This window comes from Chenopodium quinoa, unplaced genomic scaffold (assembly GCF_001683475.1).
Source record: "Chenopodium quinoa cultivar QQ74 unplaced genomic scaffold, ASM168347v1, whole genome shotgun sequence".
Lineage (NCBI taxonomy): Eukaryota > Viridiplantae > Streptophyta > Magnoliopsida > Caryophyllales > Amaranthaceae > Chenopodium > Chenopodium quinoa.
In genome coordinates this window covers 644873-715455 of record NW_018744464.1, presented here as the reverse complement: position 1 = coordinate 715455, position 70583 = coordinate 644873, and the positions used below count along the sequence as shown (strand labels likewise).

The 70583-nt window shown below is 39.2% G+C and overlaps 2 protein-coding genes across 4 annotated transcripts; both read left to right on the top strand.

Moving 5' to 3' along the window:
• The first annotated feature begins 37709 nt into the window (after positions 1-37709).
• LOC110697485 (multiple myeloma tumor-associated protein 2 homolog) lies at positions 37710-45167 on the top strand. Of its 2 annotated transcripts, XR_002506487.1 has the most exons (5): positions 37710-38080; positions 40807-40896; positions 41680-41947; positions 44458-44863; positions 44971-45167. XR_002506487.1 is itself a non-coding variant. In XM_021874857.1 (4 exons), exons 1-4 carry the CDS (start codon positions 37786-37788, stop codon positions 44744-44746), a joined length of 942 nt encoding a protein of 313 aa, XP_021730549.1. In that variant the 5' UTR covers positions 37710-37785; the 3' UTR covers positions 44747-44905. The 2 variants fall into 2 exon arrangements, 1 of the variants encoding a protein (XP_021730549.1); XM_021874857.1 differs by lacking the exon at positions 44971-45167 and having other exon boundaries at positions 44458-44905.
• Positions 45168-46375: 1208 nt separating this feature from the next.
• On the top strand, positions 46376-55398 carry LOC110697484 (uncharacterized protein At2g38710-like). Of its 2 annotated transcripts, XM_021874855.1 has the most exons (5): positions 46385-46756; positions 48518-48637; positions 51868-51982; positions 53067-53160; positions 54912-55398. In XM_021874855.1, the coding sequence occupies exons 1-5, from the start codon at positions 46653-46655 to the stop codon at positions 55115-55117; spliced, it is 639 nt and encodes a 212-aa protein (XP_021730547.1). In that variant the 5' UTR covers positions 46385-46652; the 3' UTR covers positions 55118-55398. The 2 variants fall into 2 exon arrangements, with proteins under 2 accessions (XP_021730548.1, XP_021730547.1); XM_021874856.1 differs by lacking the exon at positions 48518-48637 and having other exon boundaries at positions 46376-46756.
• The last annotated feature ends 15185 nt before the right edge of the window (positions 55399-70583 follow it).

Below are 70583 nucleotides of genomic sequence, written 5' to 3'. Positions count from 1 at the left end.
CAGGAAACCCAACGTTCTATCATCCCTCTCTAACTTGATCAGCATGAGGGATGGGATGATGACTGCCTTGGACTCGTTGAGGGTTGGACGACCCAAAATTAGATTATAGGCGGTCAATTCCTCGACCACCAAGAACTTGACGACTATGTGCCATCCTTCCCCCTTTTCCCCTAGCCAGATGGGTAGGTTAATCCTCCCCACCGGATGCACTAACCCTCCCCCAAAGCCAACTAAGGGGTGAGAGGCCTTGTGCATGCTGCTAGGCTTGTACTTGAGCTTCGCCAAGCACTGATAGCTTATGAGGTCAGACGATCTCCCAGTATCAATAAGGATCCGGCCCACTCGTTGGTTGGCAACCTTGCATTTGATGACAATAGGGTCATCATGAGGCCGCCTGACCTTGCCTCGATCCTTCTCAGAGATGAGGACCTTAGGGAAGGTGTCTTTTGACGCCTGACCCTCATCCACTGAGTTGAACAGCTTCTGGATGTTGTCCTTAGCACCCCGAATGGTGGGACCCCCTCCCGCGAAGCCGCCTGCTATGGTAAAGATCTGCTCTTCATCGGTGTCAGAGCTCACAGCCGGCTTCTTGGACGGTTGTCCATTGTTTGCTTTGGGGTTACCCTTGGACTTCATCATATAGGACTTCAAAGCCCCCTCATCAACCAGACGGTCCAGCAGCCGCCTGAGGCTATAGCAGCCACTGGTGTCATGGCCGATATCCTCATGGAAATGACAGTACTTGCTCTTGTCCCGACTTTTGATGGGACTTTTTATTGCTGCCGGTTTTTCAATGGTCAAGCGGTCTTTGATCTCCATGAGGATGGAGAAGTATTCCTTGTTGAACTCGTGCTTGGGGACGTACGGCTTCAACTCTCTCTTTTTCTTCTAGGACGGCTGACCAGAATGGTCCACCGCTTAGACTTCTTTTCTTTTCTTGCTCTCTTCTTTTTTAGCCGGCTCTCTTTCCTGTCGGACTTTTTAGGGTCCGACAAGTGCTTGATGGCACAGAGCTCCGTCGCCTGTATGTAGGCTTCGGCTTCCATCAATGCCTCTTGGAGGGTAGCAACCCTCTTTCTGACCAGGTCGAACTTAAAGGTCGACTCCTCCTTTAGAGCCTTAAAGAATTTTATATATGCAACTTCGTCAGACAACCCTTGGATCTGAATTCTCATCAGATTGAACCGTCTGACATAGGACCTTAGTCCTTTCTTGTCTCCTTGCTGTATAGCCCCCAAGTCGAGACTTGTCTTTTTGGCAGGGATGTTCATGGAGAAGTTGGATGCGAACAGGTAAGCTAGCGTCTTGAAGTTTTTGATGCATCCGGCTTGCAGATTGCCAAACTATTGTTGGGCTATGCCCTTCAATGTTGCTGGGAAGTATCGGCACCAGGCGGCATCATCCAACCCCTGTAAGTACATGAGGTTGGTGTAACCCATTAGGTGGTCTTCCGGGTTTGTGGTACCATCATAGGTATCAATCAACACGTTCTTAACCTTGGCCGGCTGAGCCGCCTCGGTTATCTCCCTAGAGAACGCCGACGGCTGTTCCCCAAGGTTTAGCAGCAGGAGCTGCCGGTCCATGGGCTGGACCTGATGTGCCGCCTGACCCCCAAAGAGGGCCGACTGCATGTATGGTAATCCAGACGACATGTATGGTTGTTGGGGCACATACGGAGCCGGCTAGATAATCTGAGGGCCAGTACATGTGGACATGCCGCGAGACTGACTCTCTCGGTTTGTTTCTGAATACTTCATTGAAGTATTCCGGAAACTGTCTAGGTACGTCGACGTTGAGACCGACTCAGACATTTGTTGACTTCTCTTCTCCTGGATGAACATCCGGACGTCTGAGTAAGTCTTTTTTGACCCATCCGGCTGAACTTGCTGGATGACCTCCCTTTGTCCTGATTCAGGGAAACGAAGTTTGGATAGGTCGATCATGGGCCCGTCTGCCCCCTTTGGTTTAGGATGAGGACTAGGCACACGATCTTTGACTTACTTTTTCCCGGAGGGAGAAGGCTTCTTGGCCGACTGAACCTTGTTGGTGCAGTTGACTTTTTTTTATTATGTCCCTAATATCCCCTTTGAAACTCGTCATGAATTTCATGAGTTCGTCTCTAGTTACGGGGGCAGCTCCTTCCGCCGCCTAGGGTCTCCCAGCCGGCTTGACGGTTGGGCTGCTAGGACCAGCTTTATCTTCGCCCCGTTCCCTTGTTTCTTTGGAACGGGTGCGTCTTGTTTTGAATGACCCGTCTGAGGCCACGTAGGTGTCAACCTCAAATTCGTCACCACTATCTTGGTCCGTGTGGACCTCAGGCTCGACCATAGGCCGTTTACCCTCAACAGGCGGTACAGATTCTGATGCCATCTCGGAAGTACACTCCCCACAGACGGCGCCAAATGTTTCGGGGTTTTTGGAGTCCTTCAGGAGAGTTACAATTCCAAGAATGCGCGTCGACCGTCTGTACCTGCAAAACCACGGAAACTCCGGTTGGGTGGAGTTTCGCCTCTACGATCAAGTTAGAACGTTTTTGGAGTATTAAGGTGCGGAATGTAAAGGTTTTTCTCTCTGATTCAAAGAGATTTCTGCAATTAATATTGCTCGGTTTTTGTGTTTGTATTTATCAATGTCTAATAAATGATGATTTTCCTCTATTTATAGTGGAAGGGGATCAGTTCCCTTTTTAGGGTTAAGGTGCCACGTGTCAGTAGAGGATTGGATCCTTTTAGGCCTTTCTCAGGCTGACATGTGTCACCATACCATTAGGCCACGTGGACAGGGTATTTTTACCCCAAACATCTACAGCGTGTTGGTATTCTTGGTCCTTGTTGTGCCTTTGATGATGGGGTGGGTCTATTTAATAGAACTGTGGAGTTTGGAATTTTAAGTAATCCTAGCTTAGTGAGGTCGCTGCCCCAAAACTTATGAAAAAATTGGAGATATATATTTCACAAAGGTTATTGCTTCTGCAAAATCCACATTTTCTTTATCTCCTTACTAGTCAGCTTTATGGAAGTCTCAGCAAGGAGAACATACCTCAGCTTGGCTTCGGGCGGTCCCTATTTCTAGGTTGAGTCGGACGATGAATGCTAAGAGTTATCGCTGTGTATTGTGTTATCGTTTGGGTGTTCCTTTGTTCTCTATTTCAACACTGTGCTCTGCTTGCTTTAGGGTATTTGCTTGGGATATTTTTGGGGATCATGCGGTGTCATGTGCTGGTATATATGGTGGGTATTAAATATCTCCATAATATTAGTCTGGATACCCTTCTTGATGTCTACTATCGGTCTGGGATTTCGGCCAGAAGAGAGGTTGACATTGGGTTGTCTAGGGGAAACGACGACTCCCTCGGACTTGCGGATGTGTTAGTTTACTCTTGGGAACGAGGTCGCGATGTGTGTGTTGACTTGACAGGGTCTTCTCCATTGACTCAGACTGGGTTGTTTGACTTTGTACCTAGGCGGGTTGTGGATAATGCGGCTCGGCGTAAGCGGGTCAATTACGAAGCTAGTTGTAATGATTGGGTATTGTTTCCTTCCTTTCTCTTTCTCTTCACATGAGGAATTAGAGAAGGAGGCAGTTGCGTTGTTGAAGCGGGTCCAGAAGTTCTCGAAGACTCAAGATATTAGGGCACGTGCTGCTGCTCATATCTTCACTAGGATGGGATTTGCTATAGCTAGAGGCGTGGGAGCCCAAATTGTATCTCGGCTTCCCACTAAATTCAATTTGAACAATAGACACATTTGATAATAAAAATTATTAATGTAAGTATAATATAATACTAATTATTATTATAATTAAATATATATCTAATAATTAATATAGTACTAATACCAATAAAATTAATTATTGTAATAATAATAATAATAATAATAATAATAATAAATAATAATAACAACAACAACACCAACAACACTAACACCAACACCAACAACAACAACAACAACAATATCGCTGCCCCTTAACTCATGAAGAAATTGGCAGATATATATTTCACAAAGGTTACCGCTTCTGCAAAATTCGCCTTTTCTTTGTCTCCTCGGCAATCTGCATTGTGGAAATCGCAGTAGGGAGATCACACCTCTGCTTGGCTTCGGGCAATCCCTATTTCTGGGTTGGGTCAGACGATGAATGCAAAGACCTACCGATGTGTGTTATGCTACATGATGGGTGTTCCATTGTTCTTTATCTCGACGCCGTGCTCTGCTTGTTCTCGGGTTTTTACTGGGGATATTTTCGGTGATCACGCGGTGTCGTGTGCTGGTATTGTGGGTATTTAACATCGGCATAATGTTGTCCGGGATACCCTTGTTGATATCTGCTACAGATCTGGGGTTTCAGCAAAAAAGGAGGTTGACATAGGGTTGTCTGGAGGGAATGACGGGACCCTCAGACCTGCTGATGTGTTACTTTATTCCTGAGATCGTGGTCGCGATGTTTGTGTGGACTTAACAGGGTCTTCTCTTTTGACACAAACGGGGCTATCTGACTTTGTTCTCAGATGGGTTGTGGCTGATGCGGCTCATCGGAAACGGGTGAAGTATGAATCTAGTTGTCGGCTGATTGGATATGGTTTCATTCCCTTCTCCTTTTCTTCGCTTGGGGAATTAGAGAAGGAGGCTGTTGCGTTGCTGAAGCGGGTTCAGAGGTTCTCAACGACGCAAGACATTGGGGCTCGTGCGGCAGCTCATATCCTCACTAGGGTAGGCTTTGCTATAGCTAGAGGAGTGGGGGCCCAGCTTGTATCTCGGCTTCCCACTAATATATTGTAGGTTGTATGACTTTTTCTGTTTTTGAGATATACTCATGAAGAAATTGGCAGATATATATTTCACGAAAGTCACTGCATCTGTAGAATCCACTTTCTCTTTATCTCCGCGTCAAGTTGCCTTATAGAAGTCCCAGCAGGGGGATCACACTTCTGCCTGGTTTCGAGTGGCCCCGATATCAGGTTTGGGTCAGACTATGAATAGTAAGACTTACCGTTGTATTCTTTGCTACCGGTTGGGTGTTCCCTTGTTCTCCGTTTCGACACCGTGTTCTGCTTGCTCAAGGGTTTATGATGGGGATATTTTATGGGGATCATGCAGTGTCTTGTGCTGGGATGGTGGGTATTAAACATCAGAATAACGTTGTTCGTGATACCCTTGTTGATATTTGTTTTCGCTCTGGGATTTCTGCAAGGAAGGAGGTTAACGTTGGGTTGACTGGAGGGAACGACGGGGCTCTTCGACCAGCAGATGTGTTGCTTTACTCCTGGGATAGAGGCCTTGATGTATTTGTTGACTTGACGGGGTCTTCTCCTTTGACACAATCTGGGTTGTCTGACTTCGTTCTTGGTCGTGTTGTGTCAGCTGCAGCTCAGCAGAAGTGAGACAAGTATGGGGCGCGTTGCAGGGCTATTGGCTATGGTTTTCTTCCTTTCTCCTTTTCTTCATTGGGGGAATTAGAGAAGGATGTTGTTGCGTTGCTAAAGCGGGTTCAGGCGTTCGCTAGGGGTCAGGATATTGGTCCTCGTGCAGCTGCTCACATCTTCAATAGGATCGGGTTCGCTATAGCTAAAGGGGCGGGGGCCAAGATTGTATTTCGGCTCCCCACTAATTCCTTGTAGATCTTTTGACTTTGTAGGTTTTTGTTATTATAATAATAATAATAATAATAATAATAATAATAATAATAATAATAATAATAATAAGGCGGAAAATGCATAACGGTACAGTAACGACATTCTTGAAGGTCTGGTGAGTGATAATTCAAAAACCTCTGATCACATCTAAAATAATTATACTTCCCAATTCCCACGGCAGATGATAATCATGGTTAGAAACAGTGAAGGAAACATCGGTACCGATCAACAATGTGTCACTCAAATTATCAATCCTACTCCAAGTATTATTAGGTTCTTCCAACATAAAGACAAATACAGTTTGTAAATATTGGTTATAAATATCGTTAAAACCCGCCGTAATAACGGCCAACAATCTACTCCCAACCGTTACCAAAAAAACATTGCATAAAGTGAAAGGTTTATCATCCACAAAAATGACAAGAGAATTTGGATCATCTCTGGACACCGGAGGTCCGTTGAATGCTTCAACAAGCATAATATCGTTATTTAACACTAAAATCGATATCTTCCAGTTAACAATATCAAAGCCTAAAACCTTCTCATTATAAAAAACAATATCAGCTATAAATCTCCCAAATCTTAAACCCCAACAATCATGAGAAACAGTAGAAAACACCCGATCATTCTCCACACAAGTAAAGGTTTGTCAAGACCAAAATAAAATCTACTGGGTATCGCAACAAAAACATTATCCCCGTTGATGTTACCCCATATCAGTTTATCGAAAAACCTTTTTAAAAATCTTATTATTGACATCAATACCATTTTCGAGATAAAACATCTTAGTTAACCTCTTACCCTCACAATCTGAAGGGATGTGTTAGATAAGAGGTGTAAGTTGTGAAGACAGGTAGGGATGGACCCTAGTGGCGGGATCCACCACATACCAACTTTCAGGCGGAAATCTACTGGAAATTTAGATGAAAAAGGAATTTGAGAAGGAAGATGGGTAAACTTACGGTGTGGGCTTCGGAAACCTTCAAACCAGCTTTTTCATACTAGCTGGGCTGAAGGAAGATCCAAGACTAGATCTAAATATTTACTTATCTCATGGAATACGCCCACCTTAATTTCTTTCCAATCCACCTTTTTCTCCATTTTTTTATCGGAATTTTATTATTATCCTCTATTGAACAGAGAGAAAGAATCAAACAAGGGAGAAAGAGAGAGAAAGGAACAGAGAGAAAGAATCAAAGAAGGGAGAAAGAGAGATGGTAGGAGAGAGAAAGAATAAATGGTTATAAATAACTTATAATCTGTAAAACCTTAACTATTATGGTTAAATAGGAGTACAAGCAGTTATCTTACGGTGATTTACAGCTGTCAAATTTAACTATGGTTATAGTACAAGCACCAATAATCAATATTTTTTTATTATTGTTTAAAGCTATCCTCCCAACTTATTTTTTAAAATAAAAAGCACCAATGATCAGTATTTTTATTTGCATTTTTATTTTTGTTGTTGATATGCTCATTTTATATAGTGTTTTACCCCCATCCCTTGGTCATATTTAGGAGTATTCTTGGCTCTTTAGAGCCACATTTATTACTAATATGTGTTTTCAAGTGTTTTCGTAGCTTTGGTATTGTTTTATAGGAAATTGCAAATTTGGAGCATTTTCCCAGACTTATTTGAGCCACTACGAGCATTGGAGTAGGATCGCATTATTATGACCATTTTCCATAGCCGAAGACCGGTTAGAGTTATCAAGCCGGTGATTAAGGGCTCGGCGAAGAAGAAGAGATCGAGGCATTGGACCGAGTAGTAAAGACCCAAAGAGGAAATCCGGATTGGGTCAAGAAAGTGGCCTAATCGAAGTCCATGGTTGCCCGGGCGCCCGACCGAGGATTGCCCTCGCCCTAAGGCATGCTCGGCCGGGCGAGGAATGAAGAAGAGAAGCAGCCCTTCGCCCTGTCTCGCGCCCGACCGAGCGCGAGCGAAGAAGTCTCCATCAAAAAGGCGGGCCCGGCTGGGCGAAGCTCTGCCCGACCGGGCGCGTGTTTTTAAGAAGATTTCGATGATTTAAATTTGTTTTTATTTAGGATTTTTGTGCTTAAGTATAAATACGTTTTGTTAAGCTAGATACGAGGATCTCTTTTCATTACTTAATTTCAAGATTTTAGTTTTAAGCTTTTGGTTAAGTACTCTTGTTCTTTCTCTTTCTACACTTTTAGTTTATGTAGTTCATTATTTCCATTTATTTTGGTAACGATTCCTTCCCCTTTTTATTTTCAGTAATTTAATTGCTTTGATTAATTATGCTTTGTTTAATTGCTTTGATTAGTTTAGTTTTAATTATGTACGAAGTAGTTTAATTCTAGGGTTTTGGGGATCCATAAATAATATGAAGGGGTAGTTTATTATTGTTGATTGTCAATGCTTGATTGATTTCCTATTGATTGATTTAATGTTATGCAATTAGATTGGGCTAGGTTTAATTGTATGAGTTAAGCAATATTGATTTGAGATTCGAGAGATGAGAATTAATGTTTAGGCTTAGTTTCAATAGGCAGGTTAATTTATAAATGGTTAAGTCAAGATTCGAGAGATGTGATTTAATACCGGTAGATTAATTCTGTGATTGTAATACGTAGCGAAAGCCCTTTATGATCTGATTAATTGATGCATTGATGATTAATTGTTCTGTTTTACCATGGAATATTATTTATTGGTGAACCTATACCCTAGACTTTGATTTATTGATTTCTCCCTAGTTTAATTTGCTTTAGTTTATTTATTTTCCTTAGTTTAATTCTCATAATAACAAATTGGTTACTTAATAGTTTAGATTATTTTAATTATTTAGGAATAGATAGACTTGTTTCCCTGTGGATTCGGCCTTACTTCCCTATCTTCTTTAATTAGAGGACTTAGGTAATTCTTTAAATTAGAGGACATTAGGGTTCTAGAGAGAGAAATAAAGCTTAAGGAATTAACTAATTGTTTTCTAATGATGATTACAAGGGGTATTTATACCCTTAATGAAATAAAATCTCAAAAATAAGAAAAGCGACTTGCGCATAACCCTGCCCGGTCTGACCGGGCGAGCACCGCCCGATCGGGCAGGTGGAACTTCAATGCTACACTGCTTCCGTCGTGACCTTCTCCTTGGAGCCCGATCCAACTGGGCAATGGCTGCCCGATCGGGCGCGAGGCACACTCTTCAAATGCTGCCTGCTCTGCTTCGTATCTTCGTAGCTGCTTCAACCACCACGCGCCCGATCCAACCGGGCACACATAGCCCAATTGGGAACGTGGGATAAATGGCTTAGCTTGCTTTAATTCTTCGTAATTAGCAGCTCACAGCAACCCTTCTATGCCCGGTGCAACCGGGCAAGCATGGCCCAACCGGGCACAACAGGGTTAAATGCTTTATAACTCGTTCTTAGCTTGGCTCTCCATCCTTGCTTCACTAACATCTCCATATACAATAGAAACGTGTCCGAATCATCCAAGAGACTCCAAATTCCTGTAAAACTTACAAAAACACATCGAACACACTAGAGAAGAGATTGTTAGCGAGAAACAGCTCTAAAGAGCCTAAAACCAAGCAAGAATATGATGTAAAGTCGGGATAAATCAATGTTTAAAACGTGTACATCAAAAATGCTGAAGAGGCCGGGAGGGGAGCCTTTCCATCCTGCTTCTAAAAGCCAGAGGGTTCTGGCTGCCCCTGTCTCTACCGGAAGTCCACCTGCTCTTGAGAGGCCTACCTGAGCAGGCAAAAGCCTGAAGGATCTAGGCTTGAGCTCAGGGTCGGTTGAGGTCAGAACCAGGGAGCCCAAAGTTCCATCAAGCCGAATGCTTGCTGTAGCATCCGGCTCCAATGCGGCTTGGGGTGGTGTGACCCCTCAGCCTGAAAATCAAGGTACCTGCTCTCACCTTTGATCCCCCCTGGACGCTTGGACCTGTGCGAGTCAAGTCCCAAGCTACCCAGTCAGGGGATTTTTTAGGCAGCCGGTAGAATATAGGCGCTGCATATGTTCAGTACTTAACCGATAAATCTATTGATGCAGATGCCTCTTCTTGTTGGCCGGATCTCCAAAACTACACCAAGAGAATACCAAGGACCTTTACCCGGTCCGAGAAGGAGGCGGTACCGGGTATAAACCAGGTCAACATAGACCGCATCAACTCACTGCTGGCTGAGGTAATTCACCGGTTGGGGTGTTTTGGTGCCATTTTATTCATTGCCAGTTGTAGCTTAATTGGAAACTAACTCCCTTTCCGGATGGCTTTGCAGGTGATGTTGAGGGTAGATGGGATGAAAGTCCCCTTGCGGAAAAAGCAACAGGAGGTAAGGGATGCCCAGAGACGGGCAGCCGAACTCATTGATGTTACCCAATATAACTCCCTTATGTATGAAATCTAAACTAAAAGTCAGGAGATGAAACAGGAGAAGCTAATCAAGGAGCTCACGGCTGCTGCTGATACAGCTAACAAGAAAGCAACCGACTTTGAACTCCAAGTCAAAAACCTCCAGGCTGACGTCAAAGCCTTGGGAGATGCTGACAAGGAGAACACGGAGCTGCGGGCAGAGGTCAACCGGCTGAAGAATGAGTTAGCCCAGACCCAGGCGGACCATAAAGAAAAGCTGGCGACTAAGCAGGACCGACTGGTTACCAAGAACGAGCGCGACTGTGAAGAGCGCATGAAGATGGCTTGGTCTATGATCCATCCAGACACCGACTATGCCTTCTTTTACCTACGGTACAAATACGCCACTGAGGTGTTTGATGCCCAAGTTCTTGGAATCGAGAAATCGGCGCCCTTTGAAGAGTGGGCCGGCATTCCCGATCAAATGTCGGGCAGGGTTGGCGAAGCCTAAGCCTAGCAAACTCAAGAGGCTCCTCCTTCCGGCCAGGACCAGCCGTCACAGCAACAGCAACAGCAGCAGCAACAACTTTATTTGTTCCTTTCTTTATTTCTACTTCCGGCTTGCGAGCTGTGTATTTTAAGATGTATCTCCTTCCCAGGACATAGGTCCGGTTGAAAATCTTTTATTTTTAATATATTTGCTGACTGATTCGGTTTTGCCTTTGAAATTATTTGCTTTAATTTTTGCAATTTTTGCTCATTCAAATCTTCTTCTTTTTGCAATTTGATTTGATACATGCGGTATGCCGGATGCATTGGCTCTATCTGCCCTTGGATGGTTGTTTGCTTAAAATTATCCAACTCTAAGCAGGCAGCCGTCCATACAAGCATCCAGACGAATAGATAGGCGGTCCTTGACCACATTTAAAATAGAATTATTCTAAGTTGGATTAGCAAGCGGTATTGGCTAGGGCCAACCTAGATTATTCTTGTGACCGGCTGCAGATTACTCTTGGGGTATCCGCCATTGCCGTTTATTGGTATTCAGGCGGCCATTGGCCAGACGTATGTATCATAACCACGCTATGGATTACATGCTAAGGTTTTGTCCTTGTGTAATTCGAGTTTGTAACCGGCTGTAATGCTTTTGAGCAAAGACCGGCTACATTCGACCAAGATTTAAATTACCGTATGTGTTGCTTTGAATCAATGACCGGTTGTTTCTTGGTTTCAATTAATCATTCAAACGACTGTGAGTTATCTTTAACCTAGCCAGTCAGTTAAAGCCGCTTGAGTTATGATTTATAGAACAATGTAACACCCAAATGAGAGATGTTCTCTTTGACAAATTCACCCGAATGGGCGTCGCCGGTTGCCTGCTCATGTTGGAGCAGGCGGTTTAAAATATATCAGGCCATTGGCCTTATGAATAGCTAAGCTTGATACTTAGCCTACGTCTACTCAATTTAGAGCAGACGGTTGACCGATTGTGCATTGCACAGATGGGACTTTGTACATAAGATAATGGAAATAAAGCATTCTTTAATTAATATACTCTATTTACAAAAATTACAAGTCCTTAGAAGTAATACTTTTTCAAGTTATCTACATTCCATGGTCTGGCTAGCTGCCAGCCGTCTGGAGTTTTCAGGCAGTAGGTGCCGCCTCTAACTTCTTCAAAAATCCGGTAGGGGCCCTCCCAATTAGGGGTTAGCTTTCCTTGCTCATTTTCCCTACCGGTCGCCTCCATTTTCCGTAACATAAAGTCCCCACTTTGAGAGGCCGTTTGTGTACTCTTTTGTTGTAGGCCCTCGTCATTCTCAAACGGTATATCTCATGACGCAAGGCGGCGTTGTCCTTGCGCTCCGGGAGTGAATCCAATGCTAGACGCATGGCCTCCCATTTTGCCTCTTCATCATAGAGCATGATTCGAAGTGTTGGCTCATAAAGTTCAATTGGTAGGACGACTTCAGTACCGTAAGTCATGAGAGACGGGATTTCACCGGTTGCCCCTTTTTTAGTTGTTCTGATGGCCCATAGGACATGAGGCAACTCATCCGCCCATAGACTGCCAACCCTTTCAATTTTCTTCTTAATGTCGTCTGAGATGAGCTTGTTGAAGGCTTCAACTTAGCCGTTTGCTTAGGGGCGGCTGACTGATGCAAAATAATGTGAAATCCCTTGATCTCCGAACCAGCTCTTGAGGGTAGGCGTTTCGAACTGAGGGCCATTGTCAAAGACCATAGACATGGGTACCCCAAACCGGGTGATGATGTTTCTCCAGATGAAGGAGATGACATCGTTTGTCTTAATGCCCTTGACCGCCTCTGCCTCAACCCATTTGGTGAAGTAATCTACAGCCACCAAGATGTACCTCCGCCCACCTGTGGCAGGCGTATATGGACCTAGAATGTCCATGCCCCATTTTGCAAATGGAACCGGGTTGTAGATAGCCGTCAAGTCAGTGGTCGGTCGATGTATGATCCGGCCAAATCTTTGACACTTGTTACACTTCTTCACTATTTCCATGGCGTCTGCCTTAAGAGTGGGCCAACAGTAGCCTTGCCACCTGGCCCTTTTTTCTAGCGTTTTGCTGTCTATATGTGATGCATAAAAGCCCGAGTGCAGATCCTCTAGAACTTCTTTCCCCTTTTCAGGGGTAACACACTTTAGCAGCGGCTGGAGGTAACCCTTCCTGAAGAGTTCCCCCTTGTATATCTCAAAACTTGAGGCTCGCTTTTTCAACGCAGTCGCTTCTGAAGGGGCGTCCAACAAAGTGTCGTCTACCTGATAAGCCCGGATGACATCCATCCAGGTAGAGCTTCGGTCAAGGACTCCAATGGGATCATGTTCAATACTTACTTTTTCCATGACTTCCCAAAAGACTGACCTAGGCGCATCACAAGTGGCAGATGATGCCAACTTAAATAGTGCATCCGCCTGATTATTTTCTAACCGGGGCACCTGACTTAGATGAAATTCGTCAAGTGTCCCGGCCTCATCTTTGACCGCTTGTAGATACTTGATCATAGCCGGATGGGTGGTCTCGTAGTCACCATGGTATTGGCTAACGATCAACTGAGAATCTGAGCAGGCGTCAACTTTCCTTGCTCCTGCCGCCTTACACATGCGGATACCGGCTAGCAGGGCCTCATACTCCGCCTCATTATTTGAGGCTTGGAACTTGAACCGTAGTGCATATTAATATTGGTCCCCTTTCGGAGACTTACAAATTACGCCTGCACCACAATTGTTCATAGTAGAGCTCCCGTCTACATAAACCTTCCAGACCTGATCAACATTGTCCGGCTGAGCCGGCCTTGTCATTTCCACAATGAAGTCGGCGAACGCCTGACACTTTACTGCCTTTCTTGGCTCGAAGGTGAATTCTATACTTTGTATTTCAATAGCCCACTTGAGCATTCTGCCGGATGACTCCAAGGTTGTCATTGACCGCTTGAGGGGTTGGTCTGTGTAGACCACCACCGGATGAGATAAGAAGTAAAGTTTCAACTTCTTGACTGCCATGAACAAGGCGAGGCCAAAATTTTCAACCGAGGGGTACCGTAGCACAACATTTCGAAGAACGTGGCTAATGAAATAGACCAGGAGCTGAATGTCGTCTCTCTCAGCTAGGAGAACGACACTTAGGGCATGATCTGAGACGGCCAAATACATATAGAGAACCTCTCCTGCAAGAGGGCTGACTAGCCATGGCAATGAATGGATGTGCTCTTTCAATTTCTAGAATGTCGCCTCAGCATTTTCCCCCCATTCAAATCTGGTCTTCTTCTTGATTGCCTGAAAGAAGTAGAGGCACTTGTCGCCTGACCGACTAAGGAATCTCCCCAATCCGGGTAGTAGCATTGCCGAATGAACCCGGCATCTAGTAGCTTCTTAACCTCAGCAGCTGCTGCCTGAGATCTTTCCTCGTCGTGGTTCCTTTTCTTTTGCCTAACCGGCTTCTTTTTTGGATCCACGGAAAGTTTGTGGACAGCAAGATCCGGGCTAACGCCTAGCATCTCTTCCACTTCAAAGGCAAAAATTTCTTTGAATTCCTTCAGCAGTTGGTGCAAATCAGCATCCAACTTGGCAAAAGCGACTATCTCCACTTTTACGATTCGTTCCGGACGGATGTCATCTAGATTAATGTCAATATTTTCACCAGCCGGCTGGGGACGGAGATCATCTGAACGCTCCCCGATCAGTGATTGCTATTGCTTCTCTTTTTTGGAGACCACTAGGTGGTCCGCCTTTCTCTTTTTGCCGGCTGCTTTGACAGCAGGCGCGGTCTCCTTGAAGTCATCAAGGTCGATGAGTTCCTCACCTTGGCCGGTTGTGGCCACAGTAGGCTTGACGTCTGAGAGATAACACTCCCTAGCCGTCTTCTGATCCCCGTTCAGGAAACCCAACGTTCTATCATCCCTCTCTAACTTGATCAGCATGAGGGATGGGATGATGACTGCCTTGGACTCGTTGAGGGTTGGACGACCCAAAATTAGATTATAGGCGGTCAATTCCTCGACCACCAAGAACTTGACGACTATGTGCCATCCTTCCCCCTTTTCCCCTAGCCAGATGGGTAGGTTAATCCTCCCCACCGGATGCACTAACCCTCCCCCAAAGCCAACTAAGGGGTGAGAGGCCTTGTGCATGCTGCTAGGCTTGTACTTAAGCTTCGCCAAGCACTGATAGCTTATGAGGTCAGACGATCTCCCAGTATCAATAAGGATCCGGCCCACTCGTTGGTTGGCAACCTTGCATTTGATGACAATAGGGTCATCATGAGGCCGCCTGACCTTGCCTCGATCCTTCTCAGAGATGAGGACCTTAGGGAAGGTGTCTTTTGACGCCTGACCCTCATCCACTGAGTTGAACAGCTTCTGGATGTTGTCCTTAGCACCCCGAATGGTGGGACCCCCTCCCGCGAAGCCGCCTGCTATGGTAAAGATCTGCTCTTCATCGGTGTCAGAGCTCACAGCCGGCTTCTTGGACGGTTGTCCATTGTTTGCTTTGGGGTTACCCTTGGACTTCATCATATAGGACTTCAAAGCCCCCTCATCAACCAGACGGTCCAGCAGCCGCCTGAGGCTATAGCAGCCACTGGTGTCATGGCCGATATCCTCATGGAAATGACAGTACTTGCTCTTGTCCCGACTTTTGATGGGACTTTTTATTGCTGCCGGTTTTTCAATGGTCAAGCGGTCTTTGATCTCCATGAGGATGGAGAAGTATTCCTTGTTGAACTCGTGCTTGGGGACGTACGGCTTCAACTCTCTCTTTTTCTTCTAGGACGGCTGACCAGAATGGTCCACCGCTTAGACTTCTTTTCTTTTCTTGCTCTCTTCTTTTTTAGCCGGCTCTCTTTCCTGTCGGACTTTTTAGGGTCCGACAAGTGCTTGATGGCACAGAGCTCCGTCGCCTGTATGTAGGCTTCGGCTTCCATCAATGCCTCTTGGAGGGTAGCAACCCTCTTTCTGACCAGGTCGAACTTAAAGGTCGACTCCTCCTTTAGAGCCTTAAAGAATTTTATATATGCAACTTCGTCAGACAACCCTTGGATCTGAATTCTCATCAGATTGAACCGTCTGACATAGGACCTTAGTCCTTTCTTGTCTCCTTGCTGTATAGCCCCCAAGTCGAGACTTGTCTTTTTGGCAGGGATGTTCATGGAGAAGTTGGATGCGAACAGGTAAGCTAGCGTCTTGAAGTTTTTGATGCATCCGGCTTGCAGATTGCCAAACTATTGTTGGGCTATGCCCTTCAATGTTGCTGGGAAGTATCGGCACCAGGCGGCATCATCCAACCCCTGTAAGTACATGAGGTTGGTGTAACCCATTAGGTGGTCTTCCGGGTTTGTGGTACCATCATAGGTATCAATCAACACGTTCTTAACCTTGGCCGGCTGAGCCGCCTCGGTTATCTCCCTAGAGAACGCCGACGGCTGTTCCCCAAGGTTTAGCAGCAGGAGCTGCCGGTCCATGGGCTGGACCTGATGTGCCGCCTGACCCCCAAAGAGGGCCGACTGCATGTATGGTAATCCAGACGACATGTATGGTTGTTGGGGCACATACGGAGCCGGCTAGATAATCTGAGGGCCAGTACATGTGGACATGCCGCGAGACTGACTCTCTCGGTTTGTTTCTGAATACTTCATTGAAGTATTCCGGAAACTGTCTAGGTACGTCGACGTTGAGACCGACTCAGACATTTGTTGACTTCTCTTCTCCTGGATGAACATCCGGACGTCTGAGTAAGTCTTTTTTGACCCATCCGGCTGAACTTGCTGGATGACCTCCCTTTGTCCTGATTCAGGGAAACGAAGTTTGGATAGGTCGATCATGGGCCCGTCTGCCCCCTTTGGTTTAGGATGAGGACTAGGCACACGATCTTTGACTTACTTTTTCCCGGAGGGAGAAGGCTTCTTGGCCGACTGAACCTTGTTGGTGCAGTTGACTTTTTTTTATTATGTCCCTAATATCCCCTTTGAAACTCGTCATGAATTTCATGAGTTCGTCTCTAGTTACGGGGGCAGCTCCTTCCGCCGCCTAGGGTCTCCCAGCCGGCTTGACGGTTGGGCTGCTAGGACCAGCTTTATCTTCGCCCCGTTCCCTTGTTTCTTTGGAACGGGTGCGTCTTGTTTTGAATGACCCGTCTGAGGCCACGTAGGTGTCAACCTCAAATTCGTCACCACTATCTTGGTCCGTGTGGACCTCAGGCTCGACCATAGGCCGTTTACCCTCAACAGGCGGTACAGATTCTGATGCCATCTCGGAAGTACACTCCCCACAGACGGCGCCAAATGTTTCGGGGTTTTTGGAGTCCTTCAGGAGAGTTACAATTCCAAGAATGCGCGTCGACCGTCTGTACCTGCAAAACCACGGAAACTCCGGTTGGGTGGAGTTTCGCCTCTACGATCAAGTTAGAACGTTTTTGGAGTATTAAGGTGCGGAATGTAAAGGTTTTTCTCTCTGATTCAAAGAGATTTCTGCAATTAATATTGCTCGGTTTTTGTGTTTGTATTTATCAATGTCTAATAAATGATGATTTTCCTCTATTTATAGTGGAAGGGGATCAGTTCCCTTTTTAGGGTTAAGGTGCCACGTGTCAGTAGAGGATTGGATCCTTTTAGGCCTTTCTCAGGCTGACATGTGTCACCATACCATTAGGCCACGTGGACAGGGTATTTTTACCCCAAACATCTACAGCGTGTTGGTATTCTTGGTCCTTGTTGTGCCTTTGATGATGGGGTGGGTCTATTTAATAGAACTGTGGAGTTTGGAATTTTAAGTAATCCTAGCTTAGTGAGGTCGCTGCCCCAAAACTTATGAAAAAATTGGAGATATATATTTCACAAAGGTTATTGCTTCTGCAAAATCCACATTTTCTTTATCTCCTTACTAGTCAGCTTTATGGAAGTCTCAGCAAGGAGAACATACCTCAGCTTGGCTTCGGGCGGTCCCTATTTCTAGGTTGAGTCGGACGATGAATGCTAAGAGTTATCGCTGTGTATTGTGTTATCGTTTGGGTGTTCCTTTGTTCTCTATTTCAACACTGTGCTCTGCTTGCTTTAGGGTATTTGCTTGGGATATTTTTGGGGATCATGCGGTGTCATGTGCTGGTATATATGGTGGGTATTAAATATCTCCATAATATTAGTCTGGATACCCTTCTTGATGTCTACTATCGGTCTGGGATTTCGGCCAGAAGAGAGGTTGACATTGGGTTGTCTAGGGGAAACGACGACTCCCTCGGACTTGCGGATGTGTTAGTTTACTCTTGGGAACGAGGTCGCGATGTGTGTGTTGACTTGACAGGGTCTTCTCCATTGACTCAGACTGGGTTGTTTGACTTTGTACCTAGGCGGGTTGTGGATAATGCGGCTCGGCGTAAGCGGGTCAATTACGAAGCTAGTTGTAATGATTGGGTATTGTTTCCTTCCTTTCTCTTTCTCTTCACATGAGGAATTAGAGAAGGAGGCAGTTGCGTTGTTGAAGCGGGTCCAGAAGTTCTCGAAGACTCAAGATATTAGGGCACGTGCTGCTGCTCATATCTTCACTAGGATGGGATTTGCTATAGCTAGAGGCGTGGGAGCCCAAATTGTATCTCGGCTTCCCACTAAATTCAATTTGAACAATAGACACATTTGATAATAAAAATTATTAATGTAAGTATAATATAATACTAATTATTATTATAATTAAATATATATCTAATAATTAATATAGTACTAATACCAATAAAATTAATTATTGTAATAATAATAATAATAATAATAATAATAATAAATAATAATAACAACAACAACACCAACAACACTAACACCAACACCAACAACAACAACAACAACAATATCGCTGCCCCTTAACTCATGAAGAAATTGGCAGATATATATTTCACAAAGGTTACCGCTTCTGCAAAATTCGCCTTTTCTTTGTCTCCTCGGCAATCTGCATTGTGGAAATCGCAGTAGGGAGATCACACCTCTGCTTGGCTTCGGGCAATCCCTATTTCTGGGTTGGGTCAGACGATGAATGCAAAGACCTACCGATGTGTGTTATGCTACATGATGGGTGTTCCATTGTTCTTTATCTCGACGCCGTGCTCTGCTTGTTCTCGGGTTTTTACTGGGGATATTTTCGGTGATCACGCGGTGTCGTGTGCTGGTATTGTGGGTATTTAACATCGGCATAATGTTGTCCGGGATACCCTTGTTGATATCTGCTACAGATCTGGGGTTTCAGCAAAAAAGGAGGTTGACATAGGGTTGTCTGGAGGGAATGACGGGACCCTCAGACCTGCTGATGTGTTACTTTATTCCTGAGATCGTGGTCGCGATGTTTGTGTGGACTTAACAGGGTCTTCTCTTTTGACACAAACGGGGCTATCTGACTTTGTTCTCAGATGGGTTGTGGCTGATGCGGCTCATCGGAAACGGGTGAAGTATGAATCTAGTTGTCGGCTGATTGGATATGGTTTCATTCCCTTCTCCTTTTCTTCGCTTGGGGAATTAGAGAAGGAGGCTGTTGCGTTGCTGAAGCGGGTTCAGAGGTTCTCAACGACGCAAGACATTGGGGCTCGTGCGGCAGCTCATATCCTCACTAGGGTAGGCTTTGCTATAGCTAGAGGAGTGGGGGCCCAGCTTGTATCTCGGCTTCCCACTAATATATTGTAGGTTGTATGACTTTTTCTGTTTTTGAGATATACTCATGAAGAAATTGGCAGATATATATTTCACGAAAGTCACTGCATCTGTAGAATCCACTTTCTCTTTATCTCCGCGTCAAGTTGCCTTATAGAAGTCCCAGCAGGGGGATCACACTTCTGCCTGGTTTCGAGTGGCCCCGATATCAGGTTTGGGTCAGACTATGAATAGTAAGACTTACCGTTGTATTCTTTGCTACCGGTTGGGTGTTCCCTTGTTCTCCGTTTCGACACCGTGTTCTGCTTGCTCAAGGGTTTATGATGGGGATATTTTATGGGGATCATGCAGTGTCTTGTGCTGGGATGGTGGGTATTAAACATCAGAATAACGTTGTTCGTGATACCCTTGTTGATATTTGTTTTCGCTCTGGGATTTCTGCAAGGAAGGAGGTTAACGTTGGGTTGACTGGAGGGAACGACGGGGCTCTTCGACCAGCAGATGTGTTGCTTTACTCCTGGGATAGAGGCCTTGATGTATTTGTTGACTTGACGGGGTCTTCTCCTTTGACACAATCTGGGTTGTCTGACTTCGTTCTTGGTCGTGTTGTGTCAGCTGCAGCTCAGCAGAAGTGAGACAAGTATGGGGCGCGTTGCAGGGCTATTGGCTATGGTTTTCTTCCTTTCTCCTTTTCTTCATTGGGGGAATTAGAGAAGGATGTTGTTGCGTTGCTAAAGCGGGTTCAGGCGTTCGCTAGGGGTCAGGATATTGGTCCTCGTGCAGCTGCTCACATCTTCAATAGGATCGGGTTCGCTATAGCTAAAGGGGCGGGGGCCAAGATTGTATTTCGGCTCCCCACTAATTCCTTGTAGATCTTTTGACTTTGTAGGTTTTTGTTATTATAATAATAATAATAATAATAATAATAATAATAATAATAATAATAATAATAATAATAATAAGGCGGAAAATGCATAACGGTACAGTAACGACATTCTTGAAGGTCTGGTGAGTGATAATTCAAAAACCTCTGATCACATCTAAAATAATTATACTTCCCAATTCCCACGGCAGATGATAATCATGGTTAGAAACAGTGAAGGAAACATCGGTACCGATCAACAATGTGTCACTCAAATTATCAATCCTACTCCAAGTATTATTAGGTTCTTCCAACATAAAGACAAATACAGTTTGTAAATATTGGTTATAAATATCGTTAAAACCCGCCGTAATAACGGCCAACAATCTACTCCCAACCGTTACCAAAAAAACATTGCATAAAGTGAAAGGTTTATCATCCACAAAAATGACAAGAGAATTTGGATCATCTCTGGACACCGGAGGTCCGTCGAATGCTTCAACAAGCATAATATCGTTATTTAACACTAAAATCGATATCTTCCAGTTAACAATATCAAAGCCTAAAACCTTCTCATTATAAAAAACAATATCAGCTATAAATCTCCCAAATCTTAAACCCCAACAATCATGAGAAACAGTAGAAAACACCCGATCATTCTCCACACAAGTAAAGGTTTGTCAAGGCCAAAATAAAATCTACTGGGTATCGCAACAAAAACATTATCCCCGTTGATGTTACCCCATATCAGTTTATCGAAAAACCTTTTTAAAAATCTTATTATTGACATCAATACCATTTTCGAGATAAAACATCTTAGTTAACCTCTTACCCTCACAATCTGAAGGGATGTGTTAGATAAGAGGTGTAAGTTGTGAAGACAGGTAGGGATGGACCCTAGTGGCGGGATCCACCACATACCAACTTTCAGGCGGAAATCTACTGGAAATTTAGATGAAAAAGGAATTTGAGAAGGAAGATGGGTAAACTTACGGTGTGGGCTTCGGAAACCTTCAAACCAGCTTTTTCATACTAGCTGGGCTGAAGGAAGATCCAAGACTAGATCTAAATATTTACTTATCTCATGGAATACGCCCACCTTAATTTCTTTCCAATCCACCTTTTTCTCCATTTTTTTATCGGAATTTTATTATTATCCTCTATTGAACAGAGAGAAAGAATCAAACAAGGGAGAAAGAGAGAGAAAGGAACAGAGAGAAAGAATCAAAGAAGGGAGAAAGAGAGATGGTAGGAGAGAGAAAGAATAAATGGTTATAAATAACTTATAATCTGTAAAACCTTAACTATTATGGTTAAATAGGAGTACAAGCAGTTATCTTACGGTGATTTACAGCTGTCAAATTTAACTATGGTTATAGTACAAGCACCAATAATCAATATTTTTTTATTATTGTTTAAAGCTATCCTCCCAACTTATTTTTTAAAATAAAAAGCACCAATGATCAGTATTTTTATTTGCATTTTTATTTTTGTTGTTGATATGCTCATTTTATATAGTGTTTTACCCCCATCCCTTGGTCATATTTAGGAGTATTCTTGGCTCTTTAGAGCCACATTTATTACTAATATGTGTTTTCAAGTGTTTTCGTAGCTTTGGTATTGTTTTATAGGAAATTGCAAATTTGGAGCATTTTCCCAGACTTATTTGAGCCACTACGAGCATTGGAGTAGGATCGCATTATTATGACCATTTTCCATAGCCGAAGACCGGTTAGAGTTATCAAGCCGGTGATTAAGGGCTCGGCGAAGAAGAAGAGATCGAGGCATTGGACCGAGTAGTAAAGACCCAAAGAGGAAATCCGGATTGGGTCAAGAAAGTGGCCTAATCGAAGTCCATGGTTGCCCGGGCGCCCGACCGAGGATTTCCCTCGCCCTAAGGCATGCTCGGCCGGGCGAGGAATGAAGAAGAGAAGCAGCCCTTCGCCCTGTCTCGCGCCCGACCGAGCGCGAGCGAAGAAGTCTCCATCAAAAAGGCGGGCCCGGCTGGGCGAAGCTCTGCCCGACCGGGCGCGTGTTTTTAAGAAGATTTCGATGATTTAAATTTGTTTTTATTTAGGATTTTTGTGCTTAAGTATAAATACGTTTTGTTAAGCTAGATACGAGGATCTCTTTTCATTACTTAATTTCAAGATTTTAGTTTTAAGCTTTTGGTTAAGTACTCTTGTTCTTTCTCTTTCTACACTTTTAGTTTATGTAGTTCATTATTTCCATTTATTTTGGTAACGATTCCTTCCCCTTTTTATTTTCAGTAATTTAATTGCTTTGATTAATTATGCTTTGTTTAATTGCTTTGATTAGTTTAGTTTTAATTATGTACGAAGTAGTTTAATTCTAGGGTTTTGGGGATCCATAAATAATATGAAGGGGTAGTTTATTATTGTTGATTGTCAATGCTTGATTGATTTCCTATTGATTGATTTAATGTTATGCAATTAGATTGGGCTAGGTTTAATTGTATGAGTTAAGCAATATTGATTCGAGATTCGAGAGATGAGAATTAATGTTTAGGCTTAGTTTCAATAGGCAGGTTAATTTATAAATGGTTAAGTCAAGATTCGAGAGATGTGATTTAATGCCGGTAGATTAATTCTGTGATTGTAATACGTAGCGAAAGCCCTTTATGATCTGATTAATTGATGCATTGATGATTAATTGTTCTGTTTTACCATGGAATATTATTTATTGGTGAACCTATACCCTAGACTTTGATTTATTGATTTCTCCCTAGTTTAATTTGCTTTAGTTTATTTATTTTCCTTAGTTTAATTCTCATAATAACAAATTGGTTACTTAATAGTTTAGATTATTTTAATTATTTAGGAATAGATAGACTTGTTTCCCTGTGGATTCGGCCTTACTTCCCTATCTTCTTTAATTAGAGGACTTAGGTAATTCTTTAAATTAGGTGATACGACTTTAGCTTGTCAATTGTATTGTTTTTTGAGTGAAAATTATTATTACTATAGTATTATTAGTACTATGATATTAGTCCTCAGTAGTATGTAGCCTAATAGAAGAGCTCCACGTACCCAATTTACTTGTACCCATGTTTTTGGATGATTAACTTGTGCCCACGTATATAATGTAAAATGCCAGCCATCCCAACTTCGCCACTTGTCCCACTTATTATTTCATTCCTCTTTTCCTTTCAAGTTTTCAACGTCTACATATTGTTTCTTTTTTTTCGCTACAACTACGAGTAAAATTTTACACTATAATACAAATAAATTACAGCGTTAATTTTTACTAAAAAGACACCTTATTTTTTAAAACAAAAAGCACCAATGATCATAAAACTAATTTGTCTTCTATAAATACAAATGACGCTCAATATTGCAATATTTTACACAATTTCTAATTTTCCTAAACAAACTTTTATATAAAGCCGGCATACAGTGAATATTGTACATCAAAGGAAAATTTACCATAAAATAAGCAAAAATTAACCTGATAAAAAATATAATTTGCCTATTTTTCTTTTAAAGTTGCCCTATGAAATTCCTCTTAAAATATAAAAGTAATTGATTAAGGGATTTTGCTCCCACCAATCGGAATGCGCCACGTGGGCCAATTAGGTCCTGCCAAGTGTCCTCTAGTTGGACCTGTCAGAGTCTACCACGTGGCACGCGCCTATTTGTCCACCATGGACCTATTATGTCACGACACGTGGCATCCTCCATGCCTAATGGAAAAAACCGGCCACCTAGGCCCAACTTCCAAGGGAAGCCCAATCAGCCCTAGGTTAACCTAAACCTAGGATTGGCCACCTATAAATACCCTCACCTAGAGAAACACACTTTACCTTTCCGCATTAATTACTCCTTACACAAGTACTAACTTGACCGTCGGAGGCGGAGCTCCAACCACTCGGAGTCTCCGTTTGTTTGGCAGGTACAAGGGTCCGATTCCAGTCTCAGAATTGTAACTCTCCCGCAGGACATCAGAAAACCCCGAAATAGTAATTATATTGCCCTATGTGATATTTATTTATTAAAAATCACTTCTTAATAATGATGTCCAACGAATGGGTTGGCTAGGCCGGGTTGAGGACTAGGTTAGGTTAGCTAACCCCAATTTGTATTCGACCAACTGGTGATCTAGGCTAGGGCGGGTTCAATTGGATCGGATAAAATTTGGCCGAAATCGGACCTGGCATGCTTAGGTAGAGGATTGACCGCGTGTGCCTCTCGTACCGTGACGGGCTCATGCTGGGTCTGACTATTTTTTGTGCCAACCCGGCCTATGCCCATCTCTAATACTTCCATTTTTACTAGTAAAGGACTATTATCTTCTTGTTTTTTAACGAAAGAAAGGTCAATTAGTTTGTATATAAATCGGAATATTTTCACATGCAATCACTATAAATGACAGCTGGTACAACACAAACTTCATTCTCAACCAATTAGAAAAAATTAAAACCAGTTTATTCTTTTAATAAATTGCCAAAACCCACCTATTTTCCCCCTTTTGTGAGAGGGTTGTGCACTTGTGCTTGTGCTGCAAGCTGGTACAACCATTGTACCAGAAAAATCCTGTTGTAAATCATAGAGAAGGACAGTTTTTGGTGTGGAAAAATCATAGAGTAAGGCGGGTTGTGACACTTGGCTTTGATAGCTTATAAATAAAAATAATAATAAATTTATCAATATATTTTCTCCGTTTTTAAATTAAAATCCAACAATTGGAGTTTTACGCTTTTCAATGTATTATTTTAAACTTTAATTCATTCAATTAATCATAAGTAAAATTATAAAAAATTGATATTATGATATTACATTTTAAAAATTACAGCGAAATGAATTTAATAATATCTCACTTGACTAGTATATTTTTTCTTGTATAAAATTATAGTAGATTGTTACATGATAGTGTATGAATAATGTAAAACCCCAATTATTACAATTATTAGAGAAGGGTTGAAGTACATAGTATATCTTCTTTTCGAGGTGTACAAATTATATACAACTGAGTAGAATATATCATCACTATTTTGCATTTAAAAAATGATAAACAAAGCCCTAGGGGCTACATATAAGAACCTAATATTAATTACACCGATCCACGCATAATTTTGCTATAAATTCCCAAATTTATACCATTTTAGGAAATTCATTTAATGCTTAAACATAACCGTTATGAATACATATATCATTACCCTATGTATTTATGTTTAATTAGTCTAATTTGATGGATAAAGGGAGAAAATTTGATGGAAAAATATTGAAACAAATCAAAATATTAATTAGTTAAAAACTTTTTATGACACCACATGTCATCTTGGTTACAATAAATTGTGGGCCCGGGGTAGAATTTACCTACTTTTATACTCCCTTACTACAACAAAATAAAGCAAAGGGAACATTGAAAAATCATTGCCTAATATAGAAAGAGTGTTGCCTTGTAGCTAAGGCAACACATATGAGGTTTAGTTTATGCCCCCGTTGTCTATTCATTATGCAACACATTTTTGTTCAAAGGCAACAATTGTCAAAGACAAGGTAAAATGATACCTAAGGCAACAACTAAAAATTGTTGCAATCTTAGGTAACAATTCAAATATGTCATCTTATGTCATTAATGCAACAACCTTTGCATTTAATAGTAATAATACAAAAATGTTACCTAATGCTTTGAAGCCAATGCTTTAAAAAGTGTTACGAGTACCTATAAATGAACAAACTAAAATAAACTAATTGACTGTTTTTTCTTATTGTAATTAATTAAATTATATGTTGCTATAATAAGTTTAAGGAGTGGAAAGGTATCGTTATCCTTATGAATTATTATAGTAGAAAAATGTTGAAAACAAAACATAAAATTAGCATTTAACTTAGATGATCCAAAACTAGTAAAATTAATAAAAAAAAACAATATCAACATGTTTTCAACACCAAATTCTTCTTAATAAATTGATGTTTAAGAGTATATTGTCGGCTATTAAACTAGTCTAGTTAATAAATAGAAAGATTAAAAATAATTTTAAACAAGGAATTACAATGGAGAAGCTAAAGTAAAGTCAAATTGATTTGTGCCGTCACAATAAGCTTCTTCTTTTCCCCCTCCCATGTATACAATTCACTTCATGTAAACAAAAAAACCAAGAATATCAAAAATTATATAATTATTTGATAAGTCACACAATTACATGAAAAATATCTAAGCCCCGGTGTAGAGAATTTCCAGGAAAACAATTCATAAGCTAGGTGTAAAGGACAAATGAACACGTTTAAGTTAAGAATTGTACAACTCACAAGTCAATGACTACAAATTCAAAGGACACATTGCATCCACTTGAATTTTGGAATTACAACACAAGCTTCACCCTATTGCACTGAGCCAAAACCAAACTAGGAGAGAAAAAGAAAATTAAGAGATCACTACATCTATCTACAATATTAGTGGAATACAAAGTTCTGTAAAAATAGAAGCATAAAAAATCAAAATGTATTTAGATTATACTTAAACCCTTTTTTATGGGGAAGACATATAGAAAGCAAATATTAAAACAAAAAATCTTTACTAAATAAATGCAAATTGAAAAGGCTTAACAATTCAATGCAGCTAATATGTTAGGCTAGCAAACACTCTACTAGTAACTAAACTCATAAGCATAAATTACCAATAAAATCCATGTATTACTCTTTCATTGCAGCCGCAACAACATATTTTAGCGCATTCAAAGCATAAACAAATCAATAAAACTTGAGCTCAGCAATCAATTAACAACATGTTCACCATATTCATCGAGCTCATCAAACAATTAACACCAAAAGATCATCGAGCTCACCATATTTCTGTTAAAAAAGGAAGGTACAGAAATTCAGAGCATAGCCACAACTAATTTGAGCAGCGTGGAGAGCTCATCCACTCTTTTGTGAAGACCATGAGCAGCTTGATAAATCCATACATCTCCTCACGCGGGTGCACCTTGATAAACAATTTACAACAGCGAGTTAGTGTAAATCTTAATCGATAACAACATAAGGAAAGCACTCATAGGCTATTTACAGCAACATAAACATGAAACATACAAGTAGTAGATAAACTTGGATAAGTAGTAGAAACACAACGACGAATCAAGCAGCTAAATTAAGCTAATGGATGGGACAATAACTTTCAAATAAATTAATATTAAGAAGCAAGTAAACAATTAAATCCCCAAACAAAATATTATGAAATGATAAATTAAAAGTTAATTGAACACCAAAGTTAACTTAAATTGGGATTTGAAAGCTAAAATTGATTATTGAGGTGGTAAGTTGGTAACATAAGGCAACCCATACAAAGTGTCAAAAAATATGCTTACATACAGACATACAACAAATTCAAAGTCCCTTTGCATAATAGGTGCTTCAAGGTGCGAGGTACGCAGCAGCAACCTTGGCAAAGTAGTAGCAACTGCAGTCTTAGAAGGGAAGCAACAAACTTTTGAGGCCAGCTGCAGCAGCAACCTCGGTAGGGCATCAGTAGCTGCAACCTTTCGAGGCCAGCAATAGCAGCAGCCTCGGCAGGGCAGCAGTAGCTGCAGCAGCAGCCACGGCAAGACAACAGTAGCTGCAATTTTGCAAGTCTCACCACCCTTATACTACTTAAATCCAGACTCATTGAACATCCTATAGATAAATTTAAGGGATAAACTATCATCGACAATGTCACCCATTTGATTTAATCATCCTAAAATGGTAAATAATCTAAATCATTAAAAATCCATCCTATATCTGCACCACATTAGAGCAAACCTATGAGCTAACTCTAACATCAACGAGCTAAGTAAAATTAGATTCAGTGTACTCTTATCACACAATTTTAAACAAAATAATCATTAAATCTATCACCAATTGAATCTACTCCGTAAGTAAAATTCGCACACTTCAATATATAATCCTAGAAATTAAATACAAGCAAGAACTAAGTAAAATGCACCATTCAATATATAATTCTAAAAATCGAATAAAAGCAAGAATTACCCTCATTTCAATTGTGCCTTGATGATTGGTATTACGGAGTACCTCACCTTATGATTGCACTCCTATACGAAGTCGCAAAAAAATAACAATAAACTGGTATAAGTGCAGTTTAAACATCAAGTCATAGAGAAAAGAACGATTAATCATGAAATTCAGAAAATTGAATTAAAAGAAGAGAAATTGCAGAAATTAATTAAAAATTGTTTCTGAAAACCCAAGCCATCAATGGCGACACTTGCGGTGCGGTGACGGAGAAAGATATTGAAGAAAGAAGGGGTGGCTGCGAGATCTAGGCAGCGGTGGTTGCGAGAAGTGAGTGGGATATTTGGCCGGTGACTGCAATTGCATGTGACTGCAGGATAGAGGCTAGTAACGTATTTGAGTCTTGTGAGAAAATAAAGATCTACAAAAAAACGTAAAGAGCATCGGTTAACCAGGGCCCCTAACTTATGAGGGCATCGATTTTCGAAAACTGGTGCTAATTTGTTAGTGTGGATTGGTGATTTTCTACTAGTGATAGTACCTAACTAGAAAATTGGAAATTTGTATCTAAAATGAAATAAAAGGGTTTACGTTTTTTAAAAAATTAATGTAATGCAGTAATGTACTACGAACATAATAGTACATGGCATTTATACTACATAATAAAGCTTGTAATCTCTAATTCGACTATATAACATCATGACCAAAATCGACATAACACGAACACGAAATTGCTGAGAAAAAGCACGAATCAACACGACACGAAAACAATCTAAATATTAAATTGGTTAAAATATGAACTAACTATTTTCAATTTTACATATGGTTTATAATAGATTTGTGAGCATCTAAAGATAAGCACAAGACGAAACAAGAACACGACAAGGCATACATAGCATTAGATGCCATGTAGTGTACGCATAATATTTTGTTGCCAAATATTGCAAGTAGTGAATGAATTATCATATGTTGCCAAAGATTTTAAGTAGTGAAAAAATTATAGCATGTGAAAACTTGAAAGACATTAAGAAGCCAAACTACCTTTAGCGGTGTCAATCGGGTTTACAATTCGATTTTGGGTTCGGTTTATCGGTTTTCGGTTTGTAACGGGTCGGTTTATATCGGGTTTAAATAATTAGCGGGTATGTTCGAGTCCGATTTTAATATTTTTTTAGCAACATTTAAAATAATAAGTTGGCTTGTGCAAGGTAATGGAAATACATGAAAAAATCATGGTCTAACATACTTTGGAAGTTACAACAACATTTCTAAAACTATTGCATAGGCAACAATTTTATTGTTGTTATATTTTTAGGCAACATTTGAAATTAATGTTGCCTTTTATAAGAAAGAGGAAACATTTTGTGATATTGTTGTCTTACATACCATAGAGCAACACTTTTTAAATTGTTGCATTGTAATGTATTACAAATTGTAAAAGATCAAGGTAATAAAATAATATTGTTGCCTTTAACTATAAAAGACAATAATTGTCATAGTGTTGCAATGTGACGTGTTGCCTATTCTCATTTGTTTTGTATAGTTACTCGTACCAACTTTTAAATAGTACAAAGTACATGTAGTTGTTATCATCTTATCAATATGTTTAACCAAGGCTATATTGTGGTTAATTAGTGTTAGATTATCAGTATAGTTCTATTGTGGTTTACAACTGTCAAGTTTACTGTGGTTAAATAGCACGAGAAGTTTCTAAAAGGAATACTAGCATTATTTCGTCAAGTTTAGTGTGAGACTGTGAGTGCGTGACAAAAACTAATAATACTTGCATTTTATTTTTAATGTTTTTAAAAGACAATACTTCTAATGGCATTTTTATTTTTATTGTTTTTTGAGTGACAATTATTATTAGTATTATTAGTACTCTGATATTAGCCTAATAGAAGAGCTCCACATACCTAAATTACTTGTACCCATGTTTTTGGACGATTAACTTGTGCTCCACGTATATAATGTAAAATGCTAGCCATCCCAACTTTGCCACTTGTCCCACTTATTGTTTCATTTCCTCTTTTCCTTTCAAGTTTCAACGTCTACATATTCTTTGTTTTCCTTGCTACAGCTACGAGTAAAATTTTACGCTACAATACAAACAAATTACGGCGTTGATTTTTACTAGAAAGACACCTTATTTTTTAAAACAAAAGGCACCAATGATCATAAAACTGATTTGTCTTCTATAAATACAAATGACGCTCAATATTGCAATATTTTACACAGTTTCAAATTTTCCTAAACAAACTTTTATATAAAGCCGGTATACATTGTATATTGTACATCAAACGAAAAATTACCATACAAGTTAACCTGATAAAAAATAAAATTTACCTATTTTTCTAATAAAGTTGCCTTACGAAATTCCTCTTAAAATATAAAAGTAATTATATTACCCTATGTGATACTTGTTTATTAAAAATCACTTCTTAATAATGATGTCCAATGAATGGGTTGGGCTTGGCTAGCCGGGTTGAGGATTAGGTTAGGTCAGCCAACCCCAATTTGTATTCGACCAACTGGTGATCTGGCTGGGGCGGGTTCAATTGGATCGGATAAAATTTGGCCGAAATCGGACCCAACATGCCTGGGTTGAGGACTGACTGTGCGTGCCTCTCGTATCGTGACGGGCACGTGCTGGGTCTGACTACTTTTGTGTCGACCCGGCCCATGCCCACTCTAATAACCACAACAACAACAACAATAACAATAACAATAACAATAACAATGATAATAACAATAACAATAACTATAACAATAATAATAATAATTTGAAACGAGTTAAACTGAATTTTTTTGAGTTGAACTATACTGAGCTGAATTGAAATTTGTTGAACTGAACTGAAATTACCTGAAATTTGCAGAACTTAATTAAACTTATCTGAACTGAACTGATAAGATCTGCAACGAAGTCCAAATGAACAGGGGCTTAGTATCTAACCCGCAAATATCAGACAAAAAAACATTGAAGTTTGAGGTCTAGTTAGGAATTTTATCCAGACTTACAAAAAAAAATGTACGCAAGTCACATTTTACTTTTACTCCTTCCATTCCTTCGTTTCTCGTAAAAGTGTCAAAAACTAGCTCAAATTGACCTATAAGTAACGAAAAAAATCCAAGTTTATCTCCTAGATAAACTTTCCATGTTTATCAAGTGGCATTGTTGTAAATAAAAGGTATGGGAATGCGTGAAATCAAAGTAAAAAACTATTTTCTCTACGAACTGTCCAGCTGGCATCTAAAAGGAACTTGACAGAGCAAACAAACGATCGTTAGTACCATCAAGACTTAAACTCACCTTGAGTTAAGGCATGTAAAGAAGCCCATAAACACCAATTATTTAATCTTATATTCAACCCAATTGAGCAAATACACAGTTCGACAATGTCCATATTCAAGGCTATATCCACCACGATGTCAAAGTTACAAAATTTAATTGTTTAAAACCAATCACAAAATCGAATCTTTTATTTAACATAGTTACAAAATATAATCTTATATTCAACTCAATTAAGCAAATACAATAATACAAAGTTAGACAATGCCTGATTCAAGGCTATATACACCACAATGTCAAAAACTCAAAATTGTAATCAGTAAATATCACGAAACACTTACCTTTGAAGAGTCCAAATTATGAACCGTTATAACCAAAAAGTAAAAAAAGTAGAGTCCAAATTCAACCCATCCACCCACAATGTCCAAATTCAAGGCTATGCTAGCACCAAACAATCGAAGAACACAAAAAAGCAAAACTCAGGAGATTGGAAGTTTGGAGGTGATTAATTCAATTAATTCAATGGGGTCGAAAAGAAGAACCTGATTCAATTGATTCAATAGGGTCGAAAAGAAAAACCCGATTTCAACACCAAACAAGCGACGAACGAAACAATAAAACCCAGGTGATTGATGAAGTCCGAAGAAGATTAATCAATGGTGTAACAACAATGGAAATGCATTTGGCAGCTTTTGCTAATTTTGCGAAGGCTGGTAACATCAATTAACTATGGTTAAGGCTTCCAAGCTAATGACATTTATTGCTGGGTCTAATGTTAATATTCTTTGTTACCGTCAAATTACCATAATACCCTTTGTTAACAACTGGAAATGACATTAACAACCCTAGATAAACATCCCAAGTTTATCTAGGAGATGAACCTGGGCTTGCTCGTAAGTAACTTAATTCAAATTTTGATATATTGACACATTAATTTAGTATGGGCGTGCCCGGGTTCATCCCCGTGAGAAATGAAATTGTTTCTCACATGCATTTTTACATGCCAACGAAGCAACTTTAGTAATAAAATAAAAAGTCAAAAAGTGGGTCCATTTTGTTGTTAATTAAGTCACGCCGTTAGTAGTAAATTAGGTGGAGTGTTGACGCCATCGTCTCCAAAATTTCATTTCCAGTCCCCTTCTTCATTATCAAGCTTCATCTCTTACACCTCCAATTGTTGCTTCGGTGAGGATGCCCTGTAGTTATATCTGAGGATTATTATAGTTTGTCTTGTGTGTTGTGGCCGTTTCTCTTGGTGGTGTTGGTGGTCGTATGGTGGCAAGATCTAATTAAGGTATTTTGTTTTCTTCATTGGTTCGTGTTGTTTGTTTCTCCCATTTTCATGAAGTTATAGTTTTCATCTAGCATGAATTTCTGTCGTGTATTGTGTAATTGTTGTTAATTTGTTTGAGTTGTAGAATTAGGGCATGGGTGATTGTGTGTTTGTAGTTAATTACACATAAGTGTATTGTCGCGGAAGTGTGTTTGTTCTTAATAATTTCACAATCATAAGTTTTGAAAAACTCTTACAAGTGTGAAAGTGTATTTTGTTAATTAAGTTTGAAACTGTATTGTTGTTAACTTGGATTATGTTAATTAAGTTTCTAATTGTTTTGTTGGTAACTCGATTATGTTAATTAAGTTTCAAAATGTATTTTTGTTTTGTTGTATTACTCAAATTCTAGTATTGGTGTATTTGTGCTTTTGCTATGAATCTGCTACTGCTGTTATTCTCCTATATTTGTCTATGTATTGTATTGTTATCTGTTTTGATATTACATGGTAGTTGTAGGTGGGTAATGGATGTGAATTTGGAAGCGGATGTTGAAAGAATAAATTCCTTGGGAGGTGGGTGTGATGAGATGGGTAATTTGATGTTAATTGGTGTAGATTATAGTCAACAGGAAGGTTGTGAAGTTTTGAATACAGATAAATTAAGTTCATTGGGAGGTGGGTGTGATGAGGGGGTAAGTTGATGGAAATTGGTGTAGATGACAGTGAACAGGAAGGTTGTGAAGTTTTGGATATAGAGAACTTAAGTTCATTGGGAGGTGGGTGTGATGAGGTGGGTAAGTTGATGGAAATTGGTGTAGATGATAGTGAACTGGAAGGGTGTCAAGTTTTCAATACAGAGTCCTTGGAAAATATCACCCTTACACAGACCATTCAAAATAATTCACCCTTCTCTTCTAAAAATGGTAAAGCTAATAGTCCATTGCAACACTACTCCCCGATCCAAACAATCAAACTGATTAGGGGATTTTTCCTCGCCACGTGGACCACTCAAATCTTGCCACATGTCATCCACGTGGACCAATCAGATTCCGCCACGTGTCACCTCGTGAGTGGTCCAATGTGGACCATTCAGGCCTCGACACGTGGCAAACAGATAGCCAACCAGGAAAGCTTGCCTCTTACGGCCCAAAGTTCCAAGCAAAGCCCAATCAGCCCTAGGTTTACCGAAACCTAGTATTGGGCACGTTTTCCAACACTCTATAAAAGGGGGATGTTCCCCTCTGAGGAACATCCATTCAGAAATATTCAATACACATTTTAACTCACAATCAGAGAAAGTCAGACACCTGACACCTCGAACTGAGCAATTACACATTGCAGATTCTCTCTTAGAAACTGAGAGAGACCCTTTACTTTCCGCACTTTACTCCTCATACATGTTCTAACTTGATCATCGGAGGCGGAGCTCCCACCCACTGGAGTCTCCGTTGTTTTGCAGGTACAGGCGTCCAGAAGTCAGTCTTGGAATTGTAACTCTCCCGAAGGATATCAAAAAACCCCGAAACACAAACATTGAGACTACTGTGTCAACAAATAGGGTTAATGTGATTACCACTGTTGAACTTCCAAAAGTTGGTATGGTTTTTAAAAGATGGGAGGACATTGAGCTATACTACAAAACGTATGCAGAGTGATATGTGTCGTTTACCGTATAAAATTAAATATTTATTTTCCTAACTTAACCTTCAAAAATATTAACAACTAGTAAAAGGGTAAGTAAGGGTCGATCCCACGAGGAGACTTTTAACTCTTTAATCAAGGTTTAACTAAATTACAATATTACGGAAATTTACATAGTATACATTTATTCACATATGTACATAAAATGGGGGTTTGTTTTAGATAGAACTAAACTAATAAAACTAATACTATTGACGACACAACTAACCAATTCCACTTCGGCTCTACTCAGACTAAACTATTGATAACAATAATTGACCGACTCATGCAAAATTACTCAATTTAACGATTAGACTAATCGTAGAGACTATAGTAACAAAGACTCCCTATCTCCCTTACTTGAAACCAAATTTGGACTAAGCCAAAATTGACTCTAAACCGATCTAATTAACACAAATAATTCGCAACTTGCATGAGTTAGATACGGAAGCATTAACAACTAGGAGACCTCATTAGTTCTAATTAAACTAATCACATAAATGCTTAGAATAATTAGATTGAAATTGCCCTCTGATTTAAACAAACCATAATCGCAGACTTGATAAAAATTAGATACTACTTCACTATATAGTTCAAACTAAGCCAAAACATATAGATAGAAATAATTCACAACTGATAACATGAAAGATAACAATCAATCTCAATTGCAAATTTAATAATCAAGAACGAGCAAATTTCAAATACCCATTAAATCGAAAAATAATACTATCAAGAATCAACTATAATATCAATAATCCAATAAAAGTACTTCATCAATTTAGCAAAGAACATCTAATAAATCAGTAGTATGGAACAAATAAGTTCAGAAGAAGACTTATAAAATATACTCTGAAGAACACCCGAATAAACCCGACTTCGACCCCGCGATTCACCTTCGTTCTTGTTCTACCTTGGATTAGAGACTAAGTTGCCCTCCAGTGGCTATCTTTTCTTCACCAATTGCCCAATTACGGACTCACTCGAACTCTCGTACCCTTTGTATAATTATTGGCTAAGTTGTGTGTCCTTTGAGATGATTGTTTTGGGGTTTTTATAGCCAAAAACAACGGCCTCCCATGATTTTCTGGGCTGGAAGGATAAAATTTAAGATGGAAATTCATCTTCTATTTGCTTGAATTTCGGATGATATTGTTGAAGATGAACCTTAATAAGATTTTGGGATATCTTTGGTTTTCACGCTCCTTTCTTTTCTTTATTTGTTGCTGCTTTCTTATCTTTGCTTTCTTATTGTTTAATGTTGCTAAGTCACGTGCCTTTTTCTTCTTCCTTTTTTTTTATTTGCTAGTCTGCTTTGCTATTGGGCTCGTAGTGCTTGCGAATATTTTTCTTCCTACCAAAAATACACAACATAAAATTAAGTATCAATTATTATAAAAATAACTATAAAATAAAATAATGAATAAAATAAAATCTAAAATAATAAAAGTAAATAAAATCATAAAATAACCAATATAAAGCGGCCATTGGACTAATATTAGGGACTAAAAATATAGTATATTATGCATTTATCACAGAGCAGTATGGATTAAGGGTTAGCAGGATGCAAGGTGCCTATACAATACAAAACAGAGAAGGGGGATCACATGGAGGTGCGAATGTTGGGGTCCGTAAGATATGAAGGCTAAGCGGGAGGCAAAGAAAAGGGCCAAGTTAATGGATGTTGGTGGCTGTGTAGGAAATGTGAATGGTGTCACTGGTGAGGATGAGCTTGCACGTGGTAAAAGGAAATCCAAAAATGTTTCTGCAAAGCTAGGATTTATGGGAGCTAGTGTTACAAGTGATGGCCTATGGGTTTTGAAAACTATAGAATTGGAACATACTCATACTCTTACACCAAGCATGGCTAATTTGGTGAAAGAGTATCGTATGAAGAAGATGACCTCAACTGTTTGAAAGAGGTTACTTAATTATCGTGAGGAGGGTGTTCTCGTGTCGCAAATTTGTGGTTGTCTAGACACGGAGAATGATAATTTGCCGAATGTGAAGGATATGCAGCACGAGGTTTACAAGCAAAGGCGCCTAAAGATGGTTGGGGAAGATGCACAAGCAATGATGGATTACTTTGACTATATGCAGGCCGACAATCAAAAGTTTTACCAAGTCCATAGGTTGAATGAGGAAGGTCGTCTAAAGGATGTGTTGTGGGTCGATGTAAGAAGTCGAGTTGCGTATGAGGAATTTGGAGACGTAGTGTGTTTTGATGCCACATATCTCACAAATGAGTACGAGCTACCGTTTGCTAATTTTGTGGGAGTGAATCACCATGGCCAGTCCATTTTATTAGGTTGTGCTCTCGTTTCCCATGAAGACTGTAACACTTTTCGTTGGATATTCCAACAATGGTTATCTTGCATGGGCAACAAAGCTCCTGTTGCTATTCTCACTGACTAAGCAGCCGCAATGAGGAAGCCTTTAGCTGAAATTATGCCTAATAAACGCCACCGATGGTGCATATGGCATATCTTAAGGAAATTTCCTGACAGACTTGGAAAATGTGCTATGTAAGTAGTCTCCCGTACCTTTCATTTTCTATTATTTAACCATACCATAAACACTTCCCTGCTCAAGATTTTCCTCTTAGTATTAAATACTACATTCTTAGCCTATTGAAAAAACCATATCCCAAAATTACAACTACATAATCTTACACATTTCACGTTATCAATGAAACTTGAACTACATTTTATAACAATAACTCTCACCATCTTTTTCAATACACAACCTTCATCCAACGAAGGAATTTTACTTTGTTACCCTATTAGCTGCAAACTAAACTGCATATGGACAATTTTCAAATACATAGGCAAGATACATATGGTCCATTTGATGTACAAGACCAAGTTCGGGTAGGAATCCAATTACAATATAAACTTCAGCAACAAACAAACATAATCTCACACATTAATAGTACATTTCAATATGGCAAAGGAACAATGCATTGATTCAATGCAGTAACAACACCATTAATTAAATTTTACAGCATTGTTAAACTCATTTCAAGCAATTACAGCATAAATCAATAAGACTAATTAATCAAACAAGTTCGATTAATCAAACATTTTTACTAAGGGTATCATTCAACCTAACAATCAAACAAGTCCAAAATCGAAAAATTACGATAGTGTTAAGAATATCCTTACAAGATGTGATTAAATCGCGACGATTCAAGTCATATAGCTCCACCGACAACTGCCTCGCAATCCCTCCACAAGTCAGGTAGCTGGCAAACCTCTGTCGATTAAATAGTCCCACACCCTCCACCAGCCTAGCCCTCCACACGTCAGGTAGCAAGCAAACCTCCACCGGTGTAAACCCCCCTCGCACATCGTCACCAAACTTCGACAAACTGAGCGATCACCGAGAAATCACCAAAGACACTCAAGAACAAACAGCTTACTCCCTATGACTTTCACCACCATTAATTTTTAGGCATTTTCTCTCACTCCTAGGGTTTCATTAATGGAACGTTTGCGAGACCGCTAGTCAAACATATAACGGACGTTAACTATTCTCTAAGAATTTCGCATTCCAAAAGTAACCTTCCAACTAACTTGTTAAATGACAAATATGACCCATGAAAACTAATTTCATTTCTCATGGAGATGAACATGAATTCGCCCATTTATTGTGACTCATTCTTTAAACAAACCAAAAAAAAAAAAAAAGTAACACGAAATCGAGCCCAACCTATTTACCCGAATTTACGGCTCTACCTTCCTCGTGCATCTACTTGTATATTGTCGTGCCTCGTGCATCTGGGTGCACCGTCCCTTAAACTTTTTAATCCTCCCACCTCTCCTGTTTTACCACGCCAAAAAAGACGGTGTAGAAGCAAAGCCGTTAAAAGGATGTATCATCCTACCAGAGGCGGCGTTCGCGGTGGCCGAGATCGTAAGTTCTTCATCTCTTTTTCCCTCATCTCAATTAATGGCGATTTTTGTTCATTTCATACTTAACGATCTTTTAAATCATGAATTTTGTTCTTGTTATGATTCTTGTAATTATTTCGTGAGTAGGTCGATTAGCTTTTTTCTTGAGGAATTTCAGTCGTCTTTGATTTTTTTTAGTAATCCTCTTTTATGGGTTTCTATTTACAGTAGCTTTGTGAAATATTTTGATTGTTGGTGTTTTTGTTGTTCAATTTTATGTTTTTGACCTTTTTTTTCAACTTTGGATTTGCTGGGTTACTTTCTAAGTAGTCCGATTAATTGAAATTATAAGATTAAGGATTTAACATTTGTAGAATTTGTAATTTATTTTTGTAATTGTTTGAATTATTTTTCCATAGAGTGGTACAAATTTGAGTGGATTATTTTTTCTTTTGAATTAGGAACGACAAAATGATATTTTGATGGAATGAGTTCTCGGTGAGGTTATAGGAGAAATTTGGGAATTATTGGTATCTTCGGGTTTCAAGACGATGGCGGATTTAAGAATTATGAATTGGAATTAATTTTTGAGCTGGGGATGCTGAAGATTGGCGATAGTTTCCATTTGGTGGAGAGGAATGTTAGGGTTTTTCTGAGTTACGTTTGTTGATGGTTCCGTGTATGGATAGAGTAGTTTTTCTGTCACTCTCCGGTTTTATATCTTAGTGTTTGTCTCTCTTTCTAATTTAAGTTTGCGTTGCCACTTGCTTGCAATACGTCATCAGTTTTATTTGACATTAATTTTGATCTGTATATGTATCTCAATTCCTATTCGATCTACTGAAGTCAGTATCGCTTCTTAAAAGACTTTTAATCGGAGATATGGAGGTAAGACCTAGATTCATTTTACAGTGGGGACTGAATAGCTTTCATTGATTGGTGTTGATAGTAGGTCTGATGGCAATATAGCATAATAGGGGTTTGGATGAGGTATGAGTCTAACATCTTCCGTTGAGAGAGATCCTCCTGTGCACGGAGTGTACGTGTAAGTGACAGTGAGACTCTTCAAAAAAATTGGGTTGTTGTCATCAATTGCTTTGTTCTTCACACCCGTGATTTTAGGAATGGCCCAAAGTCACACCACAAGAGGAGGAAAATTGTGTAGTGTCAAGTGTGTCAAAATCACCCCCTCAACCCATTTGGTATGGGGTATTATCATAGGAAAGAGAATTAGCTAGACTAATTCCCTTTGTTGTTGTTTGTAATGCCATTTTAATCATTCCATTTACCTTCTGCATTACCCCAAAATGGTATTTCCATCTCCTTTTATGAACCATCCATACACCACTGCTCCCACAACCACTGCTCAACCACCACCACCTAATCACAGTCGCGTCGCCCGACTAGCATGACCACTGTCACCGCCTCACCACTGCAATCCCACCAGCAACGCTGCCTCTCATTATACTACTCATATCATATAAAAGCACCCAAATCTTACCCTAACCACCCCAAGATCAGCTCCCACCCACCCAAAATCTTCCCTTACCGAACTTCAAATACCTCAATTATTTTTATTTTGAAGAAAATACCTCTACTAATTGATAGCTTTAGTGTGCTATCAATTAATTATAGGAAATGTTGATAGCTTTCCTGTATTATGCAGCTCTAATTAAGTATAAAGTTTATTTGTATGATGGTTTTTGAATATTTTTCTCTCTAATTAAAACTTGTAAATTGTCAATGTCTTTTTAGTATTTACATATTATATTTGTATCTATACTGTTTCTCCCCCATCTTTGAAATTTATTATTGTGGATGTAATCAAGGCAGCTGTATTACAAATTATCATTGGCTGGTTTGGAGTATTGTCCATATTTATTTCCCCTAAATCTTGCCAACGCATAAATTTATAGTGCTTGGAATGTCTGTTGTATGTGGCCAATAATTAGCAAGTAGATTACAGGTATTCAAAAAATGCTTATGATTGGAAATGGGAATAACAAGGGTGGCTGAAATTTGTAAACTATTAGGCTAATAGTTAAAACAGTTTTTGATGTGGGACCCCTATTGTGCAGATCACCTTCTCTGTCATTATTATTAGATGTAGACATTTTGATAAGATCCTTTAAAGATAACTGGAAACTTCAGAAAGCAAATTTTTTCCAGATGGTCATTTACAGTAAGATGGTTTGAATTGGCTTGCAAGATAACCTATGTTTTAATGGTATCACCATCTACAAATGATCACTATGAAAGTGGGACTTTAATAGGGGGCTCAGGATTGGACTTTGGAACTGAGTTAGTTAGAATAGTGCTGACTCTAGCTGTGGTATGTTGCCTAATCTAGACTTTCTTTAGTTGCGACTTCACGATAGAAGTTTGCCTCAAAGATTATTGTCCTGAACTGTCTATGGTTGCAGAGACTCTCTTTTTCTCTTCTGTTTGGTTTCATTTTTGGTTAGTGATAAACATATGATTTTATGCATTCTATTTTGTAATTATGATTTGGTTTCATGAATATTGTGTTTATTTTATTGTTTGACTTGTATTCAACACTATTTTTCACCATTTATAAATTTTTGGTCAGTGATAAACATATGATTTATGCATTCTATTTTTGTAAATTATGATTTGGTTTCATGAATATTGTGTTTATTTTATTGTTTGACTTGTATTTAACACTATTTTTCACCGTTTATGGTATTTTTTATCTTACGAAAACTTATGGCTATTCTTCTTTTTCAGAATTCAAGTGGGATGATGTGAAGGTTGATAAACACAGAGAAAATTACCTTGGTCACAGTCTTAAGGCTCCTGTTGGGAGATGGCAAAAAGGTTTTTTTTTTTTTTTTTTTTTTTTTTTTTTTTTTTTTTTTTTTTCACTTGATGATTATGTAGGTTAAGGCCGTTCACCTGGGTCACCCAGTGGTTGCAGAATATGTTTTTCGCTTTTTTTTTTTTATTATTATTATATTTATAGAATTCATATATAGTGGATTAGGTGCTTGCATTTTTTCAAGGCTTAGTTTGAACTTATTTCAACTGTCTTTATTGTGTTTTCTTCATATTTAAGGGTAACCCTATATTTTTTTTGTTACTCTTTCAGCCTGCAAGCTCAGACCTGTTTATTTGGTGATTTTATGTCAACTTCTGAAACTTTGGTTAACTATGCTGATGCCAGTCACCAAAAATAAGTTTGCACTGAGAAATTCTCAAGGGGATGAAATACTATATTTTGGCTAATGCTATTAGATACTCCCTCCTTTCTATTATAACGGTTACGCTTTCTAAAAATGGGTGTTTCAAATTAATGGTCACACTTTATTCCAATTTATATAGGTTATATGGCCATTTTTAGAATTTATTTTCACTCTACTTTTTCTCACTTTACTGGAATGTTTTAACTAACCTATTTTTTTTATTCATCTTCTCTTACAACACTCTACTCAACCTATACATGATGAAACGGAGGGAGTAAATGAAACATTGTTTTTTCAGATCAAGACTTCAATAAAAAAAAAAAAGATTAATAGTTTTTACAAATCTATGTATTATATGTGTTGTTGCGCTGCTCTGAGATTTTTCAATTGTAATGTTTGCTACTTATAACTCAAATAGGCAAAGATTTGTTTTGGTACACCAAGGACAAGAATTCTCAGGGCGTTGAACAGGATGCCTTAAAGGCAGAGATTCAGAGGATCAAAGAAGAAGAGGAGCAGTCAATGAGAGAAGCTCTAGGCTTAGCTCCAAAACGTTCTGACCAACCAAAAGGAAATCGTCTTGATAAGCATGAATTTTCCGAACTTGTCAAGCGTGGATCAACTGCTGAAGATTTGGAAGGTGGTCATGCTGAAGCAGCAAAGGTTCAAGGACTTGGTTTTGCCAGGTATGAGTTTGGCATTTCAAATTTATTTTGACTAATTTTTTAATATCTTTTGTATGATAATTGATCATGTATCTGCCTTAATACAGTCATGAAGTATTTAAAGTTTACTTTTGATAAGTTCTGCTCGTATTATTGGATATCATTGGAAAGTTTTGACATATTGGTTGTAAACTTGTAACTATATATTCTCTTAACTTGAATCTTCTGTTTGACAAGGATGGAATTCTCCTTTGTTTGTTTGTGTGTGTGTGATTTTGGGTGGTGGTAATTTGAATTCATTAAAATTATTTTCTCATCTTTTATTACAACAAGAAATACATAAAAGTGTTTAACTTGCGAATCAACTTTTTTGGCATTTGGGTCCCACATGAGTGATGCGTATGTTCAAGAAACTTAAACACACACAAGGATAATTCAAGCCTAATTCTCTATAGGATTCGTCCACCAAGAATTAAACAAGAAAAACTAACTAATTAAGTTAAAGGTCACACCACCCCTTAATTAATCAACTTAAACAAAGCTTAAAGAACTTAATCACCATCTTCAAGAAACGAATGTTTTGATTGCAAAACAAACAAATACTTTGATTTATTAATCTGAAAAATTCTGTATCTAAAAGTCATGGAATTACAACTATTTATAGACTAAAAACTAACTAATTCTAAGTCTAATAGGACTTGGACAAGTCCCTAGCCTTTCGCCCCAAGTAACCCAAATAGAATAGGAAAACTAATTCTACTTAGATTAGGAAACTAATTCCAATTCTACTTAGATTAGGAAACTAATTCTACTTAGTCTATAATTCCTAAAATAAATAAAATTAATCCTAAGTGCTTAAACCAAGAAAAACCCTTTCAAGTGAAAGGTTGCAAGCGAAAACTAATTAAAAATCACTAAGTAGAGAAAGTAGAGTGATCCGGAACTTGTGCTTGTACTAGACACCAAGTTCCTTTGCTTGAACCGTCCAAGAACTGCCAATTTGTAGCTTCTAATGAGTTAATGTTCTAGTTTAGGTTTTCCTTGTAAAGATTTAACAAACTCTCGAAGTTATCAATATCCGGATCAATGAGTGTCTTAAATTTTGTTTATTTGTTTTCAGTGAAGGTAACACATCCAATGTTGATGTCATTGAGTGTAATTTTGCTGAAAAAAAAAAAAAAAAAAAAAAAAAAAAAAACCACCTTCCATACCACAGCAGTTCTCATTGCAAAGTGTTTTATCTATTAGTTATTGAATTATCAGTTGCTGTTTTAATAGTTAAGTCATAGGAGTTAGTGGGGTATTTATAAGGTTATTTTTATTGAAAGGTAGATGTGAAAAATAGATAGTGGCCCAAAGGTAAGAAATAATTATTAAGCGGTAGAAAATTATCAAACAAGGAAGTTTTTAGACTATTGTGGTACAGCTGAAAATGGAAAGTGCTCAAAATAGTCTGGTGTGGGATGGAGGGACTAGGGAGTATAAAGAATTGCATGCTTCTCTGATGGCATGATTGCATGAAGACATTTACTAGTGCCATTCAAACTTTGCGGTCTCTTTGTTGGTTGATAGCGGTTACAAGTCAATACATGTCCTTGATTAGTTTGGTGATTGTATACTTTTCCATTAGGCCTAGCGTTTGCTCTCCATCTCATGGTAACCAAGTTATCAATAGTCTCGTTTTCAATGTGATTTTCCAGTAAAATTGGAGATGGCCTACTGGATGTTTGTAGCCCTTGAGCTCTAGATAGCGGAATGCCTATTTTTGTGCTTGAAAGGTCACCAATCCATATTTTCCTTGTCAACTTGAATGACATTGGCTTGGAAATCATTGTATATGTTTGTTTGTTCTAAAAAATTACAAATTGTAGTTTGTAAATTGATGATATCTTCTCATTATTTTTTTGCCAATATTTTGGAATTTAATTCCTTTCTTTTTACTTGTTCTGCTGTAAGTTGACGAGGGTATTTGACAATTTCCTTGTGAAACAGCATTTTAGTCAAGTTGGTTCCTTGTGCATCTGCAGTTTTTAGCCTAGAACTTTGCTTTACCAAGGATGCAGTTTGCTGAGTATAAAATCTACATTTAGTTGCTGGGTTTAGTCAATTGATTTCCTGTGCATTTGCATGTTCAACTCATTATGGGATTATGAGGAAAACAAAGAGTTGTTGCATGGTTGAAGGATGCCGAGTTATATTGACGTCAGGTTTTATGTCACATAAATGGTTCAAGAGAATTGTTGTATGTAGAATGGCGTGAATTTTCTTGGAAGATATTGCAGTCTCTTCTAATTTTTGAACTCATGATTTCCCCAGAGCTTCTCTGCTGTAACTTTACACTTGGTTCTTGGTGCACACAGATTTTATCAACACTGTTAATAGTGTTGCTGTTTGAAGTTTCACATTTAAATTTTATTTTATCATCTTCACATTTATTTTGTTCTTGGCAATCTAGCTATGACTCATTTCAGTTTGAAGTTTCACATTTGAGTTTTACCATCTTAACATTTATCCTGACCTTGATTATACAGAGCTCCTCGTATCATGGAGGCATCAACTACTGTTTTGCCTGGTGCCAAGGATGTTGTTGCTGAGGCAGATAAGGCTCCTCCTGAGGCTTCTGAGAAATTGGATAAACAGGAGTCAGATGAGGAAGTTAGACGGAAGAAGGGAAAGCATGATGAGCGGAAACGTGAGAAGCACGAAGAAAGAAAGCACAGGAAGCGTGAAAAGCATGAAAAACATCATTCTCATGACTCAGATGACAAGAGGAAACGTCGCAAGGAGAAGAAGAGAAGGAATGATTCAGATTCAGAATGATTTCATTACTTCCTTTGTAAAACAAACTCCCCTCACATAGTAATTTTCACGGACCAATTTAACTTCTTTGATTTATACTACCCTTGTGTATGGTATGGTGTTGGCTACCTCGTAAATGTAAGTTCTTTGCTAGTTCGATCCTCAAAATCTTCTTCATAAGAGTACATTTATCTCAAGTCATCACTAACTTAAATCCTTTAAAAAATTTATGTCAAGTGCAACAGGCTAGTTATACTCTATAGAGCAAAACAGTTGAGATTATGGTGGCGGAAATGGAGATGGAGATGCTTAACTATATGTATATCTACGCAAATAAAGATGCTTAATTATATGTGTATCTACGCCAAAAGAGATGTATGATGTGAGTCATGTTATAGGAGAGAAGGTTCATGGAAATTTTATCAATACAAATTTCTGAAAACCATTTTGTGCATGTTGAGATGAAGGGGCAATTTGGGTTATTCGGATAAATTATTAGGTTTACTGTAACTGATTTGGGTGGCAACAATTGGGATATTTAAGCTTTGAATTTGTGTTATCTTGTGCCAAAATGGTCAAGAGTGTCTACTTATTGGATTAAGATTTAAGATTATATTCACTTCACCTTATTTTTGTTGTATAAAATTATTTTTACTGAATTGAAATTATTTTGCTGAATGAAATTATTTTATGAGTTGAATTTATTTTTATTGAAATTAATATGTTTCATGATGTAAAAGTTATAGAAATAATTTCATTTTAATAAAATTAATTTTAGTTTAGTAAAAATAATTTCAGTTCAACAAAATTAAGGTGAAGTGAATAGAATCTTATTGATCGACTTGGACCAAATTTCCTCTAAATTAGGAAACTATAAATTTAAACCCGACTCGCATTTCGTACAAATAGGGTTGGGGAATTTTTGTTTGGGTAACGCAATAACTCTCATTTTGGGCCCATTATTGTCCTAAATGCCCATGCTTTAACATACAAAACTCCACTGGATAAATTTCGCGAAAGTCTTAGGCTTCAACTTATTTAATTTGCTCGTTAAAAAAAATTATTTAATTTGGCATTAAATTATTTTAAAAATAATCAAATTAGATTAGATTACACCATTTCAGATGAGATCAATCTTTATCTTTTAATTTGCTCTTATCTATCATTGAATATCTTTATTTTCGTATTTTTCATATTTGAAAGTGCATATTAATACCAACCTAATTACATATCATTGATAAGTTTGTATCTTGTGAATTAGTGTATAAACTAGGTTAATGTTTGGTTAGATAAAAAAATTAGATCAGATAAAATAATTCAAATCAAATCATGTGAATAGAACATATCCATAAAAAGGCACAAAGAAAAGAGAGAAAGCTTCTAACAAAAGCTTATTCTTTTTTCATATTGCTTGCTTCTCCTTCCTCCATTATTATTCCTCAAAAAAAAAAAAAAATACAAAAAACATTATATAATTTAAGAGATACTTTTACAACTTTTAATCACAGCACTCCAAACTCCCAATCCTTAATTTCTGTTAACATTACTTAAAAAAAAAAAAAAAAAAAAAAAAAAAAAAAAAAAAAAAAAAAAAAAAAAAACTATCAATATCCATTTTAACTTCCTATCCTATTACTTCTACTTACAAAGTCATTAACTTCCACTACCATATTTACAAAAATATTGATACATACAATTAATATAAAAAGCACGGGTAGACTCTAGTACTAAAAAAAAAGCAAAAGGTGAGAAAGGGGAAAACGCCTCTTTCTTCCTCCAACCACCATTGTTTGAGGCAGCTCAACCTCTCTCTTCTAAACCTAACTTCATCAATTTCAACGAGCTGCTTCAATTTATTTTAATTTTAACATCAATTTTCAATTTTTTTTTGAATTGAATTGAATTTTAAAAAAATAAAAATAAAAAAATGGTGTCGGCAAACAAGGAGATGGCTGTGTACTGTTTTGACACACTTGTTGCTCACTACAATAGCGACCAAATTCCTCCTCCTTCTTTCGATGAGGGTGATCAGTATGCCCCTTTTTCTCTTCCTTTTCACTAATCATTATTTTCTTAAAACTAATTATTAATTAATTGATTATGCTTAATTAATTTATATTAATAATAACAATAATGATGATATTTGTTTATTTATTGATTATTATACATTACGTACATGAATTGTTGATACCATTTTTGCATGTCTTTCTTGTTTACTGCTTTTTTTGATTTTGATTTGTATATATTGAATTTTGGGTCTCAATAAATTACTAAAGTTAGTAATTTGGTTAAGGGAAATAATCCCCAAGTGGAATGGTGTGAGTTGAGATTGTTAGATTTTTATTTTTAATAGTTTTTACAGATGAATATTGTAGAAGTAAATTGAGTGGAGCATTACTTATTGTAGGGGTGTTGGTGGTGCAAAAATGCAAATAAGTCAATGATACCCTTGCGAAAGGCAAGAATACATTAGGGGTATACCCTTAAAAACTACCGACCTTTGAGTTAGAGGCCTTGCTAGTGTACGAGCAATATATGATTACCAAAACAACAAGAACTTTATAGGTAAAATACAAATGATTAATCAAGATTAGAGCACAAAGTACAAGTAGGAAACTTTTTAGAGGAACAAAGACCGACGATTGAATTAGACCAAAGGAGGGAAATTTACCTCCATGATTAATCCCAATCGAAAGTTACTAACTGCTTTCGCTAAACTAATGCTAGGCTACTAATCCTAGAATGCTAAGAACTAAGAAAGCGAAAGAAAATTGTAAAAGTAATTGATATGATCCTCAATTCTGCTCCTTTGTTGTGCTTTTATAGAGATTTCTGGCAACGGTTATCTGATCGTGGTTTGGTAGTTCCCCTTGTGATATGTATTTCCTCCTTTGGCGCCTCTATCCTCTTTTGATATATCTCCTTCTTTTCAAATTCATTGAATTTGCTGTCTTGGGCCTCTTTGACTTCTATCTTTATGTAAATGGGCTATCGGGCCTCTACGTTAGCCTATTCTCTTCATCTACTATCCCTCTAAAGTTAGGTCTGGTCAATAGAAATAAGAATTGGGTCTAACAAGGGGTTAAGAATGTGTTAGTAGCTTACTTTTGTATAATTGAAACTATAATTCATGTTCCCATATGCTTGATTTCACCTTGTTCAATAGATTGGTGGTGCTCTCTGCTTTCCATTGTTTTCTCCTTATTAGTTGGCTATTTGATGGCCATGTCATATTATATATGAAATATTATTACTAATTCCGTAGTTGATTTTAAATGCAATAACTAGCAAGTCTATAATGATACACTTTGCATGCCTCAGTATGTTTTCTAGGCCGAAAAAAATAAAAATAATAATAGATCACTTTATACCTTGTATTACCTATAAAGAAGAATTTGTTTTATTTGACCTATCTTGTTTGCACTTGTTTTAGTTGATCGATATTTGCTCAAAATAAACTTATTTGTGTAAGAAATTATGTGGATTTTTTTTTTTTGGTAGAATTATACTTCTAATTTTAGTTATATTGCTTAAACTTATTTGAACTTATTTTGTCCAAAATAATTTAAAAGCCCTATAGGTGTGCTATATTGGTGTGGTAGAAATGCAACAATTTAATTTGTGACAATTAGTTATGGTAATTTAACTCAACAATTTTACAAACACCCCTAATGAAATGTGGCCTATATGCCTATTGTATAATGGAGGAAGTACTTATCAAGTAGACACAAGTACTAGTAGGAATAGCATGTCAATGAGCTTTGAACTAAATGATTGTGGTTCTCTATGCAGCCCTTTGTTTGTAACTTGGAAAAAGGTGGTTAATGGAGGTGAGCCTCGCCTTCGTGGCTGCATAGGAACTCTTGAAGCCCGCGCCATAATCAACGGTTTTAGAGACTATGCTCTTACTAGGTATAGTATGGAATTTATGTGCCTTTGATGGATTTCAACGTGATATTGCTTTAGCAATAGTCTAAGCAAAACATTTGAATTTCTTGGGTCAGAAGTAAGATTTATTTTTCTTTCTTTTCAAAGTCCAACATGTTGTATTTGGTATGCTTATGCACTTCTTTTATTTTTGGGATGTCTATTTACTCCATAGAGCTTTATGAAATCTCTTTAAACATCTTGTTGTTTTGTGAAAAAAAACTAGTGGTTCTAAACTATATTTTCTTGTGATTTTTTAAAATTTTTTTTAGGCAAAATTACAATCATTGACACCAACTAAAGAATATGTTGCAAATATTGACACGAACGTGTATCACGTGTTAAATCGACACCAACTTGTCCAAAAAAGACTAAAATTGACATTAAATATTCAATAATACTCTACATATGACATCTATATAGTATTATCTTTCCAACACATTAAGAACTTTTGGTATACAAGGGTTGAAAGTTACGTAAAATTAGTTCAGATCATTTATGTCAATTTTGTACTTTTTGTAGCAAGTTGGTGTCAATTTAACAACTGATATAAGTTGGTGTCAATAATTGTAAAACTTCACAAAGTTGGTGACCATGATTGTAATTTTGCCTTTTTTTTTATATGTGAAATATAAATTATGTACATATAGTTGCTTTAATTATGAATAACTACATTTGATTAAGAATATTGCTTTTTGACTTTGAAATGGTGTTACAGAATTGTAATCCCTTTGTTTTTTTAAAATTCACTTGCATTTGGCACGGTCTCCAAAACACATGTTTGACTACGCGTTTCTTTTATCACTTTTGCCAGATTTTATCAGTAATTATCTCTAATTAAAAAGTTGATATTTTAAAAGTACACATTAAAATGAATCTAACAAGATCCTACATGACTATGTTTTTATTTTTTTTTTAAATCTAAACCACAAAAGCTAGTCAAAGTAGAGCTTGTGAATAGTATCAAAAGTCAAAACGTATCATCTAATTTGGAATGGAGGAAGTATTTCATCACGTACTAGTGTAAATTATGAAAATTTGATATTTACATACCACACAAAGACACTATTCTAACATGATCCCACTTGATAGTTTTTATTTTGTATATGAGTAGAAATAAACGGTCAAAATGTTTTTAGTTTGATCTCATGAATAGTAAATGAGTAGAACAAAAAAGAACGGAGTGAGTACTTAACGACATAGTTAAAAATTCTCTGCAGAACAGCATTGACTTAACGATATGCCTTATGAGTTAATTTGATGCCTTCGAGACAGAAAGATGCTGGTTAGTAGATACTATATCATTGTGACTGTTTATGCAATCAGAGTTTGATATAGATGGCCACATATATCTTTCCCAGCGATTTTAATTTTCATTTTGATGCCTTTCCCACCTTATCCCTATTCTTGAAAGGAGTGTTAGATGAAGTGTTTTGTAGATCATTATGTTCATTTATAATCCAAATGGATGAATATAACTCTCTTGTGCAAAATAAGAGCAACCTGAGGGGCTGTGGTGTGCTTCAATTACAAAATATTCATGTGTTTTAGTAAATTGAAATTGCCTCACTTGAGCCTTACAAGAAGTTCAGGCTGACATGAGAGGAAGCCATGTGACTAATGTTTCTGTTTGACTGGTGTGCTTCAGCATTTCCTAATGTTTCTGTTTGACTGGTGAATTCTCCTGCAGGGTGAGAGCTACTGTCCACAGAAATACATGCCATGGCCTTGTTTCTTTCCTTATTTGCTATTTCCTTGTAGTGCCTCTTTGTACTGTATGCTGTACCTTAATAGTCTATATCATAGTTTTATACTTAGAGTTATATTATAGAAATTAAGTCATGTATAATATGCCCATTCCTAGTAACGAAACCAGCTTATTGATGGTTTTTGGCCTTAAACCCCACTTTCCTTTTATGAGCTTTGTAAATTGCCTTAATTGTAATTTACTTGAACTGTTTATGACACAAAATGGTCATTGTTGATTCTATGTTGTGTTTCTTCCTTGTTATTTGATTTTGACACTTACTCTTAGATTTGTGAAATTGAGGTGTTCTTTTGATGCTTGCAATTTAGAGTCATATTCTGCACTTCAAGTTTTTTTTCGTTTCCCTGCCAATTTCAATTAAAAACTACCCATTGCAACTTTTGTTACCCCCTCAGTCTCTAATTAAAGCCCCATTTTTAATTTGGGTGGGGTCTATTATCTGCTAACTTTTTTTTTTTTTATTCATTTTTAACCAACAAAACCCCTTTAACTTCACTATTTTATCTTAATTTCCCAAAAAACAATGAACTATGCCCTTACCTTTCTTTTTTGTTTAGCTTTAATCAACAATATCCCACTACAATCCCTCTCCAAAATTGTTTGTCCAACGAAATTGAGGCTTTTATTAAAGGTCGGATGGAGCATTTATGTTGAGAGATTATAACTTGGTTAGTAGACAACGCTTAGTAGGCTAGTACTAAATTAGGAGATTACGACTAAATTAGTTGGTAGTTGGAGAGTAAGTGTAACTTGAAACTTGGAATTTACATGTTAAGATCCTTCATTGAACTTTACATGTTAAGATCCTTCATTGGAGTTGAGTTGATACCTTCAGAAACGAAGAAAAAGGGTCAGAGTTAGGGTGCATTTTATTTACCTGATTTAAACTTATCTAAATTTATATTAATTTATCTTAATTTATCTTATTTAAATGTAAATTAACGTACGTCTAAACTTTTCTTAACATATTAGACCTCATTAAAATTTATTTTAGCTTTAAATCGAATTAATCAACCCATGTTAGAACTTATCTAAACTTATTTTTCCTTAACGTATATGTAGTTTTTTTAGTAAAATAAGTGAAAATAAGTTAAATAATACATGGTCCTTATCTTTTTGGAGAAGTTGATGCGAATAGATACGAGGCACTAGCTTCACAATACCTTTAGAGAGAGATGAAATGAAATGGCAGTAGTTTGGAGATTTCAATTGCCAACACTTCTTATGTAAGGAAATAATACATTTATTTATGAATATTATTATATTTGCCAAAAAGGAATTTGGAACAGTTGAATTGGGGTGTTTACTAATTATACACTTTGTTATCTGTCAATTTTTTCTGCTCACTTCTCTTAGTTTTATACAGTTTATTATGCAGATTTTTTTTTCCCTTTTCTTTTCTCTCCTGCCATTCTACAGTCTAAATTACATGCATGTTATGTCACAGTGCACTTAGAGATCGCCGTTTTCCCCCAATTCAAGCTAAAGAACTACCCCAATTAGAATGTACAGTTTCAATACTGACAGAATATGAAACTGCTGCTGACCACCTTGACTGGGAGGTTTGTATTCTTTCTTCCTCATATTTTTGGTTGTCAGACTTATGGTTTCCTTATAAATGTAATAATGTGCAGTGTTTTATCATTATAATCTGTTTCATGTTCAAATCTTATAGGGCATTTCTTAATTTTTTGTTGTTATAATTGTAAGCTGATGTCAAGAATGACCAATCTGTCTATGTATACAAAGGATTTTTCCATGGTTGAACTTGCTGATTGTTTGTGATGATTGATGTGGAGAGAGTAACTATTAGGCTAACTAGCTTATAGGAACTATAGCCTGAAATTCATCTTTGCAATTGCCAATAAAATTCCAAGTTTCTTTACGGGCTTATTTTTGTTAGAAGTTAGCTTTTGGGAGTAACATAAGGCTGATATTTCTGTTGGGATTAGAAGGGGCCTCTAATTATTAAACCTGTTTAGCTCTATCAATTAATGGTTATTTCAAGTACTACTTTTGCTTCAACTGGCCAACCATATGTGGTCGGAATATAAGACATCCTGAATCAATCCTTCCACCTTTATCTTTCCACATCTTTATAACCTTATGGGTGTATCTCTATGTTAAAATTTTGGTACCCATGAAACCCGGGCTTTTTTATAACCTTTACATTGGATGCGCTTAATCTTGGTAAGTTCCTAACCTCTGATTAGATTTCCTGAGTGATTGCTCCAAGCCATGCGTCAATGAATAATAGTTGTTTTTAGGGGTTAGAAGTTAGGTGTTGAAGAAAGCAGGATCCATTGTAGATATATAATTCAGTTTTCATGCCATGGCAACTCTATTGAAGACCTTCCTCTTCTTAGTAGGTACAAATTGCTTTTTTTCATTCATAATCGGTAACAATGAAGCCCTTTATTTATTTATTTATTTTTGAAGGGGCAGGGGGATGATTTATTTGTATTTTGCATTCTTTTTTGTAAGTATTTATATACAATGGTATTATGATAGTATTGTATGACAAGGAATTACCAAAATTTTCCAATTGATATTATCACTTAACTATGTTTGGTAGTTTTTTTTTTCCCCTTAGGTATTGTATAAAATGATGTTGGGTTTGTGCTGTGTGATGCTTTCTTCTGACAGGTAGGAAAGCATGGTATAATTATTGAATTTACTGATCCTGACTACAATACCCGGCGAAGTGCCACATACTTACCTGAAGTTGCTGCACATGAAGGTCGGTTGTATTGTTTTAAACAAAATAAAGTTTGTAATATTGTTTTTGATCCATAGACATTACTTGCTATGATATTCAACTAGAAATACGACATATACTGGAAGGTGATCTTATCAAAAGTTGCTTGACCTTGTAAGTTTTGAAGTCAAAAGTTTATTATCTGAATGAAGTTGTGGTGGCATCCCATAGACACAACTTTTGCTTAGTTTACTAGATAGTGGCTATAAAAGGTTAGGTGATGTCGCTTCAATGTCCATAGAAGATGGTTATGCAGGATGCCTCTGAAGCTCAAGCTCATAGCCATGGTAATTTGCCATCATGGATGGCTGCTATCTTTTGTTATTTGTCAATCCCATATTAGGCTAATGAAAATTCTCCTTAGGCTGTGGGTTTAATTAGTTCTAGTCAAGTAATCAGTCAATCGCTTTTCTCTCCACAAATCCAAATTACCTTACTGTGTTACTGCACTTCTTTTACCAGGTTCTTGATTTCAAAATATTTTCTGTGTAAGAATTCCAGATAAAATGCCTAAGGGTAAGGCTACACCATGCCTTTTCAGATCCCATAGGCCAGCAAGAGTAGGATTTTTATTTGCTGTTTTGTCCTTTCTTTAGTTTTGTTTCTTGTCCTTCGCATTTTCATGATATTGGTTGTCAATCTGTGATTTTTTTTTTTCTGCCCTGATACAGGTGCTATTAAAAATAGAGGGTTTTTTGGGTCTTGGATGGTTACAACAAATGAATGGTTGCCAGCTTATATGTTTATGCCTTTCATGCTTATAATGTTTCCTTTGCTCTTTGATCACAGCACATTGGTGTGAAATATTCAGCTTCAGTATTTTGATTATGTTAGTTGGCTTTACTGTGTTTTTTTGTTTTTTTTTGCAAGCTCCAGAAAACATGTTTCATGCTTCATATATATATTTTACAAAAATTAAATTAATTGACACTCGATCTTGCTAGTCATGGTAAAGTGGTAGTCCCAGTTGGACAGTATGCAAAGATCCTGACATCAATTTCCTTTTGTGCCTTACACACTTTTTTTGTTCCCCATATATTTAATACCTAACATTCACAATCTCTGAGGTTTAACAGTTCTATTTCTGTTAGATGCTGAGCATCAATACTTGAAATTTTTAATGTTTCAGTGTGGATTTTAGATTGTTGTAGCCTTGTAAGGTCGTGAAACAATATATTTGATTCTGAACGTATTGTTTGAATGTTAATTGACTAATGGTTGTTGGAGAATGACAGATTTTTATTATTATAAATTTATAAGGACTCTAGGCCTGCAGGGAAACAGAGAGGAGGCATAATACTGATATTTTCATTTGATTGTGTCGCTTGCATTCATAATATACATCTGTATATATATAACTAAAGAGTTTATCCTGAAAAAGCGCATTTAAAGGTACATGCTCTTTTATCCTGGAGATTTTGAAACATTTGATGATTTGAATAATGGAAACTTGTGAAAGTATAGTTAGACATGTCAGACTCGTGAAGATTCATATTTTATAAGGTCTCACTAGATTCTTTTATGGTTTTGCCTCAACCTCTGGAATTTGCTGGTATATGTTGCTTTTCTGTGATGGCGTGAAGCCTACTTTGATAGCTTATATTATAGCTTCCCATGTATATGGAGTTAAAAAATGTTACTCCTTATATATCAAGCATGCATAATGAAGTGTTAAGCCTGCAAGGAAGCTATTTTTCTCTGATTTAGTGATAACATATAATGATGCCTTTCAGGTTGGACAAAGCTTGAGGCTATTGACTCCTTGATGCGAAAGGCAGGTTACAATGGTGTAATCACAGACTCAGTGCGGCAGCGCATTCGAATGACTCGCTATCAGAGTACCGCATTTACAATGCACTATGGAGAGTACATTGCATATGTGAAGAATACCCGAGGCGCTGTGCCCACTATTAATGGGCTAAAGCCTGGCACCTATTAACTGTTCCATACTGCTTACTATTTGAATTGTTTCCTCTTAAAGGATTGAATTCATAGGATTTCGGTTGGAATGTGATTTGTTCAACCTACATAAAGCCATTGTTGGTGACTTATTTGGAATTTTTAAATTTTGGGCAGAGAACATTAGAAATTGACCTCCTCATTGAGGTGGCTATGGTGTTCTTCTGCCCCAATATTTTCTACTATTGATTTCCTGAATGAAAAGTTTGACTGGCTGTTAGCCCTTTTTTCATGAAGTTATAACACAAATGATTTGTTACATGTGTTGTCTGACTTGTCTCTAATATGCTCCTCCCAAATTGAATAGCTTTTTCATCTATTTTTTAAATTTTTTTTTTCTTTTTTTTTTTTTTTTTTTTTTTTTTTGCATAATAAATAAGTAAAAGTTTACACAATACAAATAAAAAACATGAAGGCATTTGGTAGTATATGTACTATATACATGGGTGTACAGAGGATTATTATTGTAATTTTGTATGGCGCTTGGGTGGATTTTTCTTTTTTTATTTTTCTTTTATTACATGGCTTGGTGAATATACACATTTTCCAATTTTATTTTTTGAATTCTTTTTCTCTTCTATGTTTTTCTCTCTTTATTCCTCTTTCCTTCTCTTTTTTTCTTCTTCTTTTTCATTTCTTTTTTCAATTTTTGTTTTGAATCAAGCATAATTATTGTAGCTATTGTATATCGGTTACATAGGATTCATGGGTACTTCACTTGATCATCATACCTGTATTATTGGACACGCGATAAACAGTCGTATTTGTATGGATATTGGGTACTTGGATACATTACTTTATACATTTTTATCCATCTTGTCAACAACTTTGCTTTCAATTATTCATTTTAATGAATTTTTTTTATAGAATTTTTCATCTTATTTGAATATATAAATTTAATTCATAAAAAAACAATTCAAAGTTGGAAAAATGGAAATAAAAAATCCCATCTTTCACTGGTCTTCCCTAAAAAATTCAACCTTTCAATTATCCAAAAACAATCGCACATCTACCCTCAATCTTCATCTAACGATCTATTGATGATCGGTTTTCTTAGGTTTTTCCACGTGTCGACTTTTTATAGGTTTAATTTTTTTTTTATAATTAAAAAAACAAAAATAATTTTATTAAAAAAAAAGACTCTATATCAAACCCACTAACCAACGACCACCCCTTCCCCAACCCCAGCACCACCCTTACCCTTGGCCTGAACGACCACCTTCCTTTCCCCATCCCTACCCCTGCCTTCTACGACAACCCAACCCCGTCCCCATCTTCCCCTTCAGATTTTTGACTTGAATCAGAGCAGACATATATTGATGGTAATGAAAGCAGCGGAAAACGGGAGGGCTTATAGGGGAGTAAAGCATCTTAGAGAGGACTTGTAGGGAATTTTTCAAACTCAAATTTGAGTCCCACTGTGATCATACTTTTAGCCATGGTGGCGTCCAAAGGGAGGGGAGCTAGAGATAAAAGAGTCGCCAACAAGTTTTAGGAACTTGTAAACTGTTTACGGGTGTGAAGGTTAGACGTCATTCGCGATCACGGAGATCGCTAACTCCATAGTGGTCCAGAACCATGACTAGATATTCGGGGATGATGGTACGAATCCAACCTAAAAGAGATTGAACCTGCCCTAAATCAGCCTTTACTTAATTCTTATGATATTCATGTGCGCTTTTCGATCAACATACATACGTCAAATTAATCCTAAGCATATTTAATCTACGTTGGTTGATTATTAATGCACAATCAAATCTATTATTGGTGATCACTTCAATTAAAATCATATTAACCTAATCAAATTGTTAATTATCTTATTAGCCGTGATTTCAAGTACAAATTCCCTTTAAACCTGCAAGAAGGGGCGTGATCAAGCAATAACAATCAATCATGAATAATCAAGCAATGTATATAATTGACACAACAATCATCATCATCAAAACATTATTAAAACATAATTAGTAAGATCCTAGGCATGATACTAAACGAATTAATAACAAATCCTAACATGTCACTAAATAAAAATCAAAGCTTTAGTCTAAACATGATACTAGAAAAGCATAAGAACATCCTAACATGATACTAGAAATCATAAAAGCATCCTAACATGATACTAGAAACATGATATTAGAAATATTAGTTAACACCCTAAACATGATACTAGAAATCATAAAGATATCCTAACATGATACTAGGAATTAACACAGTATTCTAAGCATGATTTATGTATCAAAAGAATAATTTAAGCAATCGAATTACTTACTTTGATGCCCCGTATCTCTTTCTATCAAAACAATACACACGTTAGTAAACTTCAAGAAAGATTAAATCAAATAAATAAATCAAACAAGAATTGAAATATAGATTTGGGACCAAACCCTCAGAACTATCAACCTTTCACGTCGAGGTCGAAGGCAACTTCGAGGTTGGCTACGAGTATTCAAGGCTCGTGAAGGAGGTATGGTGTATGATGGGGAAAGTATCGAGGACGTGTGTTGGGATGTGTTTAGGCTAAGGCTAAGAAAAGCATCAAGAGAGAGAGAAGAAAATCTTAGAGAGGGAATTAGATGATGATTGTTGGAGAATGAAAACGAGGTCATACGACCTCTATTTATAAGGAAAAAAAAGAGGGTCGAAAGATCTGAAAAGAGTCAGAATCTGACTCAGAGTAAAACAGATTCCATCGCGGTGCGATAGGCCTATTGCGGCATAACAGCCTTGTCGCGGCGTGATAGTGATGTCCTCAGTGATGGTTTTGGAAAGATAGAATTCGTACAGAATATGATTTCCAATCGGATTGGGTTAATCAAATTTTCGTACGTATTCTAATTTGTCTGGGGTTAGGATCATTGAAAAACAGATGTTTTATCCAATGTAAAATTCTTAAATCTTTATCTTTTCAAAAACAGGATAAATTAGAACCTTCTAGAGGATTTTAGAACCTAATAATAAATCCTAAAGGATTTAGGATCGAAAACAAGCTTCTAGATGATTCTAGAAGCTTGTAATAAATCCTAATTGGTTTAGGAATGGGGTATAGGTTAATGGACCTTCCACATGATCATCGGGTCGCAGATAAGGCTTGATTCGGGCTCGGTTTAATATTTTGGCCATAACTTTTTCGTTATAATTCGGATTTGGGCTTATAAAATATCGTTGAAAAGCTCTTTTCAAGCCCCATCCAACTACACAATTATTGGACCAGGATCATGGCTAAATAATTTGGTTTGAACGTTTTTATAAAAAGGACACGGAATGAATGATTTTTAAAGACACGAAATGAATGATTTTGGTTTAAAACATTTAAGGAAAGGTTAGAAAGGGTCAAGGCTAAAAGGAAATTCACGAGACTCATCAACTCTTCACCTAACTCGATAATCAAAGACGTGAAAGGTACTCATCATCGGGTTTGGTTTTTGGGAAGACACAATCAGGTGTCTATTTGACAATCCAAAAATCAAAAGGAGGGGACTCTACTTTCAAATGTCAAAAGGAAGGGACTGAAACCGGTTGTGCAAGTGACATCCGGTACACTGACCTTCTATTACTTGTTGCCCCAAATTTTTGATTTAAATTAAAAAACCAAAAAAAAAAAGAAATTGAAGTTGTCTGAACTGCAGCAGACCTCGGTTTACGTGATGAATTACAGCCATAGAAGATTGGCGGGAATCTGAAAGGCCATTGTGAGGCTTCTCTTATACGCTTCCCCTTTTTCTATAAAAAGAGGTGTACCTTCCTCTTCTTTATTATATTCACTTCCATTTTCAGAAAGCTCTAACCAAAAAATTAACTTCATTCTCTGCTTTGCTCATGTACTGACCTATTGGTCCCAACTTGGAGGAACAAATAGGAAACAAAGTCGTCAAACTTGGAAGCATAGAAGGTATATTCCCTTTCTCTTCTTTGTTCATGGTACATTAAACTTTGTGGTTGTTGTTCATAAAGATCTTTGAAAAAGTTTTTTTTTTCTTACTGGTTGTTGTTAAACAAGTATTTCTTTTGCTGATTAGTGAAAAAAATGTTACTTTGTATGGATAATATGTTGGATGATGTGAGATATTTGTTTGTTATTGTTGTTTATGTTGAAAATGGTGTTTTATATGATCATATGGTTGATTATTTCAAGAAATTGTATATTGAAGCATGTTTTTTATGTTTGTTTTTTATTCAATAGTACACGTGGAGTTAGGGTTGATTATTTGGTGTTTGTGTGTGTGAGACCTTAGTAACTAGTTTCTTACACTCCTTGTAATTTTGGCCCTAGGTATGGATGCTCTCGCTGCAGCACACCCTTTGTTTAGCCAGCAGGACTTTCTAGTTACCCATGTGTTCCCCAAGGTGGACTAGGAAGGGAGGATAGCTATAGAGAAGAGTTGCAAAAAATGGAGGATGTGGTGGAGGCTTAGGCACCTGGTTTTCACCTACCCCTTCAACAGCCCTAGGGCTGCCATCCAGGAATGGGTGCTGAGGGATGTCTTGTACAAGGATGGGAGGGACCTGTTTAGGGTAAAAATACCCTAAGACACGTGGCCCTATAAAGGCTTGCCACGTGTCAAGCTTGTAGCGGTCAACAAAGGCCCAATCCCTTTGCGACACGTGTCATTGTACCCTATTTGAAGTACAGCTCTCCCCTACTATAAATAGTAAGGGCAGACCTCATTAATGGGGATCGAATCATTTTCCACCAACCAACAAAACACAAATCCCCTTGCAAACGCTCTCAAATCGAGAAACATTTATTGTCTTATTTCCTCATTAAGAAAGAGACTAACTTAATCTTCGGAGGCGGAACACCCCAGCCCCAGCCGGAGTATTCCGTTATTTGTGCAGGTACAGGCCAAGGAAGGAGCATACTAGGAAATTGTAACTCTCCCGTAGGACACATAAAAAACCCCCAAACATTTGACGCCGTCTGTGGGGAGAGTACTTTCTAGATGACTTCAGAACCGGTACTGCCGGGTAAAGGTAGTCAAACTGCTGGTGAGGCTGAGGCCCACTCGGACCAAGATACAGTCGACAATCATGAGATTGAGACTTACACAACTGCCGATGGTTCTTTCAGAACCAAGCATACTCGTTCCAAAGACAAAAGGGAACGGGCAGAGCAGCAGGCAGGCCCAAACCATCCTACCAGGGGACCGCTTGGGTTAACTCTTGCTTCAGAGGAGGCCACCCCAGTCTCCAGGGATGAACTCATGAACATGATGATGATTTTCAAAGGGGAGATCAAAGGCCTTCTGGACAATACTGCCGGCTCCCGTAAGGGTTAGGCGGAAGATAGGCGTCTTGGAAAAAAGACGGCAAGAACAGTAAAGGGTAGAGCATCTACCCCGTATCCGAAGTCAAATGTGCCGGCTAGGCCCTTTGATTTCCCAAAGATACACACTCCCATAGATGGAGTCAGAAAACCCGTCCGGCATATAAAGCCGGATGGAACCAAGAAAGTCTACTCTGATGCCTGGACGCTCATTCAGGATAAAAAGACTCAGCAGCGCTCCGAGTCGGCATCAACTTCGACCTTTCGAGACAGCTTCAACGCCACATCAGGGAGGCACTCGAGAACAAACAATGATAGCGGGACGAGCGAGGTTTCCGCTCGATCCGACCCTCATATGATCCAACCGACATTGCATGGGAAACCATACACGCCCTTTGGATCTCCTTATGCACAACCAGGTCTTTTCGGGGGGCAGCAGCAGCCGCCTGTCTAGCCAATGGACTGGCAGCTCCAGCTGCTCAACCTTGGGGAACAGCCAACCGCGTTTTCCAAGGAAATCACCGAGATGACCCAGCCGGCAAAAGTTAAAAACGTGTTGGTAGGTGCCTATGACGGTACCACCAACCCGGAAGATCACCTCATGGCATACACCAACCTGATGTATTTGCAGGGTTTGGATGACGCCTCATGGTGTAGGTGCTTCCCGGCAACGTTGAAAGGGATTGCTCAACGTTGGTTTGGTAACCTCCCAGCCGGATGCATCAATAATTTCAGGACGTTGGCCTACTGGTTTACGTCCAACTTTTCTATGAACATCCCTGCCAAGAAAACAAGCCTTGATTTAGGGGCAATCCAGCAGGGAGATAAAGAAGGGCTCCGGTCATATGTCAGGCGGTTTAACCTGATGAGGATCCAAATCCATGGATTGTCTAATGACGTTGCCTACACTGATTTCTTTAAAGGCTTAAAAGACGGATCAAATTTTAAGTTTGACTTGGTTAGGAAGAGGGTCTCTACTCTTCACGAGGCGCTTATGAAGGCGGAGGCTTACATTCAGGCAATGGAATTATGTGCTGTGAAACTTCCAACGGATTACAAAAGATCCGACAAAAAAGAGAATCGGCCTACCCAGTCGGCCAAAAAGGAAGATAAAAGAAAAGGGGTATGGGCAGCAGACTCATCCCGACAACCTTTCCAGAAAAGAAAGAGGTCGGATCCGTATGTGCCAAAGTACGAATTCAACAAGGATTGTGCCTCCATTCTCAAAGAAGTAAAGGACTGGTTGAATCTTGAAAAACCGGCTCCCATGAAGAGTCTTGTAAGTGCCCGAGATAAGAGCAAATATTGCCTTTTCCATGAAGAAATTGGCCATGACACTGAGGGTTGCTTTAGCCTCAGGCGGCTCTTTGACCGGCTTGCTGACAAGGGGGCTCTCAAGTCCTATCTATCCAAGTCAAAGGGTGCTCCCAAACAAGTAAAAGGACCACCCCCAAAGACGCCGGCTACTTAATCGGATACGGATGAGGAGACCATCTGACCATAGCCGGTGGATTTGCGGGAGGTGGGCCTACCATTCGGGCACAAAGGATAACATTCGAAAACTGGTTAACTCAGTGGATGAGGGCCAGCCGCCTGAATATTCATTTCCGGAAGTTAACATCTCCGAGAAAGATAGAGGAGAGATCAGCCGGCCTTATGATGATCCCATAGTCATCGAGTGCAAAATCGCCAATCAAAGAGTTGGCCGGATCTTGATTGATACCGGGAGCTCATCTGACCTCATAAGCTACTGGTGCTTGGAAAAACTCAAGTACAAGCCCAGTAGCGTGCATCCGGCCTCATACCCTCTTGTTGGTTTTGGGGAGGAGTAGTACATCCGGTGGGCATGATTAATCTACCCATCCGGTTCGGAGAAAAGGGAAAGGGCCGGCACATGGTTGTCAAGTTTCTTGTTGTAGGAGAGCTGACTGCCTACAACTTGATTATTGGCCGCGCAACCCTTAACATCTCAAAAGCAGTCATCATCCCATCCCTAATGTTGATCAAGTTTGAGAGGGATGATGGCACAGTCGGTTCCTTGATGGCGAGAGAGTGTTACCTCTCGGACATCAAACCAACGCTTGACACAGACGGTCAAGAGAAAGAAATAGTTGAACTTGACGACTGTTATCAAAGCTCACCGGCTACTAAGCCCGCCGGTAAAAAGAGGAAGGCAGACCAACTGGCGCCTGTAAAGGAGAAACAATAGCAATCACTGTTAGGGGAGAGGCCAGACGACCTTCACCCCCAGCCGGCTGGAGAAATAATTGACATTGTCCTTGAAGACAGCCGGCCAGACAGAACCGTCAAGATTGGAACGATTGCTTTTGAAAGCTTGGGACCTGACTTGCTCATTTTGCTGAAGGAGTTCAAAGATGTGTTTGACTTTGAGGTAGAATAGATGCCGGGTGTAAGTCCGGATCTTGCTGTTCATAAAATCGCTGTGGATCCTAAGAAGAAGCCGGTCAGGCAAAAGAAAAGGAACTATGGCGAGGAAAGGTCCCAGGCGGCAGCAACTAAGGTCAAGAAACTCTTAGATGCTGGGTTCATCCGGCAATGCTACTACCCGGATTGGGTAGCCAATGTTGTCCTCGTGAAAAAGCAGAATGGAACCTGGCGGATGTGCGTAGATTACACAGACTTAAACAGAGCTTGTCCAAAATATAGCTACCCGCTTCCAAAGATAGATCATTTGGTAGACTCTACAGCTGGCCATGCCCTGATGAGTTTTATGGAAGCCTACTCCGACTTCCATCAGATACCCTTGTGGAAGAAAGACCAAGAGAAGACGACTTTCGCCACAGATCAAGGGCTATACTGCTACACGGTGATGCCGTTTGGGTTAAAGAATGCGCCCACCACTTTCCAACGAATGATGAACTCGGTCTTTTATGATCAGATTGGAAGGAATGTGGAGGCGTACATCGATGACATGATAGTCAAGTCAAAGCTACAGGCGGATCATCTAGCCAACCTCCGAGAAACCTTCACCACCCTCAGGCGGCATAAAGTCATGTTAAACCCGAAAAAATGTGTCTTTGGAGTTGAGTCTGGGAAGTTTCTCGGATTTTTGATTGATCAGAGAGGCATAGAGGCCAATCCGGACAAAGTACAGGCAGTGATTGACAAGCAGTTGCCTCGTACCGTCAGGGAAGCTCAAAATCTTACCGGTTTCCTGGCGGCATTGGGGAGATTCCTCAGCCGGTCAGGTGACAAGTGCCTGTATTTCTTTCAAGCAATCAAAAAGAGGTCGAGGTTTGAGGGGTGAAGAGGCTAAGGCGACATTTCAAAGGCTGAAGCAACACTTGCATTCTTTGCGAAGATTAGTGAGTCCCCTACCCCAGGAGGCTCTCTACATGTACTTGGCCGTCTCAGATCATTCCTTAAGTGCCGTTCTCCTTGCTGAGAGAGACGGCAACCAGCTCCCGGTCTACTTTATAAGCCACGTCCTCCGGAATGCTGAACTTCGCTATCTAATGATTGAAAAATTTGGTCTGGCATTGTTTAAGGCAGTTAAGCGGTTGAAACCTTATTTCCTGGCTCATCTGGTTCCCGTTTACACTGACCAGCCGCTCAAAAGGCCTATGACCACTTTAGAGTCATCCGGAAGAATGATTAAATGGGCTGTGGAAATTCAAAGTCTAGAAATCACTTTCGAACCTAGGCGGGCAGTGAAGGGTCAGGCGTTTGCCGATTTCATTGTTGAAATGACAAGGCCGATACAGCCGGATAAAACTGATCAAGTTTGGAAAGTATATGTAGACGGGAGCTCTACTGTGAATGGTTGTGGGGCTGGCGTAATTTGTCATTCTCCTGAGGGGGACAAATACGAATATGCTCTATGATTCAAATTTCAAGCTTCAAATAATGAAGTTGAATACGAGGCCCTGCTAGCCGGTATCCGCATGTGTAAGGCAGCCGGGGCAAGGAAAGTTGACGCCTGTTCTGATTCTCAACTCATCGTTAGCCAGTACAACGGTGACTATGAGGCCACCCATCCGGTGATGATTAAGTATCTTCAGGCGGTTAAAGAGGAGGTTGGGGCATTTGATGAATTCAATCTAAGTCAAGTACCTAGGTCCGAGAATAATCAGGCGGACGCACTATCAAAACTGGCATCATTTGCCACATGTGATACGCCTAGGTCAGTCTTCTGGGAAGTCATAGAAAAGAAAAGCATTGAACATGATCCCATTGGAATTCTAGATCGAAGCTCCACTTGGATGGACCCCATCCGGGATTACTTGGTAGACGACACTCTACCGGGTGTCTCATCAGAGGCGGCTTCTCTTAAAAGATGAGCATTAAGCTTCGTAATGCACAAAGGGGAACTCTTCCGGAAGGGTTACCTGCAGTCGCTATTCAAATGTGTAACCCCAGAAAGGGGAAAGGAAATACTAGAAGATCTGCATGCCGGCTTCTGTGGATCGCACATTGGCGGGAAGACCCTTGCCAAAAGAGCCAGGCGGCAAGGATACTTTTGGCCCACCCTCGAGGCAGATGCATTAGATCTGGTAAAAAGATGTGACAAGTGCCAGAAGTTTGGCCGGTTGATCAGACAGCCGGCCACTGATTTAACAGCTATTCACAGCCCAATTCCCTTTGCCAAATGGGGCATGGATATTCTGGGGCCATACACTCCTGCCCTAGGCGGCAAAAGAAACATTTTGGTGGTTGTTGATTACTTCACCAAGTGGGTTGAGGCCGAGGCGGTAAAGGGCATCAAAACTAAGGATGTCATCTCCTTCATCTGGAGAAATGTCATCACCCGGTTTGGTGTACCAATGTCAATGGTCTTTGACAATGGCCCCCAGTTCAAAACGCCTGTCCTAAAGACTTGGTTGCAAGATCAAGGGATTTCCCATTACTTTGCATCCGTTGGCCGTCCTCAAGAAAACGGTCAAGTTGAAGCTTTTAACAAGCTCATCTCAGCCGGCATAAAGAAAAAGATTGAAAAGGCAGGCGGTCTTTAGGCAGAGGAATTGACTCATGTTCTTTGGTCTAGCAGAACTACTGAGAAGGGGTCAACCGGTGAAACTCCATTTCTTATGGCATATGGCACAGAGGTGGTGCTTCCTATTGAATTATATGAGCCAACACTTTGAATCATGTTATATGATGAAGAGGCAAATTGGGAAGCCATGCGCCTGGCTTTGGATACTCTTCCTGAAAGAAGGGGCAACGCCACCTTGAGTCATGAAATCTACTGTCTGCGAATGACGAGGGCCTACAACAAAAGGGTGCGTAAACGCCCCGTCAAAGTTGGAGATTTTGTGTTACGAAAGCTTGAGGCAACCGGTAGGGCGAACAAACAAGGGAAACTGACCCCAAACTGGGAAGGACCCTACCGGATTTTTGAAGAAGTTAGAAACGGCACATACCGCCTTGAAACCCCAGACGGAATGCGGCTGCCTCGTATCTGGAATGTAGATAACTTGAAAAAGTACTACTTCTAAGGATTTTGTATTTTTTTTTTTTTTTTTTGTAAATAGTATTGAAATGTGAAAGCCTATAATTTCCATTCATACAACTGAATTAGCACCTGTCTAGTGCAAGAACACAGACGGAAGAATTCTTGTTAAAAACCACTGCTCCAAAAAGAGCAGTCATCCGGCGACACCCATCCGGGTGAAATCGTTGAAGAGAACAGCTCCCTTCCGGGTGGTACATTGTTCTAGCAATCCAATAACTCAAACGACATTTTCTTAAAAGAAACATGCAGCCGTTAGAGTTGATCCTTCGCATCTAGGATTCACCCGGCAAGAACCCAAAAGTGGTCCATCCGGCAAAATGAAGTTCCTAGTGGGTTATTGCAACCGGGTATTATCTAAAAGCCACCCAAACGGTTTTACAACCCATCCAGCTGCCAATGAAACGGCTGCCTGTTAACCGTTGGAGTAAACAGTTGGCCATTTCAGGGGCATTTTATTGCACCATCTGGAGTAGGAGTAGATCAACATTGATCACCCATCCGGCTGCCAATGAAACGGCTGCCTGTTTACCGTTGGAGTAAACAGTTGGCCATTTCAGGGGCATATCATGGTATCATTACTTCATCCGGCGAAAATAGAACGACTGATCATGTTAACCGGATAAGTAGTAAAGAAATTGTAAAAACTTGTAAAAAATGCATGAATAAAAATAAAATGCAAATAGTAGAATAGCAAAACCAACTGCGTCGGTTAGTAGATTAAAAATTTAGATATAGAAATGTTAACCGGACCCCCGTCCGGGAAAGTTACATTCAAAGATACTCGGCTCGCAGGCCGGAAAAGAAGGTAAAAAAAAATGTTTATGGTTGTTGTTGTTGTGGTTGAGCTTGCTGCTGTTGAGGCTCCGGCTGCTGAGTTGCATCGACTAGAACTTCGGCCGACTGCTCCACCGCTTGCTGATCCTCCGCATGCGCTTCTTGATTATCCCCATCCGGCTGAATCTCATTGTTGTGCTCAACCCACTCGTCAAAAGCGGGAGGAAGGTCAGCGCCGAGTACCTTTGCCTCGTAAACCTCGGAGGCATACTGGTATCGAAGATTCCAGTATTCGTACTCGAAATCCGGATGGATCAGGTTCCAAGCTAGCTTCATACGCTCTTCGCAGTCGGCCTCATTTTCTCCAATCAGGCAGAGTTGTTCCTGTTCTAGCTCTTTCTTATGAGCCGCCTGATTGTTTACAAGTTCAGTTACCAGCCGGCTGTTTTCCTTCCGGAGATTGACATTTTCCTTGTCAGCATTCTCCAGGGCTTTAAGGTCAGTTTGAAGATTTTTGACCTGGAGCTCAAGCTCATCAACTCTCTTCAAGGCCGCCTCCCCAGCCTCAGCCGCCTTCTTCAACAGTTCCTCCTGTTGCAACTCCCGTTGTTCAGTTTCCAAATCATATGAAATGGCATTGAATTGGCAAACGTCAATAAGCTCAGATGCGCGCTTCTGAGCGTCTCTTACCTCCTCCTGCTTCTTGCAAAGAGGGACGCTAAACCCATCAACTCTCAGCAGCGTCTGCAATATCAGCCGGGAAAAGTGTTAGGAAAGATCAAAACAAAGTACTTGCATCCGGTAAAAAAGATTGTTGCTTAAACATAGGCCATCCGGTTTATGTACCTCAGTAAGGAGAGAAGTGATCCGGTCAAGATTGACCGTGTGCACAGCCGGCACAACTTCTCTCTCAGACCGAGTGATGGTCTTGACCATCCTCTTAGCATACTGCTGGTAGTTTAGACGGCTGGAGGTTGTATCTGCAAGCATAGAATCATGTGTAAGGTATTGGGCATATGCCTCGCCAATATCCAGGCGGTGTCCAGAAGAATTCCCGGATTGGCTTGCTTGGGTTTTTATTCTCATATGCCCAAGCGGCCAGGGGGGATCAAAGGCATAAGTTTTACCTTTCTCGGACTGTGGGGTCAAAGCCCCCCCAGCCGCTAAAGAACCGGAGCCCGTATGAGTACGAGCATCCAGTCTTGCTGACTCCACCACCAGTTCAAAGTGGGGAGTGATTTGCAAGCTCTTCCCTGCAGTTGTTGGCCTGTCCTTGTCAGGCGTTTTCTGTTTCTGACCAGTAGCCGGAGCAGGAGCCTCCACCCTAGGCACTTTGGCGGCTGGCTTGGGAATATTCCCAGCCGGACGTTTTTGCATACTCGCTACAGAGCGAGGTATGACTTGGCTCCCGGCCTGAAAACAGTCACAATAGGATGCATCCGGTAAAAACCTTTGTAACTAGGTAAAAGGTACATCCGGCAAAAGAAGAAAAAACTGTAAACAGAAAGATGGTTAAGGAAAGACTACCCCGGCATTTTTGGCGGCCATCGCCACCTTCTTCTCTTCCAGCTGCTTTTTCCTCAAGAGAATGGCAGAAGTAGCCGGTGTCTTCTTTAGTGGCACCATTCTTTTTGCTTCTTCTGCAAAACAAGAAAAGAAAATATGGTTAGAAATCATACAAAGCATACCCATCCGGGAAAGACTTGATCAATCAGTGAACCTACCCTTGTTAAACATAGTGCTTAAGTTACAAAGGGACAAAAAACCCTCATCCTTAAACCAGTTCGGATGGGGCACCCAAAATTGGGGAACTATGATCTCACCCCCGTCATCTAGTGGGGCAGTTGTCTTCAGAAAGAGACCCTTCTGCATTATTTGGTCCCATGCCTCTCCCGGTACTCTAGGGAGAGCGAATTTTCTTCCCAGCAAGGCCGGGTGCTTATTGTATCTACGCAGCCGGCGGTTAAGTTGGGGGGAGGGGGAAGAGACGACATAAAATTTGCTCTTCCAATTACTCCATTTGGACGGCTTGTCCAAAGTCATCATATACTCCGGAAGCGTGGTGAGAGTGTACCACGCATTCCACCCACTCGGCGCTCTGCTTAAATAATGCATATGCGCAAATGCTTGCTAGCTTGGCTTGACACCCTGCAGTTCGCAGGCGGCTATATATTCAAGAATGTTGACCCATGAATTAGGGGTCAACTGCCATACACCTAAGTCATACCCCTTTAGTATGCCTTTTATGCAGTGATGGAGGGGGAACCAGAGGCCAGCTGTAAATGCCGCCTCGTAGCAGCCGAAGTAGTTGTCGGCATCGTCCACGTCGTCGGTCCAAACGACGCTTGCCTCTACAGGCGGGACAACCACTTCCCATCCCTCTCCAACCGGCTTCTTCTTTAGAAAAGCAGGGAGTGTGGCGCATAAAGTGACCACATCCCTGGCAGACATGGTCATATCAGTTGGGTCACCCTTAGCCGGCCATTTGTAGGCCTCTTCATCAATGGGAGCCGCCTCTTCAGAGGATTCTTCATTAGGGCCAGGGCCGGACTCCTCATTATCAGCTGATCCCTCTCCGGATTCCTCAGCGTTGGAACTAGAGCTATCCAAGATACTGTCACCCGGTGTGCTAGGTGTATTCGGAGAATTTTGTGGAACCTCCTCATTAGGACCCATCTCAGCCGGTTCCTCGGCTTGTACTTGATTTATAGGGTCAGCCGGATCAACGGCTGCATCGTCGGACTGGTAGTTAGGGTCGATTGTCGTCACTCTGATCCGAGCCATTCTGTCCTGCACATGAACAGAGACGGTGGGATTCGATGTAGGTGAAGGTTGTTCCAAGCACCCCCAGACGGCAATCCCAGTCCTAGACTCAGCCGTTCCTGGTGACCGGCTGACCACAGTCGTAAGCTGTGCCATGTGTGCATTGGTGGAGTCCATATCCTAATACTATGCAACCGGAAATAAAAGAAAGTGACAAGTATGGGATGCAGGCGGTACCTTTGAAATGAGAAAGTTGGCTTAAAGTCACCTCAGACGGGGAACTCGTCAAAAGTGTTTAAAGCTGAAAAAGACAAAGTAAATACTTAGCTGGTTATTCATTAACTCACCCTAAAACCCCCCAGACGGTGTTCAATGAGGTGGGTCAGAAGTATTTCAGACGACATAAGGCCGGATGGGGGTTCTTTACAAACATTTGTAATAACTAGCTAGAATATTGTAAAGCTCTCTATGATACCCCAGACGGTATTCAGTGAGTTGGGTCAGAAGTACCCCAGACGGTATAAAGACCGGATGGGGGGTTATGACTTGCATTTTAGAAAAACTTGGCTAGATAAATTGTAATACACTGACTAATACCCCAGACGGTATTCAGTGAGCTAAGTTAGAAGTACCCCCAAACGGTATAAAACCGGATGGGGGGTTGTGATAAGCTTTGGTTAAAATAGTAAAATGTAAGGCTCACTCCATGATAACCCAGACGGTATCAAAGAAGTTGGGTCAAAGGTTTCCCATCCGGTAAAAAAGAAGTTGGGTCAAAGGTACCCCATCCGGATGAGGGTATAGTAAAAAGGCCTGTTCAAACGATATCCAGACGGTGAGTCACCGGATGGGGGTGCATTGAATGCACCTTAAAAATTTGGAAAGGTCATGAAAGGACAAGAATGATGACCCGACTGGCTTTAAAACCGGTTGGGGTTTTTGAAATCATCACTTGACAAAACAAATACCCAAGTGGTGTAATACCGGATGGGGATGCTTTAAAAGCCATGTAAAAAAAACAGAAGCAAGCCTGCTCAAGCAATACCCAGACGGTGAGTCACCGGATGGGGGTGCATTGAATGCACCTTAAAATTTGGAAAGGTCATGAAAAAGACAGGGATAATGACCCAACCGGCTTTAAAACCGGTTGGGGTTTTTGAAATCATTTCGTGGTAA

Bases quoted from the DNA above. Each gene is read 5' to 3' on its own strand.
- LOC110697484 (XM_021874855.1), top strand. From the start codon at position 46,653: ATGGTGTCGGCAAACAAGGAGATGGCTGTGTACTGTTTTGACACACTT. The intron at 46,757-48,517 runs GTATGCCCCTTT...TTCTCTATGCAG, and splicing joins TCTTTCGATGAGGGTGATCA to CCCTTTGTTTGTAACTTGGA. The intron at 51,983-53,066 runs GTTTGTATTCTT...TTCTTCTGACAG, and splicing joins CTGACCACCTTGACTGGGAG to GTAGGAAAGCATGGTATAAT.
- LOC110697485 (XM_021874857.1), top strand. From the start codon at position 37,786: ATGGAGATGAACATGAATTCGCCCATTTATTGTGACTCATTCTTTAAA. The intron at 38,081-40,806 runs GTAAGTTCTTCA...CTTCTTTTTCAG, and splicing joins CGTTCGCGGTGGCCGAGATC to AATTCAAGTGGGATGATGTG. The intron at 40,897-41,679 runs GTTTTTTTTTTT...TAACTCAAATAG, and splicing joins TGTTGGGAGATGGCAAAAAG to GCAAAGATTTGTTTTGGTAC.